Source organism: Phocoena phocoena, chromosome 4 (assembly GCF_963924675.1).
Source record: "Phocoena phocoena chromosome 4, mPhoPho1.1, whole genome shotgun sequence".
Lineage (NCBI taxonomy): Eukaryota > Metazoa > Chordata > Mammalia > Artiodactyla > Phocoenidae > Phocoena > Phocoena phocoena.
In genome coordinates, this window is record NC_089222.1 from 47,353,222 (window position 1) to 47,409,050 (window position 55,829).

The 55,829-nt window shown below is 37.2% G+C and overlaps 1 protein-coding gene across 1 annotated transcript; it reads right to left on the reverse strand.

Moving 5' to 3' along the window:
• Positions 1–7,160: 7,160 nt before the first annotated feature.
• SERPINI2 (serpin family I member 2) lies at positions 7,161–40,636 on the reverse strand. Its single transcript, XM_065876905.1, has 9 exons — positions 40,613–40,636; positions 33,498–33,750; positions 28,394–28,624; positions 26,411–26,605; positions 26,138–26,330; positions 18,014–18,111; positions 13,995–14,081; positions 11,183–11,272; positions 7,161–7,237 (listed from the first exon to the last, which is right to left on the reverse strand). The coding sequence occupies exons 1-9, from the start codon at positions 40,634–40,636 to the stop codon at positions 7,161–7,163; spliced, it is 1,248 nt and encodes a 415-aa protein (XP_065732977.1).
• Between the last annotated feature and the right edge of the window lie 15,193 nt (positions 40,637–55,829).

The following is a 55,829-nucleotide window of genomic DNA, read 5'->3' on the forward strand; positions in this document are numbered from 1 at the left end:
AATTGCAGAATTCTATAAATCTCTAAAAGGAAAATGTATCCTGTGATTTGGTACATCTGAGAAAGCTCAAACACCCCAACTCCCAAATTATCTTTCTTCAATAATCGCTAGATAATTTGATCCAACACAATTTCCTCTCTTAACAGTCTTTTGAAAATGCACCAGAGTAGAACTCCCTTAAATATATTCTATCTGTTCTTAGATGATTCATTCCATGTCAAATTCAATATTTATAAAGGTATAGAAAGTTACCTCCTATTCTTTTCTCCACTCTGGGCAGGTACAACACTTCAAGGTGATGTTAAGGGCTGGGAAATCTATTTAAGAAGTAGCTTACCTGGATTGCAGTGAAACATTGCACAAGACATGGAGGAAAATATGTATCTACTTTTTCCCTGTTGAATTCTAGATTTTTTTTTCCAAGGTGGAGACAAGATGAGAAAATATGGATACTAAACTAAATAAGTAACTATTTATGTTGACTTTAACAATCAGCAGGGAAAGCAATGTCAGCAGCTTCCAGTTCTTTTAAGACTTAACCCTTTTACATGCAAATCATATTCTTCCCTTTCATTTTCTGTATATAGCTGAATTTTCTGTCTTTGGCCTTGAAAACTTCAAACTGATCTGCAAGTCATTTATGGCTGCTAAAATAAAACTCAACTCTCTTTAAAGTCAGGCAACAAAATCCAGATCACAGCAACATAATAAAAACGTTAACAATGACGAGCACCTAATCAGAATCACTACATACGCAAAGAAGCAGAAATGTGATCCATCAATAAAAGGAAAATCAACCAAAATAACAGTGGTCATGGATTTAGCTGACAAGGGCTTAAAATAGCTATTATAAATATATTTAAGGATCCAAAGGAAAACTTTTTAAAAATTGGAGAAAATTGGAAGGTTTTTTTAAAAATAAAACTTCTAGAGCTAAAAATGTAATAAAAATTTTACTAGGTAGAATTCAGTGAAGATTAGACCCTACAGAAGAAAAGACTAATGAACTTTAAATATATTAAAATGGAATCTATGCAAACCAACTTATAAATAAAAACATAAACAAAGCTACAGTGTCCTGTGGAGTGATGCAATGCAGTTACCCTACATGCAATTGAAGTCCAGAAGAGGTGGGGAGAGGAAAAACTGTTTGGAAAAATAATGGCCCAAAATTTCCAAAACTGATATTAACTATTAATCCATGAATCCAATAAGGACAACAACCCCAAGCAGAATAAACACAATGAAGATAACATCACAGCACATTGTTATCAAATTGCTGAAAAGCAGTTAGAGAACAGGGCCACATTACCTAAAGCAAACACTTTAATTGTGCATTTCTCAGCCTCAAGAAATGTGAGAATTAAATGTCTGTGTTAAGCGCACCCAGTCTATGGCATTTTGTTGTAGCAGCCTGAGCTGACTAAGATACAACACAATAGGGATGGAATTACGGAGGGAGATTGAGTCTCTGATAGTCGTGGGACCTCTATTCCAGCCATGGACTGACAGCCCCCAGTCAGTGAACTTTTGTTATTTTAAGTCACTATTTTTTGAGTCACTGTCATTCATGGTTGAAACAAATTCTACCTTACACAATTATCTACAATTTTGGGGTCCTCATACTGTCTGATAAGGCAAACATATACCTGAATTGGTGACTCTAACAAAGTTCTTTAATAACTTCGATTTGATGACGGCCTCACTGAGCAACTGCCAGGATGCAGCAGAACCCTAGGTCCTATGAGAAACAAATGTGAATAAGGCTTTATTATGATGCAGTTAAAAAACACACAATTCTTCCTGGGCCCATTGTTATATGAGCAACTCAAATAACTCTTATGATACAGGGGAGAATGTTGGAGGGAAGAAGTAGAAATCAAGAAAGACTTGGATGGCATTTTTAGGAAAGGAAATATTTGGACTAAGTCCTGACGCTCAATTAGAGCTTTGACAGACAGAAGGGTAAAGCATTTCCAGTCAAAGGAAGCAGCTTTAGTAGACACCACCCAAGGTGAGAGATCAGAGAGGTGCTGGATGACCAAGCACAGATGAGTGAAGCTTAGTCTAGAAGCTAGACTAGTCTAGAAGCTAGACTAGTCTAGAAGTCTTAGTCTAGAAGTCTGGGATTGAATTATGAAAGACTTTGAATATTGGCTGCAGAGTCTTGGTTTTATTCTTCATGCAATGAAGAGTCATCATCTTTGTGATTTATTTACCTCCTTTCATTTGGATTCTTCTTTTTTTTTTTTTTTCCGCGTCGGGTCTTCGTTACTGTGCGCAGGCTTTCACTAGTTGCCACAAGCGGGGGCTTCTCTTTGTTGCGGTGCCCAGGCTTCTCATCGTGGTGGCTTCTCTTGTTGCAGAGCATGGGCTCTAGGCACACGGCCTTCAGTAGTTGTGGCACGTGGGCTCTAGAGCCCAGGCTCAGTAGCTGTGGCGCACAGGTTTAGTTGCTCCGCGGCATGTGGGATCTTCCTGGATCAGGGCTCAAACCCGTGTCCCCTGCAGTGGCAGGCGGATTCTTAACAACTGCACCACCAAGGAAGCCCCCCTTTCATTTGGATTTTAATGTAATCTTTTCTTATTGGCCTTTTTCTTCACTGAATCTTGTGTTCTGGTGGCTTCTTTCAAACTGTACTGATTATTGGATCATTCTAATCATAGCAAAAAAAAAAAAAAATCATAGAAGAGAAGCAGTTTATCTTATTTCAGTGGTTCTTAAAGTATGGTTCCCAGACCAGTAGCATCAGCACCATCTGGAAACTTGTTAGAAATGTAAATACTTAGGACCCAATCCAGACCTCCCAGGGTGGTCCTCACCTACACTGAGGTAGGGACCAGCAATCTGTGATTCGACAAGCCCTCTAGGTGATTCTGATGCACAACGAAGTGTGAGAACTACTGGCTTAGTGATTAAGATGTGAGGTCTGGAGTCAGAGAACCAGAGTTCAAATACCAAATTTATACTCCATGCATGCCCTTGAGCAAAGTATCTTAATATTTGTTTCAATTTTCTCATTTCGCAAAGGGTGGGGCAGAAATGTGACGATTATGTAAGATGCTGTATATGCTTTACTCAGTGATAGTAGGACCTCTGTAAATATAAGCTATCATTAATTACAAAATTGAAATTGAATTGCCAGAAATTTTTCTCTGTATACTTTCATGGATACAAAGAATATGAATAATGTGATACAGGCCATGACAAGCCAAAGAATTCAAATCTAATATGTATAGAGAATCCAAAAGAAAATCTGTTTTGATCTCCACAAATGCTTGTTGAGATCTTCTAAGACCAGCTTTTTTTCTATCATTTTCTGTGAATCATTGAGCGCATGCTTTTAAGAATCATTAGCGAGGCTACATCTGCATCCCTTGCATGTAGGCATAATTTTTTATATAAGTCAAAAATCTTTTCATGACCAATCTTTAAAGATACCCTCAACCACCACCTCCCACTTCCACACACACACGCACACTACACACACACACCATATACAACACACACACACACCACACACACACCACACACACACCACACACACACCATACACACACACCACACACACTACACACACACATACCCCACACACGCACCACATACACACACCACACACACCACACACACACACGCCACACACACACCACATGCACAAACACACACACCACAAACACACCACACAGACACCACGCCCCACACACACACTACACACACTGCACACACATACACAACACACCACACACACACCACACATAAACACCACACACACACGCACTACACACACACCACACACACACCACACCACACACCATCCACACACACACCACAAACACACCACACACATACCACACCCCCACAACACACACACCCCCACCACACACACACCACACACACACACACACATACCATACACATCACACACACCACACACACCACATACACACCACACACACACCACACACACACCATATACACACCACACACACCACACACACACCACACACTACACATACACACACCACACACACATCACACAGCACACACCACACACACCACACACACCACACACACACATCACACGCACAAACATACACCGCAAACACACACCACACCCCACACACACACTACACACACCGCATGCACACACACAGCACAACACACACACAAACACCCACACACACACGCACTAAACACACACAACACAGACACACACCACAAACACAACATACACACACACCACACAAACACCACAACACACACACCACACACACCACACACACACACACGACACACACACCACACACACACCACACACACACCACACACATACCACACACCACACACACACCACACACACACCACACACACATACCACAGCACACACACACATCACACACCACAAACACACACACACACCACACACACAAACATACACACACACCACACACCATACACACACCACACACACACCACACCACACACACACACAACACACATGCCACACACACCACAGACATACACCACACACACACCACACACCACACACACCACACACACACACTACACCACACACACCACACACACCACACACACCACACACACACACACACACACACACACACACACCACACACACAGAGTAACTAGGAGGTAAAGCTGGTTTTATATTACGAAAAGAGTCTCAATCAAGAAAGCTATGTGGCAGCCAGCAAAGCACCCCATTAGCGAGCTCTCTGCATTTTACATCCTTTCCTCTCTTTTGGTAAAGATACATTTTTACCATGGAGCTGAGCAGTTAGCATGGGAAAATGCAGTGGATCATTCCTGAACTTCTTTCACAGAATTAGCCAAAATGAAATAGCATTCCAGAATTTGGTCTTACCAGGTGACAGCACCAGGATGAGAAAACGTACAGTACAGACTAATACATGGAAAACATGTATTAAAAACATAGGTGTACTACTTACTTGAGCACTAGGTACCTAGTTCCTGTGGCTTAACATCACATGGTATATTTCTTGTTCCTAGTAGAGTCCAGTATGGGAATCCCTGGTCAAGGGTGATGGGCAGAGAATAGAATGGTTGTGATCCATGTAATTATTCAGGAACCCAGGCTGATGGAGATTTGTCATGTTCCAGATGCCTTGTAAGGCTTTCCACGTCATCCTTGATGTTGATATGCAGCCAACAGAGTGAACAAAAGAGAAAGAAAAGTAGGCCAACTTGCTTCCTCACCACTGTAGCCAGAAGGGACACATAACATTTCTGTTCATATGCCACCTGGTGAAGACAGGTCAAGTAGTCTACCAAGTTCAAGTTCAAGAGAGATATGAAATGTAGTCTCTAGCTAGATACTGGGTCTGTATACACATGGTTTACTTTCCAGGTTATCACAGGCAACAGTTACCAAATAGTTCCACAGCTTAACAAACTCTGCTGCTTTCAGCCTGCTGTCTGTGTTCTTGTTGTTGCTGTCATTGTTTTTGCTGTCCAACTACAAATTACACCACATACTTTCCATACTTTACAAAAGCATCCCATTAAAGGTACCAAATTAACACCCACTATTGTCACTTACAACCTCTTAAATTTCAATGAAAATGTAACTCTTCCTCACATCAGTCCCAGGCCGGTAGGTATTCCTGATTGACTTTGGCCCCAGCAGCAGAGAGGATCTGGACACACGATGACAGAGGAACCCAGACTAACAGAGCCTCTGTCATCTTCTAAATAGAGCTTCCAGGGAGTCCTTGAGCATTGGCATCTAGCTGGTACAGGAGAAGAGAGCAGTTAGAGAGGGACATTGATTTCTTAATCATTTGGGCTCACAAGTGACACACTCACCTCCACTCAAATTCCACTAAGGAGAACTAATTACAAGGGTCCACTTAGATAAATGCAATGGTAGGAGAAATGAAGTCCTCAGCTAGGCTGCCACTGCCCAGCAACATCTCTGCACCTCAAAACCACGCTCAAAAGTCTTCACTAGATAGGGGTCTCTGCCACAATGGTAAAATTGTTTTATGTGCATTCTATTTTTAAAAATTAAATCTCAAATTTATGAAGAAACAACTGTATCATTTTTTATAACCTATATGAGAAAAGATCTGAAAAAGAGTTGATATATGTATATGTATAACTGAATCACTTTGCTGTACACCTGAAACTAAAACAACATTGTAAATCAACTATACTCCAATAAACTATTTCTTTAAAAAGAAACAACTGTAAATAGTTAAAGATAATGTCATGGGTCAAAATTCTACTGAGAGATGCATCCTGGATTTTTGTTTTGTTTTATTTTATGAAAAAACACTGCTTATAGACAATATTGACTCAAAAGACATTATTCCAAATGTATCTTTGTTGAGAAGATTTACAAACATAGGACTTTGGGAAAAGGACTTAAATAGGATTTGTCCAACTTTTCACTGTACAGGTGAGGACATCGAAGTTCCAGAGAACTGAGGTGACAAGCCAAAAATATAATGTTAGGCAGTGAAAATATATATCATCTTTCATTTCCTTTATATTATATGCCATCAAGGTGGTGACTTGAGGCATCAAAAAGAGAAAGAAACTAGACTTTTGACCTCTTGAATTTTAGGCTTCAGATTTAGAGGTGATCAAACAAGGAGCCAGAAAAAAAAGGAATGGCAGGAGGAAAAAATGCTCTGACAGGGCTTCCCTGGTGGCGCAGTGGTTGAGAGTCCGCCTGCCGATGCAGGGGATATGGGTTCGTGCCCCGGTCCGGGAAGATCCCACATGCCGCGGAGCAGCTGGGCCCGTGAGCCATGGCTGCTGAGCCTGCGCGTCCGGAGCCTGTGCTCGGCAACGGGAGAGGCCATAACCGCAAAAAAAAAAAAAAAAAAAAGAATACAGACTTTGATATCTAAGACAGGAATCTGATATCTAAGCTATCTTAGATGGATTGTTCTACCATATCAATATTAATATCTTATGTAAGTTCACTACTTTTGATTCATGTATACTCTATAAAAATACAGAAAGAACAAAAACATTTAATGCATAATTTCATTTATTTATGAATACAGATTAATAAAGGCACAGTTTAAAACAGAAAAAGATATATAGAAAATATTTGATGAGGTTTTGACAATCAACTATTTTCCATATTCTGAGGCTGTGATTTTCATTCACAGTGAATCCAAATCTCTTGTCTTCATCTTCTGGGTGTCAGGATTTGTCACCCTTCCCATAAACAAAATTGAATCTAGGAAAAGAAAAAAAACTTTCGGAATTTCTGGAGAAAAAAATGACAATAATATTTCTTAATATTTTAACAAATCATTGTCTTTTTTTCTCTATATGGTAAATAAGCAATGTCTAATAGCAAAACCCACTCCTTTGTCTAAAATAGATAATTATATCATTAGTAATCATTTTCTGATAATTTATGAAGTAAATTAACACCCACAACAGCTTGTCATGGAAAATGCATTAGTCCTGTTTTTCATAAAGGAAAGCAAAAATAAAGTGACAGAGAGGTGTTCTTCTAAATATAGAGACTCAGTCAGGCAAACTTAGAATAATAAAATGGTCATGAGCATGGACGCATTTTAAATTTAAGGTATTAGCAGTCATCTCTTTATGCATGTAATATAAACCACTGGGGTTAAAAGTGCAGCTTCTCACATCTCTTCCTTCAGCTCTGAATCAAAGCTTACTGCTAAAGACAATATTTTCACATCTCTAGTGCTTTCAAATCCTCACCGGTGATATAGTATAAAGCATAAATTTAAACACGTAAACATCTATTTCCAGCCATTCTGTGTGTGCAAGTGAAAAGGAACTAAGAACTAGAGGACAAAACAGAAATAAATATATTAAAATGCATTCACCTTTCTTTTCAACTAGGGTAAGGGAAGTGGCTCTATGTCAAGTGTTGCCTTGAGTTATGTCCCTTAAAGTCATATGTAATAAAGGTTTATTTCAAAAGTGATAAAATAAAATTTTACATTTTAAAGCTTACATGTATTTGAAATAACAATGGCAGAAATGAAATAAAAAGGAAGAACACTTTTTCATTAACTCCTTACTGCTCAGTCCAAAGACAGACACAGTCTTAGAAGAGTCAATAACATGGAAATAGACATCATCTCTAGCAGATTTTTTCTTTTTATGATTATAATTAATAATACTTTGCCTCAAAATTCTCAGAATAATTCCCAAAACACAAGAAAACAAAGACTCTATTTTTCAGATAGATAGAGATACATAAATAACTTCCTCAGGATGTATACTACATTTAGCCACAACAGGAATCAATAGTAACTCTTGTGTCTCTATAATTCTATGGCATGAAAGTGCTTATCAGAATTGCTCGCTTGGGGAATTTTCCAAGTAACTTTCATAGCAACTAGCCTCATAAGTTGAAGATAATAGTTTAGTTTTAAACACTGAGAAGTGTAGGACATTACATAAAAGCCATGTGTCCCAGCCTTTTTAATCTGTTTTTTTGACCAAGAGAACCACATTTTCAGTAGAGTCTTCATGCAATCACCAATCTACTCAGTACTAAATTGGACAGATTAGTGAAATCTTCCTTGACATAGTCACAGTGGACTCACAGGCAGGCTGAAGCAGAAATCATTGTTGTTTCCACATTTCTTTTCATGCCCACTTCTTAAAAAGTGTCCCTCATATTTAATCAATATAGTTATAAAACATCTCCATCAGATGGAAGCAGTTTTTACTTCATAATGTAAAAATACAATAACATAACCAAAGCTAATGACCTAGAAAACAAGATTTCTTAGTGAATACCCTGCAGTCTGCTTCTCCCTTCAACCCACGACCTGAAAAAGTTATAAACACAACATTTTTTTATTATGTATGGAGTACTGTCAGTTTCAAAACCATGATTCACTACTTTCTGAGAAATGGCACATTTCATGTAGCATCTTTGACAATTTTCTTCTGAAAGTCTCTAACGCTGGCCTATACCCTCAGCCTAAAAGAAGAAAAAATTGTTCTTCATTTCCCTAGAAGTTTGGCTTGGTAAGTGGTTTGGATGAATATACTGAAATACATATGATAGGAAGTCAAATACTGATAGGAAAATACAAGTAATGTATGGATTTTGCATAAGAGGATTGTTTGACCAAAACAAAATTTAAAATTTAGGTAAAAATTGGTTGTACTAAATCTAAACTTATTCACCCTCATACTCCAGAAATTGTCAAATGAATATATTTTATATAAATCATTAAGCCATTTAGTAGTTTACTACACCATGCTAAATCACCAGCTTCGTTAATCCCAATGATTTCTTCAGTTCATTTGTGAGAGGAAAAATAAATAAATCACTGAATGTGTATTGTCTTAAGGTAATAACCCATTCTACATTTTATGTGGCAACAATTTACAGCCTCCAACAAATGAGTGGCCATTCATTTTAAACAATACTTTAAGGGAGTAACCCTAGTTTAGAAAGTCTCATTACAATAGAGATCATAAAACAGTGGAAATAGTCATTAAGGGTCTGATAGTTAATTATTATCATAAATAAATAAATAAGTGAATTATTTTGGGTTTTGAATTTTCACTGCTGTTTAACTGATAGCTATTACATGTCCATAGTCATCAACTTGGAAAATAAAGAGCAAAACATCATTATGCTAAACACCATTATTTCCTAGTGCATTGAAGCCCAATGAACTTCATTTCTTTCTGTTCTCCATACTCAATAGTTACACACTGATGGCAAGAAGTTAGAGTTACCCTAAGGTTAAAGATGTATAGATCAAATGACATACTCAGAATATCTCTTAACACTGACATCCACTACTAGAATTGAAGTTGTGTTAATACAATCTCAGCAAATCTGAAACTGTCCCATTGTTTCCAAGATACAACTTTCAGAAAGGTCGTTCAGCATTAGTTTCATGGAACTTAAAAAAAGTGACTGATATATCCCTTTAGGGAACCAATAATATCAGTATTGCTAGTTAATCTAACAGATTCAGATTCTGAAATTAACTCTGTCTCTTCTCCACGTAAGACAATTTATATAGAGAAAATTTCCATTTTTCTTCCTTCATTTATTCAGTCGTTCACTTATTTACATTTATTGATGTATTCACAATGAACACTATGTACCAGGCAGTGTCACAGGTTTCATATATTCTTTTATTTAACTCTGTGAGGTAAGTACTAATATTATGTTCAGATAGGAGGTGGGGAAAATAAGGTTTAGAAAGTATGTGACTTGTCTTACAACTATTAGTTCATTAAGCTGGGACTTGAACCCCAAGTCCAAACCTTCAGTCTCTAGGAGCACTGATATTAAGTGCAAGGCACTTTGCCAAATACTGGGCTGGATAAAGAAATGAATAAGATATAATTTCTTTTCCCCTGGTTTAGAGTCCTCACATGGGGTTATGACTCCTGAGAAGTCCTAAATATACACTTAAAGAAAGTTTCCTCACTGTATCCACATTTCTGGCCTCTCTTTCTCATAAGAGAAATTGCAAAAACATCTACTCAGACGATCTACATTTACATTGCCATTGTGTCTAACGCCAGTCCAATCGACTACTACCCCTACCTTTTGTGCCCCTACCTTTTGTTCATTATCTTTCACAATTGCCCAAATTGGAGATTTGGAATAATATTTGACTCCTCCATCCCACTCAGAGCCTATAGCTAGTCACTTATTCTTTTGGAATCTACCTAGGAAACCTTTCACAACTGTGCAACTTCCAACTTCCACTCCCATTGTGGCATCATTGAAAGAAAAGTTGACTTCTGAAACAAAAATGTCTTATTCTCACTACGCCACTTTTCAGTTGTATGACCTTAGACAAACTACACAACCTCTCTCTGAGCATCTATGTCTTTATTCATCAAATATCTAACTTATTGGAATGGTGTTAGCTGTGGAGATTGGTATTTAAAATCACCAGCACGTATAGTAACTATCTCGGCAGCTATTACTACTATTGCTCTATTTTAGGTCACTGTCATCTCTTAACACACAATGCCTGGTACAAAGCAAGCGCTCAAGAAACAGACACTAAAAACATTTTGAAAAAAATTAAAATAAATTCAATAAATTGAAATAACAAATGATCTCAGATGTATAGACTGAGATTAGCATCTAGGACTAAGTCTATTTAACTTAAGCAGTTCCTCCAGGGAATTCTCAAAAAGGTACCTGTTGGGTTATTCTTCATAATAAACAGAAACGGATGGTTTGCTATAAACTGGTTTCGAGGCAGACTCATGATCGCAGGGACGTGTATGCCTATGAAATAGAGACAACAGTTATTTAGATGTGCACATTAAAAGATCAGTAAAGAAAATATATCCATAATATCCATATTATTTTTTGTAGACAGAAAAGGTCATTTTGTTTGAGAAATTAACATGAGGAAAAATAACCATTTTCTAAATACAAAGAAATTTGGAATAAATGTAAAAATCAAAGATCAGAAGAATAAATATTGGATTACTCATTGAATAATTCTAACTTCACATTTATGCTCAATGAAGAAGAAAACCAAAACTTGTTTCAGTTTAGTGAAAGCAGTTGAAAATTTCATCTGGTAAGCAGTAACTTTCTGCTCACTTTTTATTTGTGTTGTATGATTTATCTCATAATTTTTCAACTCCTAATTCCTATCCAGGTATGTTTGTACTTTATTTCTATTCTCCAGGCTTGTAGTAATCACATCTGACTTCAAATTTATTTTTTTTAACTTTTCCAAAATTATTCTGTGAGCTCAGAACTTTTAGGATTTGTGCTGTGAATGTGTATGGGATTTTTATTATGATATTAGAAGTTTGCTGCCTTGACAATTATTTACTATAATAATTTGTATCATGCTTCTCCATTGTGGCATTTATCAATATTTCAGAGTGGATAAATTTAAATGGCTGGATTGTTTTTCTTTCTAGATTAAGTATTTCTGCACTCAATTCAGATGTTTTATTTACCAGTAATGTAGTAATTTTGTATATTTTTTCCAGCCCTATGAAAATCATTTTTAAAATGCAACATGTGATCAGAATTGAAAAACAAACGTAGTGAAGGAAAAAACTATTCCTCTACACTTTTTGTTTGTAACTGGGGTGTGCAAATTAAACTGACAAAAGACAGATTAACAAAATCAATGGTTTTATTTTGTCTCCACACAGGAGCTTCACAGAAAAGAAGTGAATACCCAAAGAAGGGGTTATATCATTTTAACAAAAAGTGGTAAATTGTGGAGAAGTGACTACACAAAGGAAAAGGGGTTTGAGTGTCTAGGGGTGGTAAATTGTGGGAAGGTAAATGTATGGGGAAAATTAATGGTATATAAGGATTATTTAGTAAGGGTTTCTTATGCAGACTCATACCAGTGCCCACTTTCATCTCCTATGCCAAAGGTTCCTTCTCTTGGCATGGAAGACAAGAAGGGAGATACCTCCACAAGGGAAATCTATGCCCTGATTTTAGACATGTAGGAGGAAGGTAGAGAGTGTGATACATCAGGGTCACTGCTGATCCCTTGATGATTGTTACATCCTCTTAGAGAGCTCTACACTTAAAACAAGAGGCATCAGGTGATAGCAGGAAGAGTTCTGAACTTGAAGTCAGGGAACCTGATTTCAGTCCAAACCCTACTGTCTATTATTAGCATGACCTTAGGCAGACCACATCACACGTGTGCCTGTTTCTTCACCGACATAATGAGAGGTTCAGACAATGATCTATAAGGACTCTTCCAATTCTGTGTAAAAGCAAGTGCAAAATTTGTCTACGTGAACTAGCAACTTCATCCCAAAGCCACCTTTGATTTCTCTAAGGATTGTAATAGCTCATCCCCTCCAATCTAAGTTCCTTGAGCACAGTAATGCAAAGTCCTTCAGGAGATGACAAAACAGTAGTGGGAGTCCAGTGTGCCCCACCCAGATGTCAAAATCCATCACCATTACATAGCGTTATAAATTAATCAAGAAATTAATAATGTGGATATAAATTTATCAATATGACTATTTAAAGGATGCATATCTTTTACATACAGGTTAAAGTCATGGTCTGAAGAATTAAAATAGACTTATGAGGAACTCATTAAAGTTGCCCTTCCATTTCTAATTCAATTTAAGGCTTTTCTCCAATTATTTTTTGGGTATTACTTTTACGCAGCACAGATACTATTCAAAATGTTCAAGGAAATATATCATTTGTTCAAGGAGGTATATCATAGAAGTGGTCCTCAAGCTGTAATATGCACACAAGTCACCAAGAGACCTCGGAAAATGCTGATGCTGGATTAGTAGGTCTGGAGTTGAGCCTGAGGTTCTGCATTTCTAACTAGTTCCCAAGGGGCACTGATGCTGCTGGTCTATGCATTACACTCGCAGTTGCAAGGATAGGCTCCAAGTCACTGGAGAGCAGTGTTTCTCAACCTGGGATTCACATTGTTATCACTTAGGGAAAGGTAAGAAAATACTGAAGGCTGAATCTCATCCGCAGAGATACCGATCTAATTATTTTGGGGCGTGGTCTGGGCACAGAATTTTTAAAAGCTTTTCAGCTGACCCTAACATGCAGCTAAGTTCGAGAGCCATTGCCATAGAGATAACAAAAGTCACATTAGAAAAGTAGGGACTAAGAGTGCAAAGGAAGAATGAAATTAATACAATTTCTTACGAGTGAACATTCCTGAACAATCATGATTTCAGGTTTGAGCCTACAGTTTTCTCCACGGGTCCTATCTGCTAATGGGCAGGAAATCCAATTGACAAATAAGTAGATATCAGTAGATGAGCCTCAACTCGTAATCAAGTCCCTTCCCTTTTCTTTTGCCTTAAGCTCCAGCCGCACAGATGCATAAATAGCTTCTATAGCCATTTTCCCCTTCCTTCAGTGTACTGGACAGCACGAGGAGAAAAGGAGATCAGAGGACCACAAAGTGGCAGCATCCTCACGCTCATTTCCTCCAGTCCTTCCTCATGGCTTGCTGTGACATCATTTGTCCTACCGGTTGATGTTGCAGCTTCACTGCCATCTTCGTTTATCTCAAAGAAAACTTGTTGCATGACTTGGGAAACATACACCTCAGAGGAATCTGTAGGAAAATATGAAAGTGCATTGAAGGGTTAAAACTCAGGGCTATTACTTATTGGATCCCAGGTGAATTACATTTTCAAATGAACAAAGAAAAGGAAAAAATTCCAAACTCCTTCCAAGTTAGTTAATTTGCTAGAGATAAATGTGGTTTAGGTTTAGCTCTTGCAGAGACGATGTAGAGAAGATATGGAGAGACCAAGTTTAGCTCAGATATAAAGATAGAAGGCGATAAGCCTCAAATCAGGTACCCCACTAAGTGAAATACTTGAATGGACAAAGGGTTTTGCCTGCCTTAGTCATGGTCTACAGGCAAGATGAAAAAGGCTTTACAGATTTGAATTAATCCCACCCTATGTCTTCGACCTCAAAGCCAACTTGCCTTTTAAATTCCATATTGGGTTTTGATCTGAGTTTAGAACAAAATTTACTTTCCTTCAAGACTGATGAGGCGATAAAAGTCTAAAGAGCTTTTGTGTCATCTGTTACAAAATAGCTTCAGAGCTATGCTTTAAAACCTGTCAAATTTCTAGTGTAACATAGCGTCTTAATAACGTTTTGTTCTGCAGTGGAAACAAGCTGAGAGAGAAGGCCCCTCTCCTCCCCTTGGTGGAACTGATGTATGTGTGAAGCGTTTCTGGTATAGTGACCTGTGAAGAGTCTCCTTGAGAAGGGGGAGTGAAACCATGAGTTCAGAAGCCGCCTGCCACCCCCCTGTGTCCAGACCAGATAGATCTGACGGTGTTCCTCAGAGAGACAACGGAAAGGTGGTCGTGAGTTCAGTGGTGGCGAAAGGGTGAGGAAAGGAAGGCGAGCCTTGAAACTTGAAGAGAAAGGAGCTTTGTCCCTCATGAGAGAGAAAGCTGATGTGATGCAGGTGGACTTCACCAAGACAACCGAATTTAGAAGGATTCATGAAGAAATAATTTAGTCAAGGGGAACCAGCTCTGACAGCTTACAGAAAAGTAAATCCCCTCAGGCAAGATAGACGTCATCAAAGGGTTATTTGCATAAAAATTGGCTTCCTAAAAATAACTCCAAACTGCTTGTAATGACTCTCTCTGGGCCCCTGATTACCTCTCATCCTCATCTACTACCCTCCTCTCCGGGTCCAGTAGCTCCAGCTACAAGGTCAAGCATCAAGACTTTAGCCCCACCTCTCCGTCTGCTCAAAATCCCTTTTCCCAGAACTTTCCCTGATTGGCTCCCTTGTTACTTAGGTCTCAGCAAAATGACACTTCCTCAAAGCAATTGTCCCTTCTCACCATGTCTAATTCTGCTCTTATCTGATCTAAATCTCTTTATCCCATGACTCTATTTTAGTTAATCCATAGCATCTATCACCTCACCATTTAATTAATTAATTACTTGTTAATTGTCCATCTGCCCTAACAGATGTAAACTTCATTAGAAGAGGGAATGTGTAGATTTTATTCAACTCTAGAAAACTGCCTGGCACATAGCTGGCTTTCAATAAATACTTACCAAATAAATAAATCAATGGATAAGGCTATGTCTAGTGATAGAAACATGTAAGATGGAGAAAAGGGGGCATCCACATCATTAGTGTGGGTTAACTAAGATGCAGGAGTGTGGCTTTTTAAGGTCATGCAAATAAGCATGTTCTTTTCCCACAACTGCCTGGAATAAGATGGGATTCACATATAGAGCACAGAGTAGATGACCAAGGGGCTCATGCAAAGAATGAAGACCGAAAAGCAGGGGGCTCATGCAAAGAATGAAGACCGAAAAGCAGGTTGGGGTGGAGTAGAGAATTTCACGCATGTGGTTTAGCACTGGCACCAGACCAAGTGACTCCCTGGTCATTAGACTGAGCAATTTGGTCTTCTGTACTCCATCTTACAAAGAGGGGGCCCGGTCTTGGAAAAAGAACAGGACTTGGGAGATGATAGATTAGAACAAGGGATCTGAACTTCATAAACTCACTGGTTTCTACATCTTTGCAATAATTCTTTCCCTTAATTTCCTGTGAAAATTCCAAGTATGTCTTTGTCAAGTTAAAAGGACAAGAAACTTTCAATAGCTTTGCTAGAAGATGTGCAAGTAAATATTAATGTGCCATTTACTCACTTTTTTTTTGTATTTAACATTTACTGAGTGTCCACTATATAATAGATGTTGAACAAGGTGATTTACATATATTCTTTTTTTCCACCACTATGAGATATTATCTCATTTAATAGATTAGAAAGTTGAAGTTCAGAAAGGTTAAATATTTTACCAAAGGTGACACAAGAAGTAATAACAGAAGTCAAATATTCATCATAAAGTTTCCAAAATAACTCTTTTGAAAACATTTCATTCAAAACTTGTGAATGACATGAGCATAAGATAGTGTCTCTTTTGTGTAACTATCACACAGCACTAGCACTGGACTGGTTCACAGTAGCCTTTAGCAAATGTTTATTGTCTACTTACAAATGGTAAGTAGGGATGGCAGGGAATTAATTCACTATTCTCCTGAAGACCAGAAATAGTGCCAGTCTTGACTGTGGTTGTTCTATTTCAGGCAATAAGACAGAACCAAAGAATCAAAGTAGTTAAAACAACTCAAATAGGCAACTCAGAGCAAAATATGTTGGACATTTATTCTTTTCTGTTCAGGGTTATTCTCTTGCACAAATTCTTTTATAAAGCATTTTGGAGGTATTTTCTTGATAAATCTTCTTGTAAAAGGAGATTTTATAGAAGTCACAAATTTCTGGGAATTTGCAGAGTGAGTGGCTGTTTGAAAGTCTGAGGTATAGCAAGTGAGCTTCCGAAAGCCAGAAAGAAATCTAAGAGGAAGAGGTGTTTAAAAAATGGCTTGGTTTATTTCAAGTTGGTGAGGTGTCTGCATTCCAGGACACACTTAGATAGCATCCTGTTGCAGTATTTAATTTTGACTGTCTCATTCCTGATGCTGAGGAAATTGTCAGAGAAGTCAGATCTATCTGGCAGTGTGAGAACAGCAGCTAAATCATGCGTGAAGGTGATAATGAACAGCTATGTCACCTGTGTACCCCACCCACTTCCTCCGCCAGGAAAATTCATTCATTCTATTCATTTACTCACATAATTGATGAGTGCATAAATTAACGAATACTTCTCCAAAGCCCAAATTTTATATAGGAACACACAATAATGCTGGGTTATGATATCCAACCCCATCAGACAGACAAGCCTGTATCATTAGGACTGTTGTGGTTCTTTTTTTTAATATATAAAACAGAAGACTGAATTTAAAAAAGGGTAGATAACTTAGGACAAATTGGCCCTCTTCATCCATTTTTTTTCTCTTTAGTTATTTTCGAACTAGTGGGTACTGCCAGGATGAGAAAACTTAAAGACTGTCTTGGGCTTTGTTGTGTAACTAAGTGTCTTAACTATACACAATTTCCCAGGTGCCAGTTAGCATAAAAGCTCCATTTCCTCAGATATGTTGTCAGTCTCAAGCTAAATCTACAAACTGCAGCATTACAATTTCTAGATTGTGTTCATCACCCAGCAGCTTGTGGATGCCTATTTCATGGCCTCTAATATTACCGAATTAACATTTGCTAATTGGTTTATAAAAATTTTATTAGCTCTGCTTAGATGAGAGCCTCAAAGTTGTAATTCCCATTATTCAGATAAGGAAATCCAAACAGGGCTGGAATAAAAGCCCATATAATACTTTTCCTACACAGTCTCACTGTAAGCGTGGTTAGAAGTTATCTAACATTCTATAATGCTGTCTGACTTTCATTAAGCAAAACTACTTAAGTGCTAAATAGAGTGCTTGTTTACAGACAGCTTGACATGACTATGACGTTTATTCTCTGTGTATGTATCTTCTGGGGCCAAATGCTCCCTCAGTTTTAAGATCACTCAGTTAACATCATTACTAAGAAAACATTTACATGATAATATAAGAATAATTTTCCATATTACCTGTTATTCCAGAAAGGTCACAGCCAGCACTAAATATCTCAGTTATATTCAATGAATACAGAGCTTCTTTGAAGTCTAATTTTTGCTCTACTTTAAATCTGTTTTAAAAAATGAAGAGGAAAATTTTTGAAACACTGTACACATTTTCTACCAAAATGATTTTTATAAAATGGATGACTTGGAAGAGATTTTATTGTGAAATATTTTGTTTTCATTATCCCAGTTACGTTTCCTCACTTTTCACACCATTTTTCCCCAGCTCCACTGAGCAGTTCTGAGTTGCTAATAACTTGTTTCCCAGATAAATGGTTGGCTGGGAAGGGAGAAGCAAATACTCTATTTTTTGAAGTAACACCTAACAAAACAGGGTGAATTCTAGCTAAGTTTTCAATTATTTGCTTCTTCGCTAGAAATGTAAAGCTTCCCTCCAGCAACTATACACTCTCAGATTTTTCACAGCATCAAAGATGGTTCCTGGCAGGCATCCAAGAGACTATGAGCCAGAAACAGAAGCCAACAGTCCTCAGAGAAGATTGTTGGCTACTGAGGTACAGAGAGGGGGCATTAGAAACCTATGAGCCTTCCCATCCATTGTCACAGTTGATGTGACTTCCTTCAGTTTACAGACACACTTAACATCTTCCCCCAAAGCCCTGTATTTTACAGGTAAAAGATTGAAAGGGAACTAAATTCCTTTACAATAGAGTAAAAATTATAGGAAAAAAAAAAAGCTGGCCAACACTTCTAATTCAGGGCCCTAAGTTAGGACTCCAGATTCTACGCAAGTCTCCAAGCCTCCATTTGCCTGAAGAGGGAGCTTCACCAAAGAATCTCAAAGATCCTCTCAGGTACTGATCTTCTATGATTCCAAGTCAACAGCAATCAGTGACCCTCACTTTCCCATTTCAATAAAAAGGGGGGCAGGGGGGGCGGAAAGAAGCTAGTACTTACTGGCTTTAGAGATGCTAAAAGAACCATTTACATTTACAACCAGGTTGGAGAATTTGTTTCTGAAAGAAAAGAGTCTAAAGTCCTCCAACAGGGGGCTACGTATATTTCCTGCCTCAGGGAAATCCCAGGACAGCTCCTGCCCAAGGAGCTCTGTCTGTGCCCTAGCTGGGTCTTTGCCCCTGTGCTCTCTGGTTTAGATGCAGACACGATTGCCCAAGCACAGGATCCTTGCTTAGCTAACAGGTAGGCCCACATCTGGGGCTAGAAATTAGCTTGTGCAATCAGTCTAATTAGATCATTGTTTTAATTGCCAAATACTGAACAAGCTTCTTAATTATAGTTCTTCCAAACAAGGAACATGCTGTGGCAAAAATTTACTGGCCCTAAATTATTTCTTGGTAAAATATTATGCCCTTTTGGAAGATGTTTATTCATTCAGAACCCTAGCTAACTGGAGATGGACACAACTCAACATGCACATTAAAACCTACTGATAATGAAAATAACTTGTTTTATGCCAATCATTTTCAACTTCTTCCTTTTAACTTCCTGCTAAGAAAGATAATATGCAGCATGATGGCTTTGAGGCTTTGGGGTTGTTCTTTTTTTCTATTTTCATTACCACACTTTTTTTATACTGAATGGAGTACGGGCTTCTAAAAGGTTGAGGAACAATGCTCTAGTCCACCCATAATTTGGCTATTTTTAGTATAATAGTGCAATGATTTGGGGATAATGACAAGAATACTGCAAGACTTATTACAACCTCTAATAAGGTCTAATCATACCAGAGAGTCATTTAAGTAACAGTCTTTCGCATAACATAGTCCAATGAAACCTACGGTGATAGAAACCCATTCAACCATTTAATAAAAGTATAATCTATGGCCGATTTCTAATTAGCCATAATTATTGGAGCCATGAGTAGCCAGGTGTGAAGTATGCAGGTCCCTTCCCAGTCAGAGCTAATGTGCTAACTTCCACTGCCTTCTAATCTAAATATAATCCAAAATCGTAATCTCGATCAATACAATATGTGTAGTGTTAATTGTGTCCCTCTTCCAAATTTTGTGGATCTTAATATTTATTCTAGATGTGGTTCATTTCCTCTTTTCCTTGACTCTCCTCTAAAATTGTCCAAAAAAATACAGCTAAAGGTAAAAGAATGAGTAGCAAAAGGACTGGGTAGACGATGACCAACCAATCATGAAATGGATGTTGTAGCATATGTAAATATTATCTGCCTCCTTAAAAGGTAACAGTTTACTGCCACAGGCTACCATTGTGCTTAAAGGGGTCTCGCACAGGTTAAAGCTGCAGAAAACAAAGGAACACAATTCCGAATTTCTTTTTTTTTTTTTTTTTTTTTGCGGTACGCGGGCCTCTCACTGTTGTGACCTCTCCCGTTGCGGAGCAACAGGCTCCGGACGCGCAGGCTCAGCGGCCATGGCTCACGGGCCCAGCAGCTCCGCGGCATGTGGGATCTTCCCGGACCGGGGCGCGAACCCGCGTTCCCTGCACCGGCAGGTGGACTCTCTACCACTGCGCCACCAGGGAAGCCCCAATTCAGAATTTCTGTTTGAAGAAGGAGTCCCTCCTGGTCTGCAGGCTCTACTGTGGATTGGTGTTGTCCCTTTCTTCTCCTTTATACCCAGGACTCTTGTTTAATGACAAAATGTCTTCAGCTGATTTCCCTCAAGGTTCCTGTCCTTATTGTTTGGAATTCCACTTTTGATACAGTGGGCTTGAGCCATCTTTGGAAGGTTCAGGCTTAGAAACAACCAAGTCTTAGGGCTGCCCACAAGGATAAAAATATAACACAATCCTTGACAGTGGTGGACTTGGACTATTATGTGAGTACATAGTAGTTTCTGGTCACGTGTGTGTGTGTGTGTGTGTGTGTGTGTGTGTGTGTGTGTGTGAAATATTCCATTGGCCTCAAGAGCTGAATTAAAAATGCTTTCTGTCACATAGGAAACATATGTGGACAATGCTTAATGTAAACTTGGATTCCAATTTGTATCAGTGTTTGATAGGCTAAAGTGAAAGAACATTTAGAATCATCATTGTAGCTGGTCATGACTTATCTATTCTCACACCCAGCCGCATTTTCCCTGAGGTCACTTTCTCTCACCCACACACAGTTCACATTCACACACTTAGAGATCCAAACACTACTATGCATGAAGTAGTTGGCTGGTGAGTGCCTACTGTATAGCACAGGGGGAAAAAAAAAGGTACAATCTGTTTGCAGGACATATATTAAGTTAGCCTGAAAAATGCATTCAAATATACATTAGGTGCAGACAAATACTGTTTGATTCCACTTATTTGAGGTACCTAGAATAGTCAAATTCACAGAGTCAGAAAGTACACTGGTCAATGCCAGGGGGCGGGGGGGGGGGGGGGTGGGGGGAGGGGGAATGGGGAGTTAGTGTTTAAAGGGGACAGAGTTTCAGTTTAGGAAGGTGAAAAATTTGGGAGATGGATGATGGTGAGAGTTAGACAACAATGTGAATGTACTTACTGCCACTGAACTGTGCAGTTAGATATGGTTAAAATAGTATGTCTTATATTATGTGACTTTTACCACAATAAAAAATCATTTAAAAATAAAATAAAAGAGTAGTATTTTGAAATACAAATAGCTACAGTTACAGCAGCTAATAATAGTAATTAGCTACCATTACTGACTGCTTGGAACTATACTAAGTTTTTTACATATATTATATCATTTAATCCTTTAAATGACTTTATGAGGTACAGAGTAGTATTATCGATTTGCAGATGTGGAAGCTGAGGGTGTGAAAATTTAAGTAACTTTCCCAAGGCTAAATAGCTGCTCAGAGGTGGAGCTGGGATTTAAATCCAGAACTGTCAGACTCTAAGATCATGTTCTTCACCACTGTACATACCCCTTCTGAGTGTGTCTCAATAATTGTGCAAAACAGCACTCACAGTCAGTAGAGAACTTCCCAGAGATGCTTCCTTGTAGGAGCAAATGGCTTTGCTCAGTGGGATCCACCAACTTGCTAATTACATTGCATACAACATCCTGAGGTTAAGCAGGGATACTGGTCAAAGAAAAGAACAAAGCCCACCAAAGACAAAGGCCACTGAGCTAACCAACCACCAATTCCCAAGGGAATCCTGACTTCTTATTCAGTCCCACCCCCCTGTCTAGAAATGAGCTGGTCTCTGGGGGAATCTCTTAGAACTAGATTTCCTGGGATTATTCCAAACCTCCTAAGCACTCCTCTCTTCCCTTTCGGATGTTGAGGTCGGATAGCATCGGCTAATCCAGTGCTAAAACCTCTAAATCACATGGGATCGTGCAGGAGAGAGACATCAGGTAGACATCAGACCCACCCCTCACCACCACCACACACAGACAGGGCCATGTTCTGAGTCTGTGGATGAAGAATTGCACCCAGAAAATGGCAATGGGGCCCCCCAGGACTTTGCGCAATCTTTAGATTGCATTATTTGGTCAAGTGAACCCAGTACCTTAGTAGGTTTACATTTTCTACACCTCAGCAGCTATCTAGAAAAGCAAGTTCCTAACTCATTCCCATGTATTATCTTTTCTATTTGGCAGGCAAGCAGGGAGGAGAAAGAAATAGAAAATATAGAAAAGGAAAAACAAAGTGTTCATAATGCCATAACCCTATTACAACTAATGTTAACATTTTGGTAAATTTCCTTTGTTTCTTTCTGTAGATTTGTTTCTTTACATAGCTGTAATCATTGTAAAAATTTTTTTAATCCAGTTTTTTTTCTATTAAAATATACCATAATTTTTTCTCATTATCCCAGCCTCCATATCTATCATTGTTATTGGCTAGGTTACATTCTACCACACTTTTCTTAAAATTTGTTTACTGTTGAACTTTTATATTATTTCTGTATTTTTTCAAAATAAACAATGCTGTGATAAAAAAAAAATCTTTGGTGCCTGGAATTTGTTTGGAAAAGGTGGTACAACTGCCAACTAATGTTTCTGCTTCCATATAACTGAAGATTTGATTTCACCTTTTAAGGCAAGTTCTTCATTTGTTTGGGAAAAGCAACGTAGTGAGCTTTTTTAATGCAAATAGAACCCCTGGGATGGAGATGGAAAAGTTTGAGATGATGAGAGTGGAATCTGTTCTACCCCATATGAAGATGTTGTTTTCACTAAGGGTTGAAATCTACTGTTATAGATTCCTATTACAACTAGGAATCTTAGAGGGGATGGAAGAAAATCTGTGTTACCTTCATTTTATTCTAGGAAAAGTTGGAGGACTCTGGATGCTGGGTAGGATGGAGATGGGAAAGACACCCCTTTTGGGTGAGTGGGCCCTGGCACCATGACAATGGCAGGCTAAGGATAATAATGGACAGGGGAAGACTCCCTGGTACAAGAAATGACCTACATTCCAGGAATATTCATCCCTGAAACCTGGTTTTAAATTTCTTTTTACCTTGTAAGCCCTTTTTATTTTTAGGTTTCAGTAAAGTTTGGTTAAACATTGAAGTTGCTCTTACTTGTAGTAGCTTGCCAAGGGCTACCTTAACAAATTACCACAAACTATATGGCTTAAATAACAGAAATGTATTGTCTCACAGTTCTGGAGTTTAGAAGTCCAAAATCAAGGTGTCTGCAACATTGGTTCCCTCTGAGAGCTGTGAGGGAAAGATCTGTTCCAGGCCTCTCCCCTTGGCTTGTAGATGGCCATCTTCTCCCTATGTCTCTTCACATCATCTTCCCTCCCTGTGTATCTTTGTATCCAAATTCCTCCTTTTTATGACTCCATCCATACTGGATTAGGGCCACACGAATGACTTCTCTTTAACTTGATTACCTCTACAAAGACTCTTATCTCCAAATAAGGCCACATTCTGAGGTAGTGGGAGTTAGCATTTCAACATGCGAATTTGGAGAGCTCATAATTCAACACATAGTTGTTCCTGGGCAAATTAAAAGCAAAGTCCGTGTCCACACTATGGGAGAAGTTGTATGAGAATGGCTACAGTTTGGAGTGGCTAATAACAGGGCCAAGCAGTCTGGAAAAGCTGTCCAGACTACAGTAGTCTAGGCAGATTTGTGGACTGTGAACCATTCCTGTTGGGATTCCTAAAATGTTGGAGAAGGGAATTCTGAAAAAAGCCTGTATTTCCTATTGTCAATTCAGTTTGGAACTTATACATTATTATCTAGGCATTTGTTATCTAGGCTAATGAAGATGAAGATACCTTAGTTATAGGTACCATTATCCCCATTTTGTACTAATAAAACCACAACTCAGGACATTAAGTGACTCTCCTAAGACCCCACTACTAGTACATAGCACAGACAGTTCTCAAACTCAGGGGTATTTTTGTGTGTGACCCCAAATATTAATCTTTCCAAAGGCAAAAGAGAGAGAGAAGTAAATTTGAAAGTAACCAATTCCAAAAATGATTATTTCTATGATCAATAGGTAAACTATCTATCACATACACCATTATATCCCTGGTGTTTGGCACATAGTAGGAGCTAAAAGAAATACTCTTTGAAAGACTGAATAACATCCAAGTATAGATTTACAGATGGTAGAGAACTGGAAGAGAGATTGGAAAGAGAGAGTCGATATTAGAGACATGAATAGTAAGGAACAAATAAAAGAGAGAAGAAGAGGAAATTTCTGAAAATGAAAGTCTGGTAAATATTATCTGGGGACAGAAGGAAAAAAGGTATAAGTCAGGGAGAGGAAAATTTCACAGAAAGAGAGAAAAATAAATAGAAGTAAGTAATGCCATAGGGGTTAAAGAAAGAAGGGTTTTCAAGAAAAAGGGGATGATTAAAAATATTTGGATCCAGAGCCCAGAGTCAGAGTGAGGGAATCATAGGATACCTCTTTCTCTAGGATATCAAGGAAGACAGAGGAAGAGAAGTTTAGCAAAAATGTACACAATTTTTGACATGAAGGGTAGAGAGGTGAGTTTGCATGCTAATATGTTTTCTTTAAGGAACAGGTAGTTGAGACATACATTGAGAGTAAGAGAATCAACATGAAGCAGTGCCTGGAGAGCAGAGGTAAAGTCTTGGTGAGGTGTTAGAAGAGAAAGTTCTCTGAAGAGAAAGACTACTAAGCTCCAGCCTCAGGGAGACCAGAGTGACTGATTTGGAGAGTTTTGCTTAACAAAATCAGTAGCTGGGAAGCAGGAGTACCTTGTTGAGGAGAGAACTACAGAAGGACAAAGACAAGGTGACAGAAATACTTAAAACATTTGGTGAGAGTACAATTGAAATAACTGGCTGGATCCCGGCTAAGTGGGAAAGTAAGGAAAAGTCAAGAGGGTGGAGAGGTGGAGAGCCAGGAAGGCCTTGATGAGTGTTTCAAGAAAAGTTTAGAAATGAAGGGACAGAAAATAATCTATTAGACATCTGTCTCTTTTTAGAAGTTCAGGTAGAGTGTGATTTATTTGGGCACCTCTTACTCTCTGAAGTTTCTCCTGTCTCCAGGAACCATGATATCAAAAAATTAGTGTTTATAATTACGGCTTCCTGAGATACACCTTTGTGATTTCCATTTTGTATTAACTATCTGAAATGACCCCGATATTTCATAATAGCTATAAACAGAAAGTAACTTTTAAAATTGTGTAAAAATTAAAAATTTTAAAATATTTATATAAATATATATACCCCAATAATAAAAAAATGACCCTAGGATTTATATTTTATATTTTAATGACTCTTACAGCACTATCTGTCAAAGGCACTTTTACATATCTTTTAATTGTAGAGTATCGCAAGAATCTTGGGGATTATATTTTCCTTAAACACAATAGAAGACAAAATATTTTAAATTCCAATCAGGAAAAAAAAGTTAGAGAAAGATAAGTTTGTATAATAAAAAGAATAATAATCCCCTTTAATCCCAGCATTCTGTTTTGAAGACTTACATTTCTTCATCTCTTTCAGAGAATATTGAGTACTTAAATTCCATCCTTGTCATGGCAAAGCAATGCTGGCAATGTTCAGACCTGCCTTTGTAACCATAAAGTAGAGTAACAACTCCAAACGGGTTCTTTTCTTTTTATGTTTGTCAATAGCCTTTTAGAGCATCGGTTACCTTTCAGCCGGCTACTCAAGTCCCTCTATAAGTGAAAACATAAGAACAAGAATGATAAAATGACATTACCAACCTAGGGAGGCTTATTTCCACTTCCTCTTCTTGCATCTCAGAGAACCACTGCAGGATTTGATGAGCAGTAATTAGCTTTTCCATTTCTTCTATGTTCACATCTTCTGCAGGAAGTATGATAATTAAACTAAACTCATCACCTTTGTAAGGTAATTCTAAAACCTGGTAGTTCATGGAGGACTCAGAAAAATAACCTGGAACAGAGAAAATAAAATATTAATATACTTGGCAATTCCCAAAATAGTGCTTTAGAGTGTGATTTTGTTCATATTACCATATTTTGTTCTCAGAAGGGTCTTCATCATCGGAATTTTGACTGCTGCACCATATTTCTGAGTGAAATTCATCAGCCTTGTGTCTTCTTTTCTAAATTTCTGTTTCCAATCCCCCTTGAAATAAATAGCATTCACCAAAACAAGCCGAGTCAGAGGGCCAAATTCCTCCCCTGAAAATATGTCTTTAATTTTTCCTGTGAAAGGAATAGAGGAAGAGGTGGGAAGAAATATGCAATAGTTATTCAAAGGAACTGCTTTAAATAGAATTAAAACAAAAATTTATTTTGCTAATCAACTAAAAACAGGGTGCTTTATCATTTAAACTTGGCAATTTTGAGAACAAAGGGGAGCTTTATTAAATATTTCACTTAGAAACAGGTACAAACAGGATTTCACTAGGAAACAGGAGGTACATGATTGTCTTAGGCAAATTTGGACAGCCTCTCTTTAGTGAGATTATTTGTGTAAATTGTTTTTCAGACAGAAAGAACAAAACCTAAGTCTCCCTGCATATTTGTCGGTGATTTTTAAACTTTATTTCAAGGTTCTTCAGCAGGTCAATCAGAATTAATACGTTAATGGTTCACTCAAATTCTCCACTCTTGCAGCTGCAGCCACTGACCATTGGGAGAAGACAAGAATAAGGTTGCTAGTATGATTTTCCTCTTCTAAAAAACCAGTCTCCTGGACTTCCCTGATGGTGCAGTGGTTAAGAATCTGCCTGCCAACGCAGGGGATGACGGTTTGATCCCTGGTCCAGGAAGATCCCACCTGCCGCGGAGCAACTAAGCCCGTGCGCCACAACTACTGAGCCTGCGCTCTAGAGCCCACCAGCCACAACTACTGAGCCCGCGTGCCATGACTACTGAAGCCTGAGCACCTAGAGCCAGTTCCCCCACAACAAGAGAAGCCACCACAATGAGAAGCCCACACACCGCAAGGAAGAGTAGCCCCCGCTCGCCGCAACTAGGGAAAGCCCGCGCATAGCAACGAAGACCCAACGCAGCCAAAAATAAATTAATTAATTAACTTAAAAATAAATAAGAATAAAAAAACAGTCTCCTATTTCTATGTCCAATGAGTATTTCCAAGCTGTTGAGTCAACAGCATGATCAGGTGCCATGGAGCTGTCTAGGGATGTGTATCATTGTGTATCCCAATAATAGGACTTTCCTGTGAACACTGCTCGCAGCACCCAGCTCATATTTTCAACTTATGCTTCCTCATAGGAGGCTCCCCATGAAAAATACAGTGGCATCTTACACATCACAGTTTTTTGTAACAGAACGAATGAACAAAGAAACAAGCTACTATTAATTGAGGACCTGATATATGCTGTTCACTTCACATACATTTTTTTTAACCTTCCAATAATCCTGAAATGTTTTAATAGTATCCTCATTTTAAATGGAGCATAGTTTAGAACCTGTCAGAATTTGAACTCAGATCTGTATGAGTTTCATCTTGTGTTCTACTATGTCACTCAGTAGCACCTTTGGAATTTTTGCCAGCTTACACTTAAAGTTTAGATTACAACTTTATGACAGAACTATCAATATTTATTATGAAACATTAACACATCCAACTAACATGAGTTAATTATTTACAGTATATGTGGGAAAGAAGGCATCTGAGATGGACAGATCTAGGTTTTACCTGGCCAAAGATATTATTCCTGCTGCCATACTTAAAAATCCTATACTTAAACAAAAATTATTATTAAAATTCTTCCATCAAGAATTCTACAAATAGGTGTCTCTCTCAAACAAAAAATAATAATCTGTATACCTTTCAAAGCAGCTTACAATTTCTCTCTGTTTTACAATTTAGTATTAATTTGAATAACAGGAGAGCAAAATAGGAGATTTGATCCCTCTGAACCATAATTTAATAGGAAAATATTCAACCATTCTTTGCTTTAAGATATTAAAAACCATGAATACAATGGCAAATAATGACTTTATGAAAATGGGAAACTTTACCATCTGTTTTGCTTTCTACCCAGGTACTTATTGTCTCTGCACAAGCTTTTGCATTCTGAAAATCCACCAGTTTTATGGCACTCTGAAAAAATTCCTTGTTGCCATGGAGATACTGTTCTTTCACAGCGAATCCTTCTTGAAGGTAGAGGGCATTGGCAAGATTAAATGTAAATTCTTGTTTTTTCTCTGAGATGGCAGAGAAAAATGACTTCAGCACAGAAAATTCTTCTCCTAAAAAATAATTATAATGTATACTGACATATTGAACAACATAAGAACAACAGCTTCTCAGCTTTGCTTCTAAACGCTCTGATTCATATCACCAGTTGTTGCACCCTTAGGTATAACTAACGATCCTTTATAAGTTAGTATAAATATTTTAAGCATTTATCTCCTGTGGAATATGCATTTTGTAGAGAAATCAGCTCTCATACAGGAAAAAAAAATGTCCATGTAAATTTGAAGTTTGTCAAAAACAAGAATATGCATTTAAACAGGCTGAAGGAAACTCCCTCTTTATAATCAAATTTAGCTCATTCTTAGTTGTTGGAAAGGTATCCTTAGAATCTCATTCTTTGCATAACATGCAATATTTATGAAAGAGGAATACTAATGAATGCTGATGGGGGCTAAGACAGTGATGAGCAATCATTTTCACTACTACTTTTATTTCAGCTTAAGAAAGAATTGCTCTCTTATGAGCAACTGTGCCTGTCCAAGTTTTGAAATTTATGAGGTACCCCTATAATTATCTCTGGAGATGCATAAGAATCAAAATTACCTATTTCTTCAGGTTCATGAATCTATATACTTTGGCTGTCTTTGTGAACCATAAAAATCTTTAACCATTCCAAATATAACCACTAGCCAAATGAGTCTGTCAGAGTCAGCTACTAATCACTGTTGGCCCATTACTTATTTATCACTGGGTCATTCTGACCACCATGTTTTCAGGAAGCTGTATGTGCTGTGAGAGAATTCAGCTCTGATCGTTACTCAGTGGTTTCCTATTTATTACCAGAGAGCACCAATATTTTTCATTCCTTTCTGGCTTAATTCTGGAACTCAGCTGTTGAATCTGGGAACTGTATTTCAAATCCAAGGTTCCTTCAGAGCCTTTGTTTATTTTGAGTTAAATACTGAAAATACCGCTTTCATAACTTAAAAGTTGATTGCATGCAATTAATCTCTATTGAAGAAAACACAAATGGTTCATCATTGGGAGATGTCCATTGAATAAAGAGGGAAAATAAAGACTGAGAGGCACTTGCTATGAGGTGTCTATTGGAAATAAGGTGTGTAAGTGTGTGTGTAAACCTTTTGTCAGAGAGCTAGCAGTCCACAGGGCATTTTTGTGCAAATAAGAACTCATGCCCTCACTGAGTGGTGGTGGTAGGCTGCATGCCCATACCTTGTCCAGCTGAGTGGAGACTACATTTCAGTCCCCACTTGCCTCTTTGTCCTTGTGCTCTTGTGCAGATACAACCTACATAACCATAGAGCAGGCTTGGAAGGTATATTGCATCATATTTCAAACTCCATGATTCTCCATTTGTGACGATATAGACACAGACATAAACAATTTTAGTTACAAAAACTTACTTCCATATGATTGGATATGAAGAATATCAATAATTCTTTACAACCCTGGAATTCCTTACATAAGGAAGAATGTTAATCTATTTTACTTGTTTATACAATGATTTCAGATGCAATCATTTCTTGCTATTGGAAGCTGAGAGAATATCTCAACAGCTGAGAACCTACAAAGAAGACTTTCTGAGGGAAGGCATAGAGTTTCTCCAAAAGAATTAAGTAAGGTCAGAAATAAAGTGGCAAAATTTGAAACCAATTTTCAGAAGTTTGTAATTTATGAACATCTTTAAAGGAATGGGGAAAAAAGGAGAGGGGGAGAAAAAAATAGTTCCAACTCATTTGTCAGAGCAAATAAATTTATGTCATGTACTTAAGGTCTAAGACTGTTTGACAAACAGTCAGCTGCCCTTTGATAAATCACTGGACTCAGAAGTCAATGAAAAAATGTCACCAGTAGCACAAGTTTGGAGAATATAAGGCATATAAAAATGCCTTATACATTTGATTTAATTTACAGATTAATAGTTTCTTTTAGCACAGATCAAAAAGAATACATATCCATGGCTCCTAGTAAGCAATGAGAATAAGTTTATTTCATTTCCTAAAATAGAGCCATGGAAAACGTACCAGTCATGGAGTGAATGTGACTTTTGGTTTGGTTGTACCAGACCTCCAAAAAAATGTTCTAAAATTTAGTACATGTTTATTTCTCCTGCTATTAAAAGCCCAAAGACCAACCATGTGTACAATGTGAGAGATCCAAAGATGAAAACAAAGGCAGTCATAGAATTATAGATTATTTTAGCTGAAAGGTCCAGAGAAATCATCTAATCCAAACTCCTCTTTTTATAATGAGGAATCTAAAATCCAGAGAGAAAAAAAATAAAATTAAATAAATAAATAAAATCCAGAGAGATAAGATAACTTGAAAGGTGCCCAATCACAAGGTCATTTTGTATGCTTAACTGAGACAGGAGTTCATACTCTTCTCTTTCTATAACCCTCTTGGAATAAAGAAGCACCTTTAAGTTAGTCTTCGATTAATAAGCAGCATCATTAGAGGCAAAGCAAAATGGAGTATTATCGGATGCTCAGTAAACTGGAGAAGGTAAATTCTGAGCCGACGCTTTGGCAATGGGGAAAGAAGGATAAGTGAGGATACTGAGAGCTCCAGTGGGGGTAGGGTGCTAGGAGTTGTATGCCCATCTGAAGAATAAGCAGTTTAGATGTGAAACAGGTTGGTAGCTGGAAAAGTAAAATATAGCCTGACTGAAGAGATAGCACCGTTTGACAATCAGAGGGAATTGAAGGCAGGGCCAGGACCAAGATGGGTCAATGAGACACTCATTTTGGCATAAAATTTAAGGAGATGCCAACAAATTCAGTAATCAAGATAAATAATATTTTACTGCAATATATTTTTAAATCAATATTAACACAAAGAAATCCATGATGAATGAAATATAAAAATTTTAAATAAAGACAGGCTCATTGTTACTGATTTTTCTTTTTGTCTTGGGTTCCAATATGGCTCTGCTAGGCACTACCTTCTAATCTGTCATACCCTTTGTTCTACCCTTAACACCATTTTGCTTTTCTTTCTTTTCATCTTCCTGCACTTTTTCTCTCTGTTCCCTTCCTTAAGTCTGTCTTCTTTTTCTTTATTTCTTAATTTTCCCTTCCTTTTCTTATTTTCCAGAGTTTAATATTTCTATTTTCTCCCTTTCTGGTTGGTCTTCTTTTCTTTTTTGTACTTATCCTCCATCTGTGCTTCTTTCTCCCTCCCTTAACGAAGTATAATAGAAAGCAAGTTTGGTAGATTTTGTTACGTGTGTTAAAAGGTTAATGTTTAATTGTCCATATATACTCTTTCAAAGAAAATATTAAAATGTTCATTATTGCTCTTGTGACCTATAACCCTCAGGGAATCATTTTTAGAATTAGTTCTGGGCAAGTTACTCAACCTTTCTCTGACTTGGTATCCTCATCCGTATAGCAGGGTTATGTCTGACTCACAGAGTAACTGTGAGGATTAAATGAGATAAGCACATAAAACAGTGACTGGTACACTATATATATATATATATGTTTGATAATGTCATCATTATTATTACTATGATTATTATTATATTCACAATCCAGAGTTGTTAAGACTCCCATGTTCCTCTATAAGATGGATTCATTTAAAGTAATTTAAATTTCGGAGGCTCTAATTTTGCTAGTTTATCGTGGAATCAACTTTACATATCTTCATAAATGTTCTATTACTTTCCAAAGCAGTATCATGTGATATAAATGTTTCCGGGACTCTGTAGTGGGATTTGCTGAAATTAATACAGACAATGAAGACTAGATCTGCAACACAGTGGCTTCATTTTACATTATCTACAAAGGAAAACTCTTGCAATTAATTTCACTATCACCAACTTCTTTTCTACATAAAATTGCCTTTATTTAAAACGAAGCAAATAAAACCTTGTAAATAGTTTATTCAGAAAAACAATTTCCTAAAAATAACTACTCTGTGCTAAGGCAAACATACTGCAATTGGTTATAGTTACAGTCACTAAATGTCCAAATCAAAAATCTGGAAGTCACCTCTGATGTTTAGGACACAGTATCTGACAGTGATATAAACATTTTAAACTAAAATGGAAATTGGAAGCACAGGATAACCAGGGAATGGAAAACTACCCCCTGAAATGGGATACCAGCACTAAAGCATCAACACAGTATCTCAGATAGGCCTTTGGGACACTAGAAAACAACTACTCACATGCAATGGGTTATATAAATGCTTCTTTGTTAAAATTTTCTTTAAAAACTATTCAATAAGCTTTTAAAATATATAAATGAATGCTTTTTCTTGGTCTCACTTAAGTGAAAAGGTTAAATTCTAATTAAAAACTAATTTTTAAAAGCTTACACAATAATAAGAGATGCACACAAAGATTTCTGGGTGAGGGTACTCACTGAAGCATTTTTATAAGAGAAGTATTGGATATTACCTAATGAAGAAGGGTTAGGTGAGTACGCAACAATGTTTTCATCAGAGGCAAAAAGACACAGCAATTAAAAACTACATTCTGAAGCAGTTGCATGATATGAAAAAATGATCAGGACACAGTAAGTGCTAGTAGAAGAATATGTGTATACAAATATATGGGTGTATATCTACTCATACACACACACACGTGCACATACAACATAATCTCACTTAAAACTGGCTAAAACAGGCTAGAATAAAATATACAGACATAGTCACAATTTTTATGTGTATAGAATTAATTTTTTAATAAATTATTTTGGTAATATTTTCATTAAGAAACAATTATAATTATTTACATTGACAATTATTTGCATTTAAAATTCTCCATTTTATTATAATTTCATACTTTTCATAACTTTATATTTATTAAAGTTCTATGACCCTGAGCTTCTCTGATAGTTTAAAAATAAATTTGGCCAGATCTTATCCAGTATAAATAATCATATGTAAGAATCTCACCAGTTGAGGTTTCTTGAAATTTTAAACTTTGTCTTATCTGCTGTTGTGTTATTCCTTTTGCTCCCAGTTGTACCATTCCAAGGGCCAGAGTTGTTCCAAAAGGGGAAATTATGATGTTGTTCTTATGAGATAAACAAACAGCTTGATAAAGATCCACTGCAAATTCGGTATTTCTTTGAGCCAAGGGGCTTGAGGCTTGATTTCCAGAAAAAGTCAACAGGACACTCCACAACAAGATCTTATCCATTTTGACCTCTGCATTGGTTAATTCAAAATTTGTTAGTTTTCAAAATAATCAGAGTTTACTATAGTAAGCTCAATAGAAAGATTTCTATCTATTAGAACTTTCTGTCTTATTAGAACAAACTACCACAAGAAAATTCTAATGTCAATTTTCAGACTAAGCATCTTCTATTAGGAGAAATAGGCCATGTGCTAATAGCATTTTTAATATGCATTCAGGAAGCAGTACAGATGTACTGCAGTTTTTTTAAATTAAAGGAGAAATTATAATGCTGGAATATTATCAATAGCAATACTATCTCTGAATAGCTATGTGATAGTTTTTTGCATCTTTTCCATGGTTTTAAATGGGATACTTGCAGCTCTGATATCAAGGGAAATTTCTGTTCAGACTACTCTAAAATAGTTTAAAGAACAAAAGGAGAAATGGAATAAAAACCTAACACACTCCAGTGTGGTTTTGAACCTATAATATTAGGAAATTCAAGTATTCTAAATCAGTTGAGTAATCTGGCTAACTTCTTACAGCAACAAGTCTCACACTTTACGGAATGATGAAATAACCTCCAAACCCACCTCGTACTTTTCCAAAGAGAGAAAAAAATTATAAAGAAACAAAATTACAATCAAATATAAATGGTACAATAACAAGAAATGAAGAAAGCAATTTTTTTAAAATCAAAGAATAATTTGACAAATAAATTAACAAATATAAGAAAGCTGCAACTGAAAACTGTAACCAATTCACAACACCAATGACACCGTATTAAACTGCTCTCCACTAAAACTCCAGGAGATTCAACCATCTCATTACATCTGGAGCAGAATGAGTTTTACAATATTACTGCAGACTTAGTAGAATACTGACTCTGAAGTATTTTAAATTTTAAGTACTTTAAATGAATAAATTTAAAATAAAATTTCAAAGTATTTAAAATTTTAGTAACACTAGTTTTACCTTACAAATAATCCATTTTAGTCACTTTCAATAACCCTACTAGTTTAATAGGTTACTAGGAAGTAACCCTTTATTGGACGTAAATATGAAAACCTCCGGAATAATGTTTTGTTAGCCTTAAAGAAATGAAGAACTATAGTTCTAGTGTGTTTTGCAGATTATTAGGAAGGCTTCCATGACCCCTAAATGGCTAAGAATCACTATTATACATAAAGACTACTAATAGTCAATTATTTTCCAAAACTAAGTTGTAGAGTCATTATCTAGATATTTCCATTTCTTTTCTAATATGTGTAGTTAAACTTAGATATACAATTTACAAAGGAAAAACAACTCAAAACACAATCCAAAGCAATTGTTAGAAAATAATGTGTTAAAAAAAAAAAAAAAAAAAAAAAAAAAAAAAGAAAATAATGTGTTGATAAACTGATAATATAAATATAGTTATCAAGCAAATGTCTTATTGAAGATTAAATTAGTACATAAGGTTGTGAGTGGTAGTGCAACAATAGCAAAAGTAAAAGTGTAAAAGATGTTTTACATGCAAAATAAATTTCTGAGTATCATTTTCTAATATATTCAATATCTCAGAAGATTTCTGACCAAAATATCAGTTTGTGGATACATAAGTAGTCAAAACGTTATCAAAAATTTTAAGTCAGCAAGTGGCAATTCATCTGGCCCATTTTTAAGTACTTGGTTTATATTAGAATAACAAGCAATATTATGAAGGATGTAATTTTTCCCTAGTAGTAGAATCTGGGAGTTGCCTTATCATTATTAACAGTCTTAATAATTAAAATGTATATTCTTTGAGCATCCATTTCTTGCAGGAAATTTTTAGGCCCTTAATAAACTACAAGCTCATGCAAAAAAATTGTTTTAAAAATTCACTTACCTCATTGGGTTTGGGATTGTGTCTCATCAGAAAACACAAAGCACTGGTGAACTAAGCGACCTGATGAATAGTCTTATAAGAATTTGACCTTCAAATTTGTAGTGAAAATTTAAGGAAATTTTAATCTTTTAAGGAAAATAAAAGTAATGTGTTAATTTGATACATTTAAATAATACCTGCAACAGAGTGAATTGAAATGCCATTCCCTTACTCTATTAAACACTCATGGTCAATGTTGTTGCATACATACTTCATTCAAACACTATTTAATTTCAAGGTACTTACCTGAAATCGGCTTCTGATTACTCACTGTAATGTTACAGCTAAAACGTGCCTGCTGGGAAACACTAGTACATGGAGCACCTGATCAGTCAAGGCCAACTCCACTTATCTTGAACACCGCTTGATTAATTCCTCTAAAACCAAAGCAGGTGTCCAGATTTGTACAGAAGAACTAACATGACCAGGTTAATGATCAATTATGAAATATGCAAGAATTGAGGGAGAAAACAATAGAATTTTTTTAAATAATTAAGTTTGAATTATTATTTCATCCATTATTTCACTTCTTTTATAAGTAGAAACAATGTGGAAGAATGTGCTAGTGGTTGTAAATCTGCTAGTAATTAGTTCTTCTTGTTTTTTACAGAACTCCCATATCAGATTACCAATGTATTCCATCATAAATATTTCAGGATGCCTATAAGAAAAAGAATAAAGTTAAATCAAGTCCAAACTGCAGAGACAAATTACTGCTGCGTTTATAGAGTTCTCAACAATTCATCAAAGTATACAATAGTCAGAGGAGTTTCCTGGGGATACAAGGCCCATTTGAATCCTTAGGAAACAGAGAATATTGAAGAAATATAGTCTTTATGTTGAGCAAAAACACCAGATTAAGATTATTGTCTTACTAAATTATCAGGATAATATCAAGATATTATTAAATATGAATAATTTGATAATAAACATTGGTGTTACTTGTATATGCTTTTAAAATTCTACATGATTTTCTCTACAAACCGGTTATTAATAAAAAATGGATGTACAATTGAATGGGTTTTGATCTCATTTTTCTAGTTCAAATCAATCACCTCAGGGACTTCCCTGGTGATGCAGTGGTTAAGAATCTGCCTGCCAATGCAGGGGACATGGGCTCGAGCCCTGGTCCAGGAAGATCCCATATGCTGTGGAGCAACTAAGCCTGTGCATCACAACTACTGAGCCTGCGCTCTAGAGCCTGCAAGCCACAACTAGTGAGCCACGTGCCACAACTACTGAGGTCTGCGCACCTAGAGCCCGTGCTCCACAACAAGAGAAGCCACTGCAATAAGAAGCCCAACACAGCCAAAAATAAATAAATTTTTTTAAAAATACTATTAAAAAAATCACCTCAATGACAATCAGATATTAAACACATTGTGTTATTCATCAGAGGCCTCTGAGAAAAGAAGGGGAAATTTTGGTCCAGTTTCAATTAAACAAATATTCACTATTTTTTTTTTTTTTTTTTTTTTGTGGTACGCGGACCTCTCACTGCTGTGGCCTCTTGCGTTGCGGAGCACCGGCTCCGGACGCGCAGGCTCAGTGGCCATGGCTCACAGGCCCAGCCGCTCCGCGGCATGTGGGTTCTTCCCGGACCGGGGCATGAACCTGTGTCCCCTGCATCGGCAGGTGGACTCTCAACCATTGCACTACCAGGGAAGCCCCAAATATTCACTACTGATCACTGAATGTAATATTATTTCTAATAAATTTATGAGAAAGAAATAAAATTAATGTAGATGCGTTTAAAAATATTCATTAAAAAAAAAAACTTTTGCAAGGACCCTGTTAACCTCTTTCAGTGTCCTAACAGGGCTATAGCTCAGGCCACAGAAGGCTGATGATAGTCATAGGCCATAATTTCTTAATTTACTAAAATTCTTAATTTCCCATCTAGGTATCTCTAAATGTTTTCTAAATCTTGGGTTATATTCTAGTATTACTTACTCTAACATAAGCAAACTCTATTCCAGCTTCAACTTAACGCTGTTGGAGATAACTTTCCAAACACAGAATTATACAACACGAGAACATTATCATTCCTCTTGTTCTACTCGGCAATTCATAAATAAGTCTGAATGTCTAAGACTATCATTCAATCAACGCTCTTCTACCCATGCAGTGACACCAGCAAATATCCATCACAAGTACCCTTGGCTTCCAAATTATTATGTCTGTACATTACTCAGATCATAATGTGACTTACCCAGGGAAAGGCCATTACTTTTCCTTCCAATGACAGAGACAGACACTCTGTCTTAGTAAGATCACTTAATGAAGTTGTTCGGTAAGAACCTCACGTTACAGCAGTTCCAGCAGAATGTATACTTTCCTGTCTCTTGGGTAGTAAAAAGCAATGGCCATGAATTTCTCCTCCCTGGTTTAAGCTCTTTAAACTGACAGTAGAGATACCATGATTGTCCATAAAATATTGCTGCAAACCTTTTAAATATTTTCACAAATCTGTTTTCTCTATAACTCTATTTACTCCTAGATCATCAAGAAAAAAACATTCATTAGTGAGAGCCAAAGCATCCTGCTATAAATTTGAGCACCATCACTACCGCCACTGTAAAAAATACACTTGAATGTGTATAAAAATAATAGCAAGGGGTTGCAGCTTCAATCTCATTATCTTTTTTAGTGTTTTATAATTTTTTTAAGTAAAAATGCATATGTTTTTTAAGTAAAAATGCATATTTTTTTAAAGTAAGAATGCATATTAAATTAAAAAAAATTTAATTCCAAACTAAAAACTTATAAGCAAGCGCTCTCATTTGTAAAGGACATAAAAGTTAATTCTTCCATCTGAGTATGGATTAATTTCAGGCATTCTTTCCTTTGTCAGTTTGCTCTATATATTTTGAGTGATAAGAGGAAAATGTTCTGTAAAGAGAACAGGCTAAATTATATTTAGTGTAAGTCTACACAATACAAACAAAGTAGCCTATTGAAAATTATGGCACATCCTATTTTGCCATTTTTCCACTGCAGAAAAATGGCTCTTAAATAATTGAACCTAAATGTTAATTTCAGAAACAGCTTATAAAGTCTTCTGTTCTATTAACATTTGATAGGTGAGACCCTGCTACCTGCCTGGCACAATTAGATGCTGTAAGATATAAAAGAGTTAAGACATAATAACTAAATGTCTTTTTATTTTTTCCTTTTGTGAGTGTTTTTGTTCCACATTATTAGAAACAGTGACATTAAAAGAGACTTTCATACCCTTAAAAGTTCTATTCTCATTAAATATAGAGAATAGACAGCTCTATTAATGAGCTGTCTGACACAGCTCCTCTTAATTCCTTCTACAAAGCAGGCCCTGAAGTTAACTAAGGATGAATTAGGGTCACACACAGCATAGTGCCATGCACATGTAGTAGGCCACAGAGAGAAGTTCTGTCTACATGAACCAAGCTATTTCAGAACAATCACTTCAAACAGAGTCGTCTCCAGGGCTAAAAAAATATAAAATAGGTCTAGTAAAAGAATTTCCAAATTATAACAGAAAAACTAGAGGGCTCATTCAATCTTTACTTTAAAACCATTGCACTTTATGTGCCTTCACTCCAGAAAGCTGATGGCAGAAGTGTATTCTATTTATATGTGTATGCTTGGTGTCTAAAACAGTCCCTTGCATATGCCTTCAATAACTGGTGGGAGAGATGGATGGATGGATGCAGAAAAGGGCCTTCATGAAGTATTTGGTAACCATATTACATCTCTTTAACATCTTAATATTCCTTTAAATTTCTGGAAATAAGGCTCAAATTTCACTCCACTGTACTGTCACCAATCTATGATTCATAGATCATATGCTCTAAGTTTGAAATGATGTATTGTCCAACCAAACCTGCCAACTAATCCAAGAATTCTCTTCAATATCCCTGTGAGAGTTATTCAGCCTCTGCTTTGACATCTCAAGGAGCCCTTTGGATTAAGGCAAAATTTTTCATTTTTAAAAAATAATTTACTTAAAATACCTTAAAGTTACAGAAGAGTTGCTGATATAATACAAAGAACTACCATCTCCGTCTCTCCTTCTCTCTGTTTCTTCAGTTGTTAATATTTCACCACATATGTGTGCTCTATCTATATACCTATCTCTCTTTCCCTCCCTCTCTCTCTTTTTCCTTTCGTATATATATATATATATATATATATATATATATATAGTGTGTGTGTGTGTGTGTAGATAAATATATGTGTTGTGTACATAAATATATATAAACATTATAATTAGTATTTTTTTAATCATTTGAGAGCAAGATGCAATCACAATTTTCAATCACTCCTAAACATTTCATTCTATCTATCTATCTAAAATCACGAGTTCACACTGATACGTGTAATCCCAATCCCAAATCTCAGGGTTGTTTCTAGTGTTCTTCCTTCCAAATTTTATAAATACCTTCTATAACAGTGAGATACTCGGCTCTCATTATCCTCTATATATTTACTAATTTATTCATTTATTTACTCAATATTTATTTGTACAATATAACCAATCTCCCATCTATGCTGGTCATCTCCACTCACCTCTCTGCCTTCCCACCCACTAATTCCCTCTCCCATGGACCCCTCCCATACTCTTGGGTCCAGTAAGCTTATTTCTGCTGGGTCTTCTCTCAGCTCCTCCTATTTCCTTCCCTAGCTGTACAGTGGGCCTGCTGCCAACAATTCTGTACCAAGATGAGAAGTGAAGATGGGAAGGAAAGGGAAAATAAGAAACCTTTTCAAGTTCAACAGGGATTAGGAAGAAATTCTAGAATCTGCCTTCCTAGCGTTGTGCCTGTCAGTTCTACTCTCTTTCTTCCCTGCAGCTTTGAAATATTTGAGGATAGTTTGTATCTCTGCAGCTTTGAAATATTTGAGGATAGTTTGTATCTCCCATGAATTCTCTTTCTTAAGCCAGACCTCCCCATTTCTTTATTTGTTCCCCTAGAATATGGTTTCCAGGACCATTACTGCTCTGACAACATTCTCCAACATTTGTTGAGGTTGATTCTTCCAAATATCTTTCTCCTACATTTTTCCCATATGTGACTGTCATTCAATGAGAAGGAGAAGGATATTCATAGAACTCACAACGTCTGACTCAGGATTCACTTAATGAATTTCTTTGGGGAATAGGCTTTTCTCATCAAATACTGCTTTCAATGCTACAAAATTATGAAGAAAATGACATATACTTGGCAAAAGATCCAATTAAATGAAATAGTGGGGAGAAATGTTCAAATTTCACTTCTCAAAATATGGATGTTCTTAAAACCAAGAGTGCTCTGGGAAAATTTCCTCTTAAGCTTCTGCTATTCCTTTTAGTTCAATTTAAATCTAAAAGTTAAATTTTAACAGAGTTTGTCCTAGTAATGTATTTATAACATGATAGAGATCTATCATTTCACAGGAGAAGTCTAAAGAAGCTTGTGTTTTCCATTTTTGTTTTTTAATCTACCTAACAGCTATCAAGGACCCATAATAAGCAAAGAAAAAATTACTCTGTATTGAAATAAGACAATTAAAAGCATCAAAACACAGTTTGACTGTCTGCATGACTAAACAAGTACATCTGCAATCACATCCTTATAAGATAGTTTGACCTGCAGGGATCTGTGGCTTCAGAAGAAAAAGAGACAAATTATCCCCATGAATGGTTATATGTGCATCAGTGAGAAGTGGAAGGAAACTGTGCCATGCATTCAAAAAAATAATTTTGGCCTTTTGCTAAATTTTGTCATTTCAACAAATGTTTATTGAAAATATATTACGTACTGTGCTCAGGCATAATGGGGCACAAATATGACTAAGTCACAGGCTTCCTTCCAACTGGTAGAAAGTGGGAGCAGTAGCCTAATAACCAAAATGTCATCTATAATACGATACCATTCTAAGAGGATATGAGCAATGTAAATTATGTGGTTAAACATATAAAGCGCTTATAACAATACGCAGAGATCAGAGAAAGAGCTTGAAGAATCAGATGCTATTTGAGATAGATCTTGAAGCCCAGAGAGGATTTTCACTGATAATGAGGACTATGGAGATGAGGAAGGGTTTGCAAGGGGGAAAAGAAATGTCAACTAGAAGGAACAAAGTAAATACAAGTATGGAGAAACAGAGCTACTCTTCAGGTAACTCTGAGTAATTCAGTACAATTTAACATAAAGGAGAGGAAAGTAGAATGAGATTGGAGCTGGACTGAGGGGCACTTTAAATACCAAGCCAAGAATTATGAAACAAAGAAACTACATGAACATTGAATAACCTCACAGTATAGAGGCATCTTTATATATTTGGATTAAAAAAAAACACAACAACAACAAAACTCTCCACTTCTCATACAAACATAACTATAAAAGTCAATATCTTGCCCCCTTTGCTCTTGGATATTATACAAGAAAAACCAAGAAAATGAGGGGAAGTAACTCTGCGAATAAATTCCACGTTCAGCAAAACCCAAAGGTAGATGTCACCTGCAGCCTACATAACATGAAGAAGGGTAGCCAAACAGCTGAGATTGGGCAGAAGTTACACAAGATAAGTCAATCCGCACGGAGAGTATAAAAAGGCCAGCAGCAGCTGCAGCATTTCAGAAAGTGCTGGCAAAGAGATGCTCACTAAAGATGAGGGGCTCACCCTGCGGTCCAAATGCTGTAACTTTCATTTATATCTATGGATGCTACACGGGGTGAAGAAGGCTGGGAGCAAAAGCTCTCCCCAACCTCATTTGGTTCAGCGAAACATATGAGGCAGGACTATATAAAGAATCACACCCACGAGCCATCTTCTGCTAAAAGCAGTCCGCCTCTGTAGGTTGTAAAACTTGAAGGCCACACTGATCCCATGTCCCAGGCTCTCACCCAGGGACCTGCTACAAATTTCAAGTCTAAGAAAACTAAACTCATTAAAGATAATGGATTAAAAGGGTAAATTTTAAAAACTGGCATAGCATAGACATAAATGTGTTACAAGCAAAATTAAAAACTAAACAAAATGAATTTTAAAAAGAGCAGCAAAACGAATCAATACATAGATCGCCACCAGGAACATGTTGCCATTGGACAAATACTGTTACTAAGCATTTTGCCACAAATTAAATTTGAAAATTTGAAAACGCTCCTATCTCTATGAAAGAAGATCACAGAGCAAAAGTCCCTTCATCTCAGGGATGAGATGAAGACACAACGGGAAGTGATGAAATGTCAGCTGGCAGAACTCAGGAAAAAAAATATCACAAGTGAGAACAGACTGCATGGTAACACAATGGGAAGTGTAGAGTGTATGAGTAAGAAAAACAAATAAGATGAAAATTAAAAACAGAACAAATTAGAAGGAAATGATAGATATTGGGGAAAAAAAGACCCAACAAATACAGAAATGGGCTGAGTCCTTAAGAAAGAAAAATTAAGCAGAAAAATTGTAAAGTGTCATGTAATAAAACTTTCTTCAAATAAGAGACAACCTGACATATATAAAAAGGACATACTGTTAATTACCTCTTTAATGGACCTATCTTTAATGGAGTCACATTATACGATGCTGTGGGGTTAGGAATTTGGGGAAACACAGTTCAGCCCATAGCATATATTTTGGAACTTTTAAATGACCAGTGAAGCTGCAGGAGCTTCAGCCGTGCTTCTGCATTTTTGGTAACTCAGTTCCAAACACAATCACAGTTTTATTAATGTGTCTTCACTTTTCCAAAATCCTGATCCTTTTATTTCTTGGTAAATTTGGTATTTCTTGGTATAATTTATGTCTTGTATAGCTTAGAGATAGCCGATCTTTGTTAATGGCCTGAGACAATTATTAAAAATTGTGGCAAAGATGGAGTTTGGCAATATCTCTAGTGGAAAGAAGGAGTTGGAGGCAAAAAGGATATAAATAAAAGACCTAACTTTTCTTGCTCTGGGGAAAAAAAAAGGACATAACTTGTGCCAGGAATAACAGAAGAGTCAAAAACAAGGCATATCCCACTAAAGTTACTAGACTTTAAAGATAAAGGCAGAATCATTTGGCAGCCAAGCAAAATGATCAAGCCACTCAAAAGAAGAGAAATAGGGCTTCCCTGGTGGCGCAGTGGTTGAGAGTCCGCCTGCCGATGCAAGGGACACGGGTTCGTGCCCTGGTCCGGGAAGATCCCACATGCCGTGGAGTGGCTGGGCCCGTGAGCCATGGCTGCTGAGCCTGCGCGTCCGGAGCCTGTGCTCCGCAACGGAAGAGGCCACAGCAGTGAGAGGCCCATGTACCGCAAAAAAAAAAAAAAAAAAAAAAAGTAAAAAAGAAGAGAAATATATATATTGCATTTGATATCTTCATAGCAATGATCAATACCAGTAGACAGTAAAGAGAGCAACTCCCACAAGATAAGTAAGGAAAGAACATGTGAGGTACGAATACTATAAACATCCAAACTGCCCATCAAATCTGAAAACTTCCAATGGTTTCAACGTGCAGGGAGTTCATGGACTATTGTTTCCAAGAGTCCTTTTTGAGGAAATTACTACAACATAAACTGAGAAATGACTGAGGAAAAGATTTGGTGGTGAGCACCAAATATATTTTAACGTAGAAGTGAGATTAAAACAACAAAGTTTAGGATGACAAATTAGAAGGCAAATGCCACATGCCTGACAACGTAGAAATGATACAATTAACAAAAATTGGGAAAATAAGAAAGAAGTTTCATTCATGATAGATCAGTAACAGCTGAGAGACAAAGGACTTAAACCAACAAGTCAAGTAATAGCTGTATAAGCAAATTTAACAAAACAGAAGCAGAAAGAAAAATCATATTATTGAACAAAATTGTGTGGTGGAAGAGGGGGAGGGGAATGAAGAAACATGTTCATTTATCATCAGTCAGCATGGATTTAATTGTTACTGCCCTAGAAAAATAAAGGGTGACAACAATTATAATTATATGAATCTATAAGTATAAAGGTACTACCAGAACAAACATATAACACCCACCCACCCACCCCCCTCAAATAAAACAAAGAAAAAGATTACAGGTCCAGTGAAAACTTCAAAAAATATATAAACAGTAAATAGCAGAAAAGAATATGAGAAATACAAAACCAAACTGTCTAATAAACAACAAATTTAAATGTGCTCAATTTCATGATTTTAAAAAATGGATTTTTTAGTTGGATCAAAGGCAAAAACCCAATTCACGTCTAAAATAAAATGATTCCAAAAATTTGAAATAAAAGGATGGGAAAAGTATACCAGGCAAATCAAAATCAAAAGAAAGCGGGGATCAAAATCTAAAATCATAGATGCATGAAGAAACCCCCAAAGGATACACAGACACTCGCAGTAGTGGTTGCCAGAAATAGGTGATAGTGGGAACTGGACAGATCCGCATCATGGAAGGGAGGTAGACTTCTCGCTGAATAATTTTTTATATGTTCTAATATTTGATCAGTGTGAACATATGTTGTTTTTCATATAAGAAAGTATATGAAAAACAGCATATTCTGTTTTTTAATAAGACAAAAATGCAACCTGGACCTACCTCATAAGCAAGGTTACAAATGAAAACCCTTTCCACTGGCCTAATACCAGTGGAAAAAGATAGTGTGGATTTCTGCACATTAGTTGATTCTGTCCTCTGTTGTCTGAAGGTAAGCACGTCAGAATCACAAGGCATTCTGAATGCCTCAGAGCTCTTCTGAGGTCCACTGTGAAAGACAAAATGTTACTTCTGAAATAAACCCTAGCTGCTTTACTGAGATTTGTCTCTCAACTAGACAAGGAATTTTCATTGTAATTGACTGGGTTTCAGGACAATTAAACCAATAACTAACCGATAGGCCTTTGCAAGTTCTTTGACAGGGATAATCTTTCTGGGATAATTTATTTTTCTGAGTTAAAAAACAAGTGATAAAAAATTCATATGCAATTCATATGCAAGGGTAGATACCTGTTTCCTGGGCCCGAAGCTTACAATTTGGGGAGCTTTGTTTAAGAAAATGAACATAAAATTACAAATACAAAATTATTCATAAAACTGGTTATGTACTTAGAATGAGAAAATAAATCTCAACAAATTACTGGAGTTTTGTAGAGCTGAATCCTTTTCTTCTCAGATCTCTTTCAGGAAAGGCACCTGAAATGCTTACCTGGAAATGATTCCTACTTGCAACCTGGCTTCCTCTCTTCACCCAGAACACCCTAAAACTCCCAGCAACTCCTAATACTCACAAGGGACTTTGTAGATAAGGCTTATAAAACAACCTACATTAGCTTCACTAGCAATCTCCTTTAATGTGGCGAAAGCCATGTCATTAACCGAACACCTTCTAAATGAATAATTGTCATCAATTCCTCTCACTATTCAGAGTAACAACAGCATTTGCTGGGTTAATGGCATAATGTTTGCATATAAGTGAGTCTGCTGTGGATTATGATACATGTAAGAAACCATTAACCATTTATTGAACCTGTTTAAGATTATAAAAGCATGTCTTTAACCTTGCTGTGATGACTTGTTTTCTTGATGAACTTGGCAAGGCTCTTCCCAGTTATTCAATCAAACACTAATCTAAGTGTTGCTCTGAAGAAATTTTGCCTATATAGTTAAAGTCCCTAATCAATGGATTTTAAGTAAGGAGATTATCCTGGATAATTTGGGAGAGCCGGACTTAAATCAGTTGGAAGGCCTTAGAAGCAGGACTGAGGCTTCCCTAAGATAGAAAAGAAATGCCAACACTGGACAAAACTTCTGCCTGTGCCCATGGAGTTCAGTCCTCTTCCTTTCACTGCCTGTGGACAACAGCTTTAGCCTGTGCCGAGTCTGCGCTAATCTTCCCTCCTGGCGCAGCTCTACTCCTTTTGGACTTGCTCCACCAGCCCTCACAATCCCATAAGGCAATTCCTTGCCATAAATTTCAATACATGGTCCTGCTCGTTCTGTTTCACTGCACCCTGACTGATACACTTGCCATAAAGTGCATTGTTTAACGCAGAATTATCGTGAAGGGCGAAGCATTCTTATTGAGACAAATAGACTGGTTTGTCAAGGTTCCTGCGGTTTGTGACTGGAGTCTGTCGGATACTCCTTGAAAAGAAAATTTATGTTTATTCAAATATACAGCTTATCTTAAAGCACCTTCAAGTTCCCACACAGGTGTTATGTGGGACCTCAAGCCTTAAACTTCTTGCCTTATGGGTCCAACAACTTACTTAGAATCTTGGTGAGTAGTTCACTCAGAAGGGTTAGTAACAGCCAGTGTATTTGGACTCATTGCGTCCAAATGGACCCATCTTTAAACCTTCTAAAGGCTTCCTTCTCACTTAAAAGAAACCCAAGTTTCTTGCCCAGGCTACCTCATCCCACACGAACTGATCCCTAATTCTTCCACCCTCATCTTGGGCTCTCTGTGAGCATCTCTCACACTCTACCCTGGCAACGCTGACTTTTCTGTCCCTGGAATATGCCAACATTTTTCCCACCTCAGTAGCTTTACAGTTCTGCTCCCATCCTTGGAATGTTCTGTGCCCATTTGTTTGTGGAACTGCCTCCTCTTATCTTTCAGGATTCAGCCCAACAATCAGAGAGAACTTCACTGATGCACCTCCTTGGTCACATTCCATCACATTGTCTTGCTTTATTTTCCTCATACCTTTTATCAATATCACTATCCAAACGTATCTTCTTCTGTTCAGTTACTTATTTATTGTCTATCATGACCCTAGGTGATAAATTCAATGAGAGCAAAGACCTTGTTTGTCTTTATACCCCATATACCCTTAGCACCCAGCATTGTGTCTGGTATTTACAATAGAAGATGGTCACAAAAATGTATTTGTTGAATAAATGAGCAAATGAATGAAGATACCTCCAGGCTTGTAAAGGATCCCTCTTCACACTTTGGAATTCCTGCCTTCCAGAGACCCGAGGGACTCTATTATGGTAATAGAAGGCTGGTCCTCCGTGTCATTTATCTATATATCCATCCACTTACCGCAACCCCTGCTCTTAAAAATTAACATCAAGTGTTATTGGTAACCATTTATGTTCCCTATTTCCTACTTGGGAAAAGATGACATTATACATTAATCACTTCATTTTATAGCTGGCTGCCCAACAAGGCTTGTTATAGTGATAACCAAAAGTGTTTTAAAAGCGATGAAAATGAAAGATGTGGTAGCCACGAAGCATTCAAACATTTTCACTAAAATAAAATGATTCAGTGATTTTCATAAAGCAAAGTTAATCTTTATCATCTGATCCCTCCCTTGCCCCGTAATTGGAGACTAACTACATATCAGATGAACAACAGTGGCAAACCTCACAAAGGCACCCTGGCAAGAAGGGACTTAGCGACTATGTCAACACAGCACTGCAATGACCAGCTGTTGTTAGTTTACGAACATACGGTATTCTGAAAACTTTCTCTTCAATTCACATCTTCCATCCTACTCTAAGTCCTCTAGGTAAGTGCTTCTCAAACTTTAATGTGCATAAAAATCACCTAGAAGCCTTGTTAAAATGCAAAGTCTGATTCCACAGATCTGAGTTGAGGCCTGTGATGTTGCATTTCTAACATGCTCCTGGGTGACGCCCAGGCTATATCCACTGCCCACATTTTGACATCAAGGTTCTAATTCCTAAATATAGACTAGATCAGGATGGCCAGGCTGTCATTTAATTTCAGCCATCACTGTGTAACAATCAGGTAACAAAGCAACAGGTTATTGGCAGAGTAGTGAGAACTTATCAAAATGCTTTAGTGGTCTTCATATGGCTCTTAAATGATCGTGCTTGGGACCTGTTCAACCTTTTTCTTAAGACTTTTTTTTTTATGAGCCGTTTTATTTTTACAACAAAAGTGAAAGGAAGGTACAAGTATTTCTTATATATCCCCTGCCCGCACACATGCAAACCCTCCCCTGTTATCAACGTCAGTCACCAGAATGGTATATGTTTTAGTAAGGGTGAATCTACACTGACACATCATTACCACCCAAAGTGCATTGTTTACCTAAAGTTTCACTCTTGGTGTTGCACAGTTTAAGGATATTTAAAGAATAATGACAAATATCCTTCATTATAATAGCATACCGAGTATTTACATTGCCCTAAAAAAATCCTCTGTGGTCCCGCTATTCACCTCTTCTCCTCCTCCCCTGGCAACCACTGATCTTTTTATTGTCTCCATAGTTTCGCCTTTTTAGAATCTCATAGAGTAGGAATCATACAGTGTGTACCTTCTCAGATGAGTTTCTTCCACTTAATAATATTCATTTAAGATTCTTCCATGTCTTTTCATGGCTTGACAGCTCTTTTTTTTAAGTGCTAAATAATATTCCATTGTCTGGATAATAAACTGTACCACAGTTTATTTATCCATTCACATGCTGAAGGACATCTTCGTTGCTTCCAAGTTTTGGCAATTATGAATAAAGCTGCTATAAAGATCTGTGTGCAGGCTTTTGTATGAAAATAAGTTTTCAGGTCCTTTGGGTAAATACCAGAGAGCATGATTGCTGGATTGCATGTCAAGAGTATGTTTAGTTTGTAAGAAACTGACAAACTGTCTTCCAAAGTGGCTGTACAATTTTGCATTCCCACCAGCAATAAATGAGTTCCTGTTGCCCCACATCCTCACCAGCATTTGATGGTGTGAGCGTTCTGGAGTTCGGCCATTCTAATGCGTGTGTAGTAGTGATAACTCGTTGTTCTCTCACTCTGCATTTCCCTGATGACATACGATGTGAAGCATCTGTTGACTCTTTTAAAAAAATGTTTTTCACATGTTAATGACTTCTGTTTTATAGAACTCAAACTATGGTGATATCATATAAACAAAGATATAAAATAATAGGAAGGATTTTTTTACTTCTAAGATATCTCTGAGTTTTGTGCTCAGTCTGGATCTTCAGTTATCTAAGACTTCCTGGCATGAATCATGTGTAGAAATCTCTCATTTCCTACTAAAAATGAATATATCTATAAATGCATTCTTCTTGTATTTAATTATTTGTTCAAGTAAGAAGATTTCCACAATATTTGATTCTTTTTCTTTATTGGTACTAGATTTAAGATAGTACTTTAAAGCAAAGATATATAAGGTTGATTTTCCTAAAATCCTGTGTGTATACTTTCTACCTATAGCTTAAGAATTATAGAGAGTAAGTTTGTATATCAATGAAAAACCAGTATTGTCTCTAGCACACCCTTCTGAGTAGGCAGATTCTGGCTGAGTTCACCATTTCTGAACTATTTTGCCCCTCTTTGTAAATTGCAGGTTACCATGGATACGCAAACTCCGTCTCATCTGGTAGAGTGTTAACTGACTTGCTCCCCTTCCTTGGAAACCCCAGTTTTTGTACCTACCTGCAAATTTCCCCCCTCCTAACATCTGCTTCTACAGAAGCAATGCCAACAAGAATCCCTGAGAGACACTTCTCAGACACTGTTCTGCCCCACCCAGAAGATTCATGATCACCTCTGGGCTGTTCAACAATGAGCGGTAATCATTCATCTTGAACAAAAGTCAGGGGGCTGACAACATTAACCTTTACCCTGTGCAACTAGAAAGTGGAGGCAGTTAAGAAATGGCCCGACCCTCTTGCGTTCCAGAAACAGATAACAGCAAAGGACCACTCTTCTCTCTCTCATTCTGAGATAAGACCCTCTTCACCCCCCTCCCCAGTCTAATAAGACTCATGGATTCATTGACCTATCTCTACAATAGCTCAAGCCCCCTTCCATTTTTTGAGATACTCCTCTTTAATGACTATTCTCCCTGTTGCAATAGCTTGAATAAAATCCTCTCTTTAATTGTCCCGCACATTTTGTCTTTGACAAACAACAACAACAAAACAATTCACCTGAGGTACCACTAATGCAGCATTTTCTCTACGCTGGAAGTTTTAAAGATTTTATAGGTACAATATGATGACTTCTGGGGAATTTATTGGCAAAACCTGACCCAGAGCCACTTCTAAGTAGATTCCAGTTTTTTGAATAAAGCATATCAAAAAGGGATTTCAAGCTGTTTGAGAACCCACGGGGAACAACTTGGAAGCTAAAGAGAGAGTGTGAAAGATGTTTCAACTTGAAAGGGAAAGAAAGAAAATACAAAAGGACATTAAAAACACAGTAGGTAAAACTGAAAAGTCACCTGGGGCTTATGAGGTGTTTGAAACTGTCCCAAGTTCCAAAGCGGTAGTTTAGAATGTTGAAAGTAAGTCTGGCAAAATGCCTCTCATCGTACAATTGCCAAAGAACCTTCAGCACACTGTAATTATGGAGATTTCAGGAATGTGTGTAAAATGCAGTGCAAAGACTTAAGGTAGACTCTGTAATGATAGTGTGGAGGAGGGCATGTATTAGTAATTGAGATTTTTTTTTAAGTGCTCATTTATAATAACAATTTTTAAATTCAGTAGCCTCCTACGAAAAAGGAGATGAACAATTTTAAATGAAAGTGTTATAAATAGGTAATATTATAGTGAAATAGCTGGTTTTAGAAAGCCGCATAAGAATAGGTTGCCTAAGGGCTATGATTTCAACGTTATCTGAACAAGGGAGGCTGTACCTAGAAATATTAATAACATGGACACCTGTAAAACAGGGACACTTCTCAACTAGGGTCCTCCTTTTACTAGCTATGCTCTTTTTTCTATCCCACAGAGTCTATGCCAGAGACTCTTTATATAGTAAATAGGGGCAATAATAATTCCTGTAACAAGAGCCATTTAGTGGAATAATAATAATAAAATACCATCAATAAAGAAATGTATCAAACGCTTATTAGGTGATGGCTCTGTGCTAAGGGCTTCACATGGGTTATTTCACTTTATGTTCACAGCAACATTACGAAGACGGTAACTAATACGATGCCCATTATTAGTTGAAGAAACTAAGGCATAGAGAGTTTAACTGACCTGCTCAAGGTCATATAGCTAGCAAGTGGTAGAGTCTTGATTTGAAGCCAGGTTTATGCTTGAAATTTTGCCCTTACTATACCTTTATTGCTTTGAGTCTTCCAAGTTTTATTCATTCTATAAATGGAAATTCTCCAAAAGACAACCATAACCGTTAACACCTTATAACTGAGTAGGAATCATGACTGTGATTTCAAAGCTTATAAAATAATGTAAAGGACCAGGAGTGGGATAAAAAGCATGAATAGCCAGGGAAGACGGTACTATGCCAATGATCAGTGCATTGCCCCTGAGGTCCAAAGCCACTCTTCACTGCTCGCTGCGTGATAATGGACCAGAGTCTTGTGAATGGTTCTCCTTTGACAGCTGGTACAATGTTGAGCTCTGTCACTAGAGGGACACTGGAGGAGAAATGGATTTCTCTCCAAGCGGGTGTTCCCCTCACCAGGCTCCTGCAGGGCAGTTCCTCCAGCACTAGACTCCTACAGCATGACTTCCCCAGGACCAAGCTCCTCCAGTGCCTTCTGCAGCTCCAGACTCCTGTGATGCAAGGATGGCTTTTCCAGAGCCACAGCTTCCCTTGCCACCCTCCCAGGTGACTTTGCAGCAGAGTGCCACCTGTCTGCCAGCATGCAATGAATGACTTTCTGTAATACCCCAGGAGGCAAGCAGAGGGCCGCCAGTGTGACTCCTCTCTGTGAACAGCCTCCCCTGCAGCCCCTTGATGGCTCTGCTGTGAGTTCTGAGACACATCACCTCCCTGTGGATGGCTTCCCCTGATGCCCCTGAGAGCAGATTTCTGCAAGTTCCATCTGCAGCAGCTCTGCCAACTTGCCAGGTGGCAAAACAGTGATAAGCCCTCTTGCACAAGGTCTGGGTCTCTGCCCTAGCTTAGGTGGGCCTATTCCTTGGTCTGTCTCAGGCCTGGGAGTAGTGGCTTCTCTTTAGATCTTCTATTCCTGTGTTCTTTAGAATTCTCTTTGCTGCTTACTAGCCAATGTTCTATAATGTGCATATATTATATCTAAAATCAGAAGAAAAAATGAACTGAAAAATAAAATTAATTCTAAAACATGCCTTAACTGTAGTTGCTCTTCAGTTACCGTTCTTTTTCTTTCCTCCCTACTATAGTCAGTTTCTTGGAAAAGTGTTAGCTTTTCTTGGTAGGTGTCCCACAGGTACCTCTGACTCAACATATTCCGAAAACTAACTCTAAATCATCTTCTCCTCCTATATTCCCTCTCTCAGTAATTGCCTCTCTTTGACACAGTTATCCGGGCTGGAAACCTGATAGTCATACATGTCCTAACATCTCATCAGGGCACAAAATCCTTTAAATTCTATCTCTGTAACACTTCTCAAATTAATAGTTACTTCCTTTCTAGGGTCCCCTTATCTTCAAAATAATAATAGTTACCATTTATGAGTGCTTATTATGTGCTAGTCATTGTGCTAAAATTAACCCACACAACTCCAAGAAGCAGGTACCATTAGCCCCATTTTACAGATGAGAAAACTGAGACTTTGTAGTTTATTTAATTTATCCAGATACAAACAACTAGTAGAGGCAAAGTGAAAATTCAAAAGAAGATAGCTGCGTCATACAACAAGTTCCCACCACTCTAATACATACACTGCCTTCAGTCTAGCCCCATTATAATGCATCAACTACACAGTCCAGAAAGCTTTCTAGAACGCAAATCTGGTCATGTCACTTGCCTGCTTAAACATTTCAACAGGAATTTTGTTTCTGGACAGGATTTAATAAGTAGTGGCAGGCCTTCCTTCTCACTGCACCAGATAGAAAAAAAAAAAAAGGTAAATTACAGAAATAATATTCTTAAAGCCTTCAGAGAGCTGTGAAAACAAATATTATCAAATTAAAATTCATGAGATAGTAGAGCCATTCTCAGATGAGCTGAGATTGCCAAATCTTTTCTTCCCTTTGGGGATTAATCATGTCTGGGCATTGCTAAGAAACAGGCTTGCCATAGATAGATTTTCTAAGGGAAGGGAAAATCAGAAGAGCTTTTGATGACTGTGTGGGTTGGTGTGATGGACTGCAATTTGGAGACACTTTGTAACTGTGGCCAGGGTTCCCCACAGGACATATTCTGAGTGCTGGGGTAGTGTGGGAGGCTGTGGATTGGACTGGGGAGGCAGATTAATGTTTCCTGCGGTCACAATATTCCACTACAGGAAGAGACCTAAAACAAACATTTGAAACTGAAAGTAAATGAAGTCTAACTAAAGCCATAACCCAGCACTGACCAAACTCCATCCCTAATTGGATTAACATGATCCACCCTTCATGCTCTCTGTCCAGCTAAGGAAAGGGTGCACTGCCTCAGAGAAAAAACGTTAAGTTCATTATCTGTAGATCTTTAACACATAATTTCTGCCATATAATAAAAAATTATACAGAAATTACAGGACTTGCGAGAAAGAAGGAAAATGTGGCCAATGACCAAGAGGAAAAAATAGACATTAGAAACAGATCCAAGGATCACCCAGATACTGATGTTAGCATGCCAGGACTTTAAAATTATTATAAATATGTTAAAGAAAACAGAAAATTTGGAAAAAAATGGGTGAAAACAGAAGTAATTTCAACAGAGTATTAGAATATATATAAACAAGATTCAAATGGCATTTTAGAAATATATATACATATATATATACACACACACATATACATATAAAATCTGAAATTGGGAACTGATATCATGGGTTTAAAAGAGACTGGCAAAAGAGATAGGACTAGTGAATGCAAAGGTAAGTCAATATAAAATATCCAAAATGAAGCCCAGAGAAGAAAATAACATGGAAAAATGAGAAGAACATAAGAAATGTTTGTGATATAATGAAAATCCAACATATGTGTAATTGCAATCCCAGAAGGACTGGAGAGTGGTAACTGGAAAGAAACAATATTTGAAAAGATAATAGCTGAGAATTATTCAACATTGAAGAAAGATGTATTCAAGAATTCCTATCAACCCCAACCAGTATATATACAGAGAAAAGTGTATTTATGCCCACTGTGATAAAACTGCTAAAAAACAAGGATAACGATAAAAATCTGTAAAGCAGCCAGGAAAAAAATTACATTCAAAGAAACAACAATAATATGAAGAGTGGAATTTTAAACAGGAACTATAGGAACAAGAAAGCAATGGGATGGTATCTTTAAAGAGCTGGAAAAAACTGCTATCTAGGGTTTTAAACCCAGTGAAAAAATCCTTCCAAAGTCGAAATGAAATAAACGCATTTTTCAGACACATAAAGCTGGGAAAATTACTCATCAACAGACCAACATTATAAGAAATACTGCAGAAATTTCTTCTGAATAAAGGAAAATAATCTCAGATGGAAACCTAGTACCCCAAAAAGAAATAAAGTACTGTAACCTCTAGAGTAATCACTAAAAGGCTAACACAAAGAGGTCTAAAAACTGAAGAATTAATAGAAGAGATAAAATGGGATAATTCAGAACACTTGCCTAAAACATTCCAATGGTTCCACATTTCTGGTAAAATAAATACCAAAGTCCTTAACACAGTACACCAGGTGCTCCATGATTTGGCCCCCATTTACCTCTCTGGCCTTAATTCTCATCATGTCCCTTCAAGAACCCAGCCATTTGGGACTACTCATAGCTCCCTTAGCACACCATCCATATACTGTTCCTTTGCCAGAAATATCATCCCCCTTTTTTCTTACCTAACTAATATCAATTTAACTTTTAATATCTAGCTCAGGCACAATCTGGTTTCTCTGAAAAATCATCTATGAACCTCCACGTGATCCCACAGTACCCAGGGCTTATCTCTATTATAGCCTTTGTTGTGAAACATAATGATTTGTTTCCTTATCTAGTTCCCCAACTAGTCTTCAAGAGCTTTGAAGGCTGTGCCTCTACAAGTCAGCTCTGCGCCTCCACCACCCAGCACAAGGGCCAGCACAGAGAAGGCATTCAATATTCACCAGGAGGGCTAAACAAACACATGAGCAAACACGATTTCTGCATCAGCTATTTGAAGACTGCTATTATGCAGAGCATGTTACCATCCTCTCCCATTCTCCAGACCCTTATTTCTAAATAGCGCACCAGTACCTCAAACTCAACACATTCCAAACTCAACCCTATTCATCTGGGTCAAACTCAGTCAACGTGGCACCATCTGAAGTCACCCATTGCAGCCGGCCTGGAATCATTTGGACTTGTGCCCTACTTCAACCACAATGCGTCTTTCTTTATGTTTCCTTGATCTTGACTTCC

Excerpts from the sequence above, each read along its gene's own strand:
- SERPINI2 (XM_065876905.1), bottom strand. The coding sequence starts at position 40,636 with ATGTTGGAGAATGTTGTCAGAGCA. Across the intron at positions 33,751-40,612 it reads TGGAGAATGTTGTCAGAGCA|GTCAAAATGGATAAGATCTT; the intron begins GTAATGGTCCTG and ends ACCAATGCAGAG. Across the intron at positions 18,112-26,137 it reads GTGGAAATAAGCCTCCCTAG|ATTTAAAGTAGAGCAAAAAT; the intron begins GTTGGTAATGTC and ends TTTTTAAAACAG.